Raw genomic sequence first — 72,089 nt, 5'->3', positions numbered from 1 at the left:
GCTAATTTAACAGGCTATATACATGTACATGCAGCGTTGTCTAGGTACATACATAATAAAGGTTCTTAGCTATTGTATATAATATGCAGTGTTCAATGTTGAGTGCAATTTTGCAGCCGGCAGTAAAGTGCGCCATAGTGTGCTTGCATTAATTAAAATTTCATTTACCACTCCAATGATTTATAACTCTGCGAATAAGTAAATTTAATTATCTTCACATTTCTTGAAACGTAAATTTGCACCGACACGCTTAGCTCATGCAGTAAATTTAATTTTACTACAGTTTTCGGAGAAACTAGCAAATGTTGGAACATGATTAGTAAGTAACTACTTAAATACCTAGACGAGTAAAATAAAATCCCATCAAAAACAATACTTGTCAAAAAAACCAAGTCTCGTAACTCAGTTGTTCTACGGTAAAAAGTTGTGAGATCCATGTAATTCCAAGTCTTATCCAAGCACGCATCTCAATCTTAGAAATATTTAATGTTTTATATAAATATATTGACTCGGCCATCGCATGGAAACACGTGTTTATTAAATTATTTAGTGCGATGAATCAAGAATCTTTATTTTTGGCTACGTAATGTACGTAATGAATAAACGTAACTTTGATACTTCGTACTGCATCAAATTTCCCTAATTAAATTTCAACCTTAGTTTCCAATACACAAAGTTCATTGATTTGATTGATTTTCAAAGTTCTTTATTGACATATAGGTAGTACAACTTAAAACTTAAAAAAATTAGTTATTCCTTGGTTCATACACCAAACACTACTTATATTCCAAATTTGAAGCTTCTAGGTCTGCTAGAAGTGCCTTAGAATTTTTATGATCGGTGAGTGAGTGAGTGAGTGAGTGAGTCAGTGACAAAATTAAGAAACTTTGACCCATTATAATTCTTAAACTACTGGTTCAAATTGAATTAAATTTTAAATATACCGTGTCTTTACAATGCCTGAATGGTTATTGAAAATTCAGTCTTCTAGTTTTATCCACAACGAGGTTACAGGGGGGTCGAAAATGGCCTGAATTGCTTCGAGAAAAGGATGGTACGGCCGTGCCGCTTTTTTGCTCGACTTGGTGGGGGCACTGCCGTGCCCCCAGATTAAAAAGTTACAGGTACTTACCTATCACATGAAAATTACGTTCTTTATACTTTCAGAAGGGCTAGCACGGGCGCAAGACAAGACTAGACAAATATTTAGCATCGCGCTTAAGAAAAATCTACCTCTCGGTCTCGCTTCATACATTTTATGCGTCGCGGTCTCCTGTCTCGGTCTCGGGCCTGAACCGCCGCCTTTACTCACATCGCGCGGCTAAGAGAGCGAGCGCGACGGATAACTTTTGTCACGTCTTGACGTGCGCGTCTGGCTAGCAGAATAATGATTATGAATTAGTTTAACCAAAAATAAATCGCTCTTAAAGGCTGGCGAAATATGTAATTTTATACAGATACACCTTACAAACGATTTGATACAGCAAGAAACATACAGGTTAAGAGAGATCAATTAAAATTCATGTATCACGTTTACGCTTTGCAAGCCTCGTGTAAACCGACTGTTTCTATGACTACAGGGGTAAATTTATAAGCGACGTTATAAATTTAATGCTCCATTATCCACGTTAATCTGGCATGAGTATGAACGCACGATACTTGCAAACAAAATTAATTATGTACTTACAACGTATGCAGAAGCCTATAAGAGCTTTCCGTTCTGGAATCTTGTCGAAGCGAAGTTACTTCTTATGATATAGTGGAACTGTAGAGTTGGGGTACTGAAACTCAGCTAGGGAGTTACACTTTAGCACTCAATATTTGGAATTCATGCGACTGCCTAAACCGTGCGGTGTATATTTTGTATCTGATTGTTTCAGTGTTTAGTCCTTTTATCCAAAAATCCTAACAAATATCCATCCATACTTACAAAATAATGACATGTCATAATTAGCTCTAATGCTTAGGTTTTTTTTTGCCGTACTTAATCCACTTTGTTGCACTTGCCCTAGACGTTCCTTATAATTATCACTGGAACAGTTTGATTGCTCGTGAGTGTTTTTTTTACGATTTTATCGTTACCAGCAATGTTTTCGTGTTTTTCAACTCCGTATGTCCCATCTCTACTCGAAGTAATCCGAGACTCGCTCGCAGTCTTTGTTCCGTGTTGCGAAGAGGCTTTCATTATCAACTTCCACTAAACTGCGGGGCAACTTCGCACAAAGGTGCTTAAGGGGATAGTTTGAAAAAACTTGTTTGGCATAAAACGGGAGAAAAGTTGAAAATTTGCGCGACGTTTGCAACTTGACTCGGCGGCCCAAGAAGTTTATGATTTAAAGTCCGCTAGAAAGTTTATTTTGTCGGTGTCCTTTTCACACGTTTAGCCTCGACCGAATTGAGTAGTGTAAACACGGAAGACTGTAACACCGGGTTAAAAGAGAACTCAAATAATAAAGTGAGATAAAAGTTCAAAGATTTTTCTATCAAAATAATATGCTCGGATAGGTAGTTAATTTCTCCTTCCCTGGCCCATTTCCTACACTTCATCATCTCATGTGCTAAATCGAAATGTTCAAGTTTCCTCGCGATATTTTACCTTACCGTAAAAGTTACTTACATTACTGTACAAATAACTCTATACCTACTTTGAACTTTTTTACTTTTTCTATGAAATGATTGCGTCTCATCTCTGTCGAATGAGGCGTATAAAGCTGCGTACAGACCAGTGCAACGAACGCCCATCGATCAATATTTATCATACATAATACAGGGCAGATTGCAGCAGCGAAGGTCAACGAAACCCGTTCGTTGGCGTTCGTTTGGCCGGTTTCTACGCAGCTTTACCCAAATCGAATACAATTTTTTTTACAGAAAATTTAGTTTTAAACCAGTTAAACATTATCGGCAGTCACATTCGATGCAGCCCGTTAGATATCAAAGGGCTAACAATCAAAGGAAAAGTTGTACCCACCGCTGAAAACATTTAGCCTTCAGGCGTTCCAATACGAAATTTGTTTTCTTTCATTAAAGTTAAACAGAACTGGTGATTTTTGCATTACTGCTTCCATACTGGGTTTAAACCTATTGTACTGTATTATTGGCATGATTTTTATTAATTAAAAGAGAAAGCAAATAAGTATATGAAAATAAAAATTCTTTTTTTATCACTCATATTCGATTTATGAGATAATTTGTATGTATCAGACAGGATGTTTGACAGATAAGCGATTCTGCTTATGGATTGTTGATTGCTAATAAACAAATTGGATTGGTGGTGATAAGGCACTAATATTCATAAGACTATTTTAAATATTAGATTCAACGCTTACTGTCATAAGATTAAAATACTAAGGTTCAACCAGGAAATATAAAAGGACAAACTAAAATTTCAATGGGAGGTAGAAATTTGCGAACGCTAAAGTTTAGCCAAAGTTTTTCTCAATGCAGGAAGTCGAACATCTTCGCACACTCCGCGCGATGATTAATTAATTATCTGGCACGATTTCTTTTCATCTCCCAATCTCACTCTCTTTGGCACTGAAATATATTCTCATTAGGTAGGTAGGTACTTAATGATAATTAATAGATTTTTTACAATGTTTTATGGACGTGGTCTGAAATAAAATTTTATTCTATTCTATTCTGTTACTGTCATCAAGTTCGTTGACCTTCTTATAAAAATGATTCTATTCTATTCTATTCTAAAACGAGCAACTTGTATTTCCAAACACATAAAACACAAACATGTCAAGCCATGGCGGTCATAGTCCGGTTCCTGTTTCGGCAGCAGTCGTAAAGCCTAGTCAGAAGCCTTCGGGCAGCTAGAAAACATCTGACAGTCGCGTTGCACACTTACCCGACAACTCTCTCAGTACAAGCTTGCTTGTGTTGGGTCCACCAACCCGCACTGGGACGGCGTGGCGGACTAGGCCTAAAACCCTTCCTTCCCCTTCCTTCTTGAAAGGAGATCCGTGCCCAGCAGTAGGGACGTGATGGGTTGTGTTGATACTGACCTTGATCACGTGACTTGTTAGTATATAGGTACATATTATGTACCTAACACCCGCCCGGGGTATATAAAATATACATAACGTTACAGTAGTAAAATTACATATAAGCTGTCATGCCTCCACATTCTGGGCACACCGCGGCCGCTGCAGCGAGCAAAGTATTCCGTAATTTCATACACGCTTATTTCATTCGTAACTTGTATATGAAAGTTGTAAACTTGTTTCAGGGGATGGCTTTTTTGAAGATACGTTTCTGTTACAAAATTATGCAACAATAGGTACTCACGAAAAATGAAGAAGTTTCACTTACTTACAAAATTCCGACACCATTTGGTGACGCCAATTTTTTCAAACATTTAATTTAAAATTTGTATACAATATTGTTATTTTTAGTTGGTAATATTTTGATGCACTCTTAGATGTACTGAAATATTGCAGACGGCGTTATTAAGCTAGCCGTTTTCGTTAAGGAGTAATTATTTAATACCTACAGTACTATTGTCTGTCTGTCTTTTTATTACTGTCGAGCTTGCAATTGTATAAAGGCAGGTCTTTGGCAGGCATATAAAATATACTTATTCATAATTGAAAATTGCAGTAACGCTATAGATACATTTTTACTATATCTATACAACACAAAGCTACCTACGTCTACCTTACACCGGGGCACAAGGATGTAATCTCCCTACATTGCATGTTCACGCTTGGCTTCCCCCTTAAAGTTGCTCATTAGTTTGCCGAAACAGAAAATTGTATAGAAACTGGTGGAAAATGTAAGGAGTTTTACCACTTTCTGGGCTCCTTGCTACATCTTGTTAATAATTTATTTAATATGAGTATCCGTTGCGTTACCGCGGCATGATTAGATCTTAAAGATTGATGTTTATGCTGTTAAGAAGTATTTTACAGTCTGATTGATTTTATAATTGAAATCTATCTGTAATTTAGTAAAAAAATATCTCCATATAATTTTATGAGCCTTCAATTATTATGCAGTTTTTCCAGCGAGCTTCGCTTCATCTGCAAAGATTTTTCCGCTCACTGTTCATTGTCTATACTTGCATGGTGTGTAAATTTTGATTTGGAATCCAGAACTTGCTACTGAGAAATTTACTATAAAATCAGGAGTAATATACTTATGCAGGTATATGTGATGGTATGTTATCTTATCGCAGCTGTCTGATGATAAATCTTGTACAACTCTAGTACCTACCTATATAATTATGAAGTATCAAAGAATTTTACTTACACTTTACTTACGTTTGTTCTGCGATCCTTTGAGAAACATGAAATTGAAGACATGTTAAAAGAGTTTAAACTGCAAGATGCGAATCTAACCCCGCAGCCGCCGCCGCCGCCGCCGCCGCCGCCGCCGCCGTGTAGAATGCCAGTTTTGGTGACATCTCATTTGTGGTCGCTCACTTTACATCCAACCGTTATTTTTGGCAACCACCACCCTTACTACCTGCGTTACAACGTCTTATTTCGCTTGCTAACTGCGAATGTGTAATGTTGCTGAGTAATACAAATACCAATATTTTCATGCAGTTCAGAACAGGGAGTTTGAGTTCTATGTTCTGGGTTTTAAGGTTGAAATGTCGGCATAGTTATTGTTGTACGTACGAGTTTGTAGCAAAGTGCATTCACGGCGTAAATCTTCGTTAGTGTCTGTCTGTCTGTCACCTATGAGGTCTTGCTTCGTTGAGAATTCGTGTGCCATACACAGTTGCAATTACACATGGGAGTGTTTTAATAAATTCCATTGTACTAGATATTGTTTTATTATATACTTATAGGTGCATATACATAATAACACTCTACGTACCTTGCATTAGAATACTTCTTTAAAATAGAGATCGGTTAATTTTTGCTCCTAACTTACCTACAATGTCAGTTTTCAGGGAATGGGAAAGTTTATATGAAAAACAGCACAGCACGCAAGACGTGACAAAAAAGAAACTGTCGCACTCAATCTCGAAGCCGCACCATGTGTGTGCGCGCGATATTATCTTCGCGTGCAAGTCTTGCGCCCCGTGCTAGGCCCGCTGGGTATAACAAATACGACAGAAAAAAATGGTAAATCACTTGCCCGTATTTTGTAATACATTACGTTGTTATGGAAAGGCTAATGCAATCAATTTGTATTCAGAAACGCTGCGGGTAGCCATTTTATGCTCAAATGTTTTGTATTTTTATTAAATGGGTATTCTTAGGTTTTAGGTTACATTTAAATAATGATGCTTTATTATTAGGCACACAGTACATAATTATGTATAGTCAAACTACGACGATCTTTGAGCACCTAAAAACAAAAAATAAAATAAAAACGAAGAAGAACTACTATTGAATGGTAGTTTGTCTTTTTGGTTACGGCGTCACCAAATTAAAACTTACTAAAGTGAAATTAATTGATATTACAATAATTATTTGTACCTTATATTCCTTTTAGCTTGTTTTGTTTGCCACAGATGATAATTACTGACACAATTTTAAACGGACAGCGAACTAAATGTATAATTACGTAATAATTCATTACATACAAATTACACTAATATATCTATCACCCATAATTCAGTGCCGAACAATGGGTACGCAGAACACACGACATTAGCATACATATTGCCTGAGCTCTGGCCGTTTGCTGAAAGATTCTGCGTGCATTTTAAAACCTTGATTTCAGCCTTATTTGTTTTCGGCAAGTAAAGTATAAATTTGCCTGAAGAATCTGGTGTTTTTTGGCATGAAATGATCGCTGGCAATTTCGATTCGGCAATAAGAATGTAAATAGTTATGTAGGTATTTATATAATGATCTGATCCTGAATCGTAGTAATAGTGATAAGACCGCCTTTTGTACCCTAATTAAGTTATTCATATGATTCTTTTTTGGTGTACAAATAAAGCGTATTTTATCTATCTATCTATCTAATAGTATATGTAGTTATGTGCAAATGAACAAACTTTCGTGTATTCGATGACATCTGACCAATCACAGTCATCGTTGTGCTATCGAAAATTGCGATATAAACATTTATAGTGCCGTGCTGCTGTGACAGGTTCACATGCATCCTTTTTCTTACTCATAGATAAATTCCGTGAAATACTACCGTTTCAGTATAATCTTTTAACTTTTTATTCAGCATTGTTTGCACCAATCGCCGAGTTTTTTTTTATTGCAACTATTTACCCTCTCTAATTCACTTCCAGTGCATAAAGCAAACTAGCTCCAACATTAACTTGCGAACCCGACACTATTTTGGCAAATTATACGAATCGTTACCTCGGCCCTACCCTGATTCTACACTACACATCGATAAACATGTACCTCTGACTCTCTCACGCTACTAATGAAGGAACGAGAAAGAATGTGAATTTAAATTTACATAGAACTGAATCGAGCTGGATTTAAGATTTAAATAGCATGCGAATGTTAAATGACTTGCGGTTTTTGTGATTCCTACTCGTAAACGAAAAATTATGTTCTTATTCGCAGCTAAGTTTATTTAAAAAGTTAACTCCTGAGTATCTTTTACAGATAGTTTTTTTTATTTTATTTACTACTCTTTTGCCATGATGAATTGATGAAGATTCGTCTATCTCTTCAAAAAGCTTTGATTTAAAGGAAACACGATAATAACGATCAGAAAAGTGACTACTCGCCCGTGATATGTCAATAATTGACTGTCAATGGCCAGTCTATGTGAAAGATCATTGGAGAGCGGCCCATAGTTCGTGACTGGAGGGCCGACCGCTTTGACCACACACTCAAATCGATTATTACTTGTGTCTATGAGGTCCTAGTACCACTAGTGCCTGGGGGTCACTCTACAGGGTGTTGCAAAATTGGTATACTAAGCCGAAACCTACATGTGCAGCATGTTATATCTAAGCCCGAAACTAAAATCAGAATTTGGAAATTCGCGAAAAAAAAAAAATTTTTTCCATAGTAAAAGTCAAGTGACCAACAAAGTTTATATGGAAAATGAAATATTTTTTTCGCGAATTTTCAAATTTTGATTTCAGTTTCAGGCTTAGATATACCATGCTGCACAGTAGGTTTCGGCTAAGTATACCCTTTTTGCAACACCCTGTATATGACGAAAAACTAAGTTTCAGATCGCTGTTGAAGAGAAAGCCACGACTCTGCCGATTGCACGACAGCTCTCGTTTGTTAGATTTTTGTAAGTATATAGTAACTCTCCTGGTGCCTACTCTGCGTTATCTATCTACGGTTGAGTTAAGAGTTGCGATGCCTTTTATAATACTTAAATATTTCCTATAAAACTGGGTTTATTAATTTACAGGGTGTTGCAAAAATTTTAAGAATAAGTAATTGTAATATTTTTATACGTATCCCATTTCCATCTTGTATTTTCTATTGGAACTAAAAAGTGTTTATTTTTTTGCACAATTGGTTACCTAACTGTTGGTTTCGTTAACAAAAGATTTTTTAAGAAAATGTGATTCAGGAAAACGATTCTCACCATCAACAATGGTTCCTGTTTATTTTTGTAACGAAATCCGCTTTTAGCACTTTTTTCGGCCATTTATTGTAAAGGCCTGTTTAGGATAAAAAATACAACTATATTTTGTATTTTACTGGACTGCTGACAGATATACGAGTACCTGTGAGTATTAACATATATTTTGCTTAATGTTGAATATAATTTAAGCTTTAGTCATTTTCAAATTACAGAACAGATACTGGGTTATAATAAAATTGGGATATAAGGTAATAGTCCTAAAGTAAGTAAAGTACCTACTTCAACATCAGCAAACTATAGTTCGCTGTTCAACACCCTAAACTAATAGTGACAGTGCAAACAAACTAAACATATTAATAGGTTTTTCAGTAATTTTGTTAAAATACAGTAAAGAATTAACCAATACTTATAAAAATGCATGAATTTAAAGCAATACCTACATCCTACTGAAAAATTTATTCTTCTCAAGTTATGTGGCACATCTGCACCTGCCCTTAGAAGGAATCTTTCTTCGCAACGATTTCATATTTACGACTCGAAGTTTACGAGTAGCCTTATTCTTTTTTCGTCCATTCTTTTTCTGAGGGTCTAAGCTATAAGAAATTGCAATTTTCCACCCTTACTTGGTTATGCTATGCACTCTTATTACATGCATATTTATTAATTTATCGGTAAATGGATACAAACAGTGCACAATGCGAATCATTATTTAACTATAGTTACATTGGTCTTATTCTAGTACTTGTACCAGTTATATGTAACCACAACATTTGTCAAAACTTTTCTTTAAGTTTAAATTCTTTACACAATGTTTTATTTCATATTTTATGCAAACACAGCGAGTGTGATCGTCGAGTTCATCTAATGAAGATCATTCTACAAGGAAATTAATGAAAATACCTACCGTACACGACGTACTTTAATAAATACAAAATGAAAAAGCAGTAGGTACATTGCTTTTAGGTTATCAATGCACAACGGACACTGAGCAGTGCGACTAGATAATCAAAGCGTGAGTTTGACTGGAGTGCATATTTGTCTCATGGCTTGGCGTACGTTTAGTATACTACGTTGCCATGGCTAGAACTAGAACTCAGCGTACTCTATATGCTCTTGAAAATATTACAAAAGAAAATAATTTAGAAAAGAAAAATAATCTAATATTAATAATGCGAAAGTAACTGTGTCTTTCTGTCTGTCTGTCGGTCTGTCTGTATGTTACTCTTTCACGCCAAAACTACTGAACGGATTTGAATGAAATTTGGTATACATATGGTCTAGACCCTGAAAAAGAACAAAGGCTACTTTTTATCCCGGAATTCCCACGGGAAAACTTTTTAAGGCGAAGCGAAGCTCGCGGGAATAGCTAGTATTTACATAAATGCACCTAGGATCTCTGAAGAGTAAGTATTTTAAATTCAGTTTTTTTTGCCAAAGAAAATCTTTCAAGGCGGTGCGACTGCTTTTGCTTGACATCCAGCGAGCAGCTCATAACTTGATCCAGCAAGTTACATCACGTAAGTCACCAGGATCGTCCCGCATAAAATGTGCATTAGTGTTGAACAAATAAACGCTTTCATCCCGCTCCTATTCTATCCTGAGACGATGTCGACATTTGTACCGAGAATAGGGCCGCAGGTCTTTGTCAGAGAGGCTATTGTCAATACAGACTTGTTTTCTGTTTTTGCTTTGTCCCGTTATGTAGATTTCTGTGTAAATGTTTGGGGCCAACGTGACGATAGGTATTTTTCTGTTTTGAAGCGAGTATGCTCGAAGGACTTGTGCAAGTAACCGTAGCGGCAGCAATTACTTTGTTGGGTTTACATAGATAAAATAAAATAATAGTAGTAAAAAAATGTAGAAAAAAGTTATGAGCCAATGTATTTTCTTGGAAACTTAACTAGGAGTATCTATTTTCCGTACGGGGCGACTACTTTTATCATAAATTTTGCCTGAAAGGAACTTTTAGCAACCATCTGAAGTTTATATGAAAACATAGTATAACAACCAGTTTTACCATCTAAATGGGCAGCTCTTTTCATCTTGCATCAACATTACCTTCACTAACTTTGCTATTTACTTTGAAACAATCAGAGCAATAACGAAACGCAAAGTTGCTTCGGACCCGTCATAGTGCGTTCAGTTAATCCTTGTCCTCCAATCCACAGTGTAACCAGTACCTGCCATTTTAAAATAATCTCTAAGAACGAGTCATAAAGGTTACACAATCATACAGTAATACAAACCGCAGGACATGCAAAGGTTAATGCAGCGTGTTTTCGGATGCCCAAAAGTTGGCCGGCCTAAAGTCAACAGGGCGAAATAAAGTGGAAAATAACGGTTTAGGGAACGATTTGTTAGCGGTTTCTGTTGGTTTTTGTCTAATAAATATTAGAAGAATGAGGTTTGGTGTTTGCGCGTAAATTGTTACGGTGCTTTTGGGAGTTTAAGCCATTGGAACGGACATTGCTTTGTGTCGCCCGAACCAGGCTATCACCGCTTAGTAACTCCTGTTATTACTTTCGATAAAATCTGTGTGAATCAGATTGTTTATTTGTCTCTACCTCGTAGCTCATAGTAGGTAATTAAGGAGAAATCCTGAAGCATTTTTTATGTACTTTACAGACAAAAATACTAAAAAAATATACTTATTTTTACGATATTTTGTAAAATTTATTACTTAAATAATTAGTTACATACCGGTAACCTTCATATAAAATAAATACGAATAGGTAGAATATAATTATATATATAGTTATCGAGATAATAAATAAATAAATAATACAGGTAGGTACTATATTACACGGTGAAGGAAAATAAATGTTCCTTTACTGCTCATTTGGCTATCGGCTAAAGAAGCACAAAATAACCGACTTCCAAAGCCGGCTTCTATATACACAAGTAAGTTTATTCTCATTAAAGTAAACTCCAAACTTAAATTCAGTTGGCTCAAGACTAGAGATGCACTCAGTGTTGTACTTATGGCCGTAATTAGGATACAAAGGATACATGTGGTACCGCAACTACGGTACTGTAGTGAAGCGCAGTTTTTTAAAGAGGTATTCTATTCTATTCTCTGTGGGGGTGTAAGTACCTGCACCTGGCTCTCTCGAGTGGAACCTTTGTGCATATCCCCAAGGTCTAAACTGCCTTCCTAAGCTTGGAACATTTGCCACCACGCTGGTCCACTGCGGGTAGATGTGCTAAATCTAGATATGCAGGTTTCCTCACGATGTTTTCCTTCACCGTAAGAGCGATGATATACATTGTACTTAAGTTAAAAAAAACTCATTGGTACATGTCGGCGCCGGGATTCGAACCCTCATCTCTTGCGTGAGAAGCGGGTGCTTATCCGACTGAGCTACCACCGCTCTTTAAAGAGGTATCTTCCAAAAAAGTTTTAAATTAAATAAAGCTAACGGGCCTCTGTATGTTGGATTCTCCGATGGTACGGCCCCTACCCGTTCCGGTCTGGGAGTTTACTGGCCAAACATGATAATAATACTACAAAATATTTTTATTAAGAATAAATTAACAAATATAAACTAGGTATGTAAGAGAGTTACAATAATTTATAACATCAGAAAACCGCAGAGAAGCTAATTCGCGACTCACGACCGACCACAAACACAACATTAAAAGCCGCGAAGAATTAAATTAAAATATATTCCATGCGCCAGCTACACTTTGGCATGTAACTGTGGTTCAACTACAGTAATTGCGACCACGCGGTGGACGAAATTTGTGCAAAGTTTGTTTAAATGGAAACACTTTTGGAGTTAGTGATACATTCGGTTGAACAAAACGGCAAGTCGGTTAGTTGCTTACTTTGAGCTCCAGAGCTAAGAGTTGCAACTTGAAATGCTGTAAGAGAGTTGAAAACAAATATTTTCAGAATTTAAATTAATAACAGGTTGTGGATTTAAACCATAGAACAACGCAAACTCGACACATTTATTTTTGTCTGTCATTCAAATTGTAATGAAGTTGGATTGATATTTATTGCAGTGTCTTTACTACGTAGCTGTCTGATGATGATATCACACATGTCATTCCTGTGTAAGTTTATGTCCGCGTGCTTGTGTTTAATTTTATTGAATTATTATTATTAATCTTTAGTGTGTGAATTATTTGTGCTGATGTGCATATTTTGTTGGACCTATGGTCTGGAAATATAGATAATTTATTATTTATTTAACAGATTTAAATAAAAAAAAACCTAAACTAACCTCACAATAAAATAAATAAGACACCTAAATTCTATTAAACAAATAAACATAAGTTTTCCAATCCTTTTAACATTTCAAATGCAATACATGGCTACATTTTTCATATTGCCCGTATCAGAATTAGGTACAGCGATCACGAAAGAGTTATTTTCCCGCCGAGCAATATCGTGTACGCAGAGGCACTGCCAGTAGTTTATTGGATCAATTTGTTAGCCGACACAATGGAGATAGGAGCTATCGATACAGAGATACATACACGGCAACTTCTGAACAAAAGAGAAATTATATGACTTTTTCCAGTTGGCAGTTTAATCTAGAAGGTCTTCAAAGAATTTCTGAGTGGGATAGTTGGAGCTTGTGACGTTTGAAGGGTTAAGTTGAGGCTATTCATTTTACGGTGTACGTAAAAAGATTAAACCTAAAATTAATAATACCTACTGCATCTATTATACTTATGACGCACCCTGGGACCTATAATAAAATTAATCTGACTGTCGAATCTTTACACCACGGTGAAAATCGCAAGCTCATCTTTACATAATTATTATCTATTAAATTAGATTTACTACATACACCTAGTAGTTATATAACGAGTAAAATAGATTACAGAAAAAAAATACCCACCGAACTCGCAGCCGAAACTCGCCAAATAGCAGCCTACAATTCGTAAAAAGTAATTGTTTCACTTAAAACTGTTACTGCTATAGTGAATCTCAAATCCTAATAGGCCAAAATAGAGAAAACCGAAACTTTTTTGCGAGTCCTCGCGGGAGGTACGAGTACGAGGGGTCCTAACTGATCATTGGCATATTTCATTGAAAATAATACAATCACGAGTAATGAAAAAGTACCACCTGCCATTGACCATATGCCAATGGAACTTTTCATTGCTCGTGAGTGTAATATGGGTATCGGGCAGCTGATATATCTACAAAGATCATTATAATATTATATAATCACTACACAAACATGGAGATGGATCGGTCACACTATAAGAAGGGGAGCCGATAACATGGCAAGCATCGCTTTCGAGTGGAAACCGCTAGGAGGCCATCGGAGACGCGGTCGCCCCGTGCACACATGGCGGCGCACAGTGGACGGCGAGCTGCGAGCGCAAGGCCTGAGCTGGACGGAGGCCAGAGCGGTTGCTGAGGACAGGACGGCGTGGCGCACTCTCGTGAAGGCCCTCTGTACCACTGGGGTACCTTAGGACGACAACAACAACAACAACACAAACATTAAATTTTACAACCAAGACCTTAGTACTAACATTTGTCTTTAAGCAAATATTGGTCATGGCCGGCGTGGATCGAACCGGAGACCTTCGGCATAGCAGTCAGAGTGACTAATTTACTAACCACTGAACCAGAATCAGACAGGATTTAAAATTTAAATAGCTACTATACCGATAATAATTACTATGAAACGTGATAATTATGATGAATTAAACAAATTCTGATAAAAATCTAGCTGAATAGGCTATGATCAGCTTGGAATAATCCACTCTGGGGCTTTGAAAGGCAAAATAACGACAATGGGCCAATTAAACTTTGCACGGCTGCGAACGCGTCCCCGACCAAACGGGAATTTTACCCAACTATTTATTTGCTGCCTTTTTTTTACTTTACAGTTACAATGTCTACTGTAACCCAGTTTTACCTTAGCTGTAACTAAAATATATATAAAATTTGGTTTTGACTAAAGCTTAATAGAGTACCTATGTGTCGTAGAAAATCGCAAAAAATTGTTGAGGTAATAAAAAATACGCTGATGAATAAATTTTAGCATTAAAATATAAATATTTGCAGTGAATAATAACAAAACATTGATAAACAACAGCCAAAACGAATTAAATGATTAATGCCGAAACACAACTTGCGACAGACCGATAAACAAGTTAATATTTGATAGATGCTTTTGAGAAGTTTTCCGTTTTCCCAATTGAGTCGTTCGCAGAAGCAGAAGCAGAAATTTGAACTTTTCGATTAGAGTGGAAAGTTTTACGTTTCATAGTAATTCCTGTATTGCCTTTGTGAACTGATGTTTACACAAGTAAGTGAAATGGTGAAGTAGACGAATGGTATTGTCCAAAATATCTCCTAAAATAATAGGTATGTATTTATGGTAAAATTTATTTCCACACAACTGGAAAAATCATGATAGATGAATAACGGAAAGCTTTTTAACAATTAATTGTTAAACTTATAGAATTTGAAACAACACAAAGGAAATTATGTAATACATTTTCTGGGTAACCGTAATAACTCCACCTTAATTTCAATTAACATTTTAAACCCATACCCATACACAATAACTTTGTTATTGTTTCATTATATCCTGCTAAATGATAAGCAAACATTTGGATAAAATAATTATTGGATTTTATCATTTGGTTAACAATAAGCAATGTATTGTTTGTTTTGTTACTGTGATCCCAGAACATAGCCAAAAGTATCTCGCTCACGAACTATTAGCTTTTACTAGGTACTTAAACTACGAAATAATTAAGATAGTCCCAATATTTTTACGATAAATAATGGACACGATTCCGAAGACACCAATTTTAAATTAAGAAATATCAAAATCTTTGTTTGAACTTCGACTTAACTTATAATTACATAACAGGGTAAATGTCATTTTCATATCACGTAAGTACAAATGTACAGCGAATAGCGGGTGGCTCACTTGCGAGTTACCTCTCTGACCATCCCTTTGGGGGTTACAGTTGTGAGCTTACGTACATAGCCTAATATAATATGTACCCTATGTACCTACCTATCTCATTTTCCTAATTCAGAATCCAAGTTTTATCTAAACCCATCCTAACTAATATTATAAATGCGAAAGTAACTGTGTCTGTCTGTTACTCTTTCACGCCAAAACTACTGAACAGATTTGAATTAAATTTGATTTACATAAAGTCTAGACCCTGAGAAAGAACATAGGCTACTTTTTATCCCGGAATTCCCACGGGAAAACTATTTAAGGCGAAGCGAAGCTCGCAGGAATAGCTAGTCAACAATAAAAATGTGCATTCAGAATCGCTATCATCTAACCGAATTGGTTTACATATGAAATACCTCTGCATAGATAGGTATACGGCCCACAAACCACAGATCACATTAATTGGCGACATGTCCACTTGTAATGTCATGTCTAACATGGACATTACGTCGTGTCCAGAATCTGCTACCTACTGGAAGGAGCTTCTATAAATTATTCCTGTGCAGCTGTTAACAACGCAGAAAGTGATATAGGTACGTGGAAATGTTTAAGCATAGAATTTGCACAAAAGGAATAAGGTGTATCTAATCACCTAAATACAGGATGTTGTAAAAAAGACACACTAAGCCGAAATATACGTGTGCACCATGTTATATCTAAGCCCAAAAATGAAAACGGAATGTTAAATTCTGCGAAAAATATGTACCTATCCTTCTCCATAGTAAAAAAGTCACGTGACCAGCTAAGTTTCTATGGAAAATGAAATGTTTGTCATACGGAATACTTGATACTTTACTCAAGGAGGCCCCTTTCATGCATCCTCCTAATCGGCTCCCACAGTATCAATGATAAGTTCTTCCTTATTCCATGTATTAAATTATACTATATCTAAGAGTCACAGACCCACAATAAGTTCCATCACTCTCGGTGACTGAACGGCCCATACTACCAGTTTACGATTTGGATAAATATGGCCAATACATTATGTTCCATATACAGGCAACGAACCGATCAAGGTACAGGTGTTGAATAAGCGTAATACTAAGTGCCAATTTCGCCATTTTGAGACATTTATCAAGAATTTAGTATGGAGATGACGTATAATTGACCAACCTTTCCCTGGTTACGATCTAACCGACTATGGAGAAATTAGAGCTAAGCTAAAAAAGAGTACCTAACTGGTAGAAATTTGCAAATCAAGATTTTTTTCAGTATAGTAAAAGTCACGTGACCGTTAAAGTTTCTATGGAGCAGCAAAATGTGTTTCTGATTGTGGAAAAAGTGGTGGTTGGGTAAACCTAAATTTTCAAGTCAAACCAAAAGATTTTTTTTACCCGACTACGGTGAAGCGAAAAGTAGGGTTATGATTTTTAAATAGTTAACATAACGTAAGGTTATCCGTCAGAGGACTAAAGTTACCAACATAGCTGTCAAAATATGCAAGCTGTACCCGTATCATGAAAATTCGAGCTAACGAATAGAATCGAATGCGAGTGCGACTATTGTCAACTTGACAGCACTTTCGAACACTTTTTACCTTTCGAATGAGTTTCGAAACGAATGACCACAGAGTACATAATATTATTCTGACAATGACCTATGGAATGATAGCTGTCAAACTTTCGCAAATCTATACACCGCCATTTTGTTGTTGACAGGTTGACAGCACTTTCGAATAGACTATCGAATAGAATATGCTGCGGTTTTTCGTAATACGGGTACTGAAGTGGCAGTGGGCTGGTCATATCTGCCGAAGAACCGATAACCGTTGGGGTAGACGAGTTCTCGAGTGGAGACCACGAACAGGCAAACGCAGCGTGGGACGCCCTCCTGCCCGCTGGACTGACGACCTTAGGCGGGTGGCGGGTAGTGGTGGGATGAGGAAGGCCGAGGACCGAGTGTTGTGGTGCTCCTTGGGAGAGGCCTATGTCCAGCAGTGGATGATTATTGGCTAATGATGAAGATAACATTATATGTACAGTTACTCACTGTATCGTCATAATCATTAGGTGACTTGTTTTATGAATATTCCTTCTCTTTCGTTCAGCTAATCTTTAAAGGTCCATTCACCTATCGGTACCTATGTACCTATCAGATCAAACGGATTTTCATAAATGTATGGAGAAACGGCGTCGGCAATGCTGATGAAGTAAATAATACTGAATGCGATGCGTCCGCTGTGTACAATGCTGAAAGGTGGAAGCTTACATTAATACAGTATATAGAATTGGTGGTAGCCCCACCGCTGGCGCCACGCCAGTTGTTCCGTGATACGTGGCCGAGGAGATTAGCTGCACACACAGCCGCGGAAGTAAATGATTTAGGGGCTTAAGCAGAGTTTCAACTAAATATTGTGAGTTTGGATATATATTGAAAATAATTACTGAAATATATTAAATATGTGGAAGGTGGGTGTTTATTGCAAGATGATGAGAATAGATCAATAGGCAGCAGGATAGAAATAGGGATTTTAAAAATTGATACGAATGTACCTATGTATAAAAATAAATGTATTCTTTTCTAATACTCGTAATGAAAGAGACACTTTCATTTGTTATATTGTAAATTAAAAAAGAAAGAAACTCATTTTCGCAGTTGTGTTAAAATTTTATGTTGTATAGATTCATCAATAAATGTTTTCAGTGTCTAAATTCGAAATAAATGTGTTTAATTTAAAACTAATTTGTCTCAATGTTTGTTTTCGTCAAATAATTGGAATTTAATTTCGATGGTTAGTCCCTTGGCACAAGAATTTTAGTTCGTATTTGATTGTTTAATTAAATCATTTTCAAAGAAGTCTGTAGTTTATCTTTAACATTTCAATTTCTAAAAGAATTTTATTAAAATACCAAACCACTGAAAATTTGGTGCAGAAATTACATGTTTATTCACTGACCACTTTATGCATTTGTGTTCTAGTGGTAATGGTCCCAAATTTAATTCCCAGCTGAGACATTCAATTGGTGTTCTAAAATTGTGGATTTAAGTTACAAATCTATAATTATTTGCAGTCTGGCGTTTGGTCACACATCCCGTTGCCCTACGATAGTAATGGAAATAATAAAAAGTGCTCTTGTATACTGTGCTAGTACTTAGGCACAGATATGACTGTGTGTACGCCGTAGACAAAATTGGGTCTATAACATAATTCCTAGGTGCCGGGTGGCCCTAATGAGCTGTGACCTAAAGTGTTAGGAGCTTCGAGCAAAATCTACCTATTTATAAATTGTCGGCCTGTCGTCGGGTCTAGTCGCTGTAGTGTGCCTATACCTGATGTAAACTATGTTTATATAATGTTTATGAAATGTGTGCAACATTTATTTATTATTTATTTATTTATTTACAAAAAACTAACACTATTATTACAGTTACAACCACAGGGGTATAATCGTGACAGTTCTGACATTGCGAAAAAGAGACACTTAGCTACATTAAGCGTAAGAAAGAAACGTTAAGCTGTAAATGTTTTTTGTCCTTTTTGCTGTGGCGCCTGTTTACGTCAGTTCTCTTTGCCAAACAATGAAACAAATGAAAAATCTTTGCCAAACAAAGGCTGACAGTTACAACAAAATTTTCTAAATGCTATTTATTTTTGATTTGCTAGTGATTTGTGGGTGTTTATTAAGTTTATTAGACTATTATCATCACTTAACGAGTGTGTGACATGGGTGGGTGGATTTTGTTCGATTGTATAGAGCATATTGAACGAAAACACGATGGAATGATGGATGAGATATATTTTCACATGTAAGTAGATACTATCAAGTTTAACAAGCTTACATTCATCATAGTACTATCTATTGGCTCGATTTTAATATAAAACGATACTAATTTTAATACTGTAAGGTCTTTTAGTATCAGTTTTAAGTAAAAATTACGAGGTACCATATCACAACAAATCACATGGTGTTGCAAGTTATTGAAAATTTATTTTACCCACAAATATTATAGTATGCAAAGAAAATACTAGAAATTGTTACGGACTCGGGTTGGGTTTACAAATGGGGCGCACGAATTCGGTTTTTGTGAAGATTGTATTTTGTAGAAGTCATTCTCCTCTTTCAAATGAGGTGCCTCTCATTGTGAGGAAACGTTCGTTTCGTTTTTTTCTTCTATGTGTGGTTTCTTCTGTATAATATAAAGTTTATTGTATTGATACGAAATGCGTGTTTCCTTAAAAAAAAACCCCATCACATATTTGGCCCACGATTATAATGCTCATGCTTATCCATTTATCTCTGCTTCATAGGTTTCCGACAGAAAAAAAAATATCAAGAAAATGAATAGACATTACCGGTCGCACAAATTGGGAACCAAAGAAACATACAAAAATTGTGTTCGGCACATTTTGAAGAGGATTGTTTCGATTGGACGAAGACAATGAATCATACAATCCACTCAGTTTGTGTATATTAAATAATTATATTGAAATCAAATAAGTATGAGTAAAGTTTTTTTTCTTATATCATCGGTTGACAGGAAAAACTCACTAAGGCTGATTTTTCAATATTCAGATAAATGTTATCTGGGTAATACAAACATTGAGAAACATTGAGACGCAACAGCATCAAAATTATTTCCCAGCAAAAAAAATTAGCCTTTAGTGTCTTTTTCCTATCAACCGACGATATACTCAAGTTTTGTTTTTGTTATTATGATAAGTTAAATTTCCCCATATTTAGGTTTAATTTTTTTGTCGGCAACATCTATGGTTTGAGTGAGAAAGAGAATAGTGCACACGGCGATTGCCAGTCTAGAGGTAGTAGGTCTATGGTTACAACCAATTCAATAGTGTAGTTACTTAACATAATTTTATATACTTAATAATAATTAAGGGTCTAGAGCTAGACCCACAAACAATAACATTTAAAAACAAACAATTAAAATACAGGAGCCTCCCTATCCATTTGACATCATTTGACTTTGATGATACTGAGCGCCCTAGTGTATCAGACGCAGTGCTCGCCGGTGAATCACACGAGCGGCCGCATATCAGCCGCATCACACTGACGCTCAGCTGGAAGTGGGCCAGCTGTGGTACTCGTGAGTTTACAGTCGATTTTATGTGGTTACCTTATTTGGATCGGAATATTATGCCACGGATCAATCGGATAATATTTACCTATATGGAAAAATTAAAGGAATCATATTAATGCGACAAGATTTGGAAAACCTTATACAGTGTATTGTTTTTCGGACCCGACAAGGGGTGGATTCTGCGAGTAATTTCATCGAGAAAAAACCCCAATATGTGGGGGTCTAAGTAACTTTAATTAGATTTTCTTCTTCTTTACAGAAAATCATATCTCGAGATATAACGCCTTTTGGACTGACGACCTAAGGCGGGTAACCTATATCTATAAAACAGAAAATCTCCCTTAAGGTGGGCGACGAAAGACAAACGCTAAATAACACTAATAAGCGGTTTTTTGAATCAGTATTTTTATTCATTCCCACAAACAGTACTCAAAACATGAAACGTTACAAAAATACAGCTCATGAATCAAAATAAATCACAGTTTACCTTGATTTCTGAATTCCAACTTCAACGTTTAAAAGCGAAGCAAAGATTACTGTAAAAACCTTATGTAAAAAATAAAACATTTACCTCCCTCAAATATCGAGCGTAACTTTATAGTAGAAATTTTAACATCTTTCAGAAATAACTCATGTGCTAAATCTGGTGGTATCTATGGTTTCACTGTACAGATTTCCGCAACGACAAATTTGGTAGATTTTGCCGAGTGCGGAGGAGCCGAGATGTGCATCCGCAAATATACGAACTTGCCATCGCGTGTATGGAAATATTTCGTACTAAATTCGGAAAAACCTTTTTTGAGAAGCCTTTTCACGATTTTAGAGCGGATCTGAGCTGAAAAGAAGTTATTTAAAACAATGTGAATAACTTTTGTTCTACGACTTTGAGAAATTCAAAAATTGTTCAGATTGACCCCCTGAGTCACCCCCTTTTGACTTAGTATACCACTTTTGCAACACCCTGTAAGACAATATACATTTATATATTTAAATAAATATACCAGTTAAGATAAGCCATAGCTCAGAAGCGGCCTCACTCAAAAATAAAGATAAACCGCGAAGCAGAAGGCGATAAACTGAAATGCGGAAACGAAACGCAATCCCGCGTTGAAAGGACTTAAACTTTGCTTAGCCGACTTTTTATTACAAAACGCGGCTACTTAAATACTTTTGAATCGTAAATCTAATATTGTTGACGGGGATTTTGTCGAGAAATTGGTTGGGCGTTTGTTCTCAGAAATCTTATGCAAGAGTAAGGGTTTTGTGCCGGCTATTTAGTAGATATTAGTCACATTAATTAGTGCCAATTTATCAATTTCAATTTCAATCTTTTATTGATAAATTTTACAATTTACACGTCATATTAAAGTAATAAAAATAGTGTACAGTATAAAAGTACATAGTCGGTTATATTTAACGTCATCTCCATATAAAATTCATGACAGATGTGTCAAAAGTCAACCACTACTCCCTGGTTATACTCTAAGCGACTATGGAGAAATTGGCACTTAACCATACAAATAAAATACTTAAATAAGATAGCTCTAAAATAATCTCTACCTGTTGTGACTCTCTTAACTCACTCACCAAGATAAATAGCTTAACAAATCTTAACTTAAAATGCATTCACGAAGCATTAAGATAAACTAGGCAAGAAGTTTAAGATTACCTTCTTATTGCAACTTCTATAGAGCAACAACTAAAGTTGGCTGGAGCTACAAAGTTGGGATGTAAATTAGGATTTAAAAGATTAAAAGTTTCCTGCATGTGAAACTATGTACATAGAACAGTGGTTATATAGTCCACGCTACTGTTGGCCAGCTGCTGCTACACGAGTTCGTTATCGACGTAGAAACGCCACTATAAATAAATGAATATGTGGGGACATCTCACACACGGTCATCCGACCCCAAGCTAGACAGAACCTGTGTTATGGGTGTCGGACAGCTGATATATCTACACAGATACATAAATAAATGACAACCAGACACAAGGCAAACACAAGTGCTCATCACACGAATGTTTGCCCTGGGCGGGATTCGAACCCGCGGCCCCAAACTTCGGAAGCAGCTTCCCTACCGCCAAAGCTACGGTGCCTTCGATCTACTCGTATATCGCGATACACCATCAATGCGGAGCTGTGATTGGTGGAACACGCATTAAATGAGTTTATCAAAGCCGATAAGGAATCTATGTAGCAACCCCTAATATAATTTAAAGCCCGAATAAGTAAAAAATTTACCCCGGCCGGCCGGGGTCCAGAGTTCACGCGGCGACTTTGTAGATGTATGCCGCAGTGTGATGACTTCGTAGGTGACCTAGGCTGCCTAGATGGATGGAGATGACCTTGGAGATGTCCTCTGGGTTGTTTCGCCACGAGGTTGATCTTGCAGCCCAAAGTTCTCGGCCGAAATTCGTCGAAATATCACGTAGAATGCTGCACGCGAAGTCTTCGCAGGTATCCTGGAGGTGTCCTCGGCAAGATGGTACTTGCAGGTGTCCTGGAGGTGTCCTTGACGAAGTCTCTCACGTGGCACGTGGAAGTTGATGACACGGCGGTTACTGGTTGTGAAGAAGGACCATGTTCGGGACCCAGTGCCCTGCTGATGTGGTATCCTAGTATTCCTAGTGTCCTATCGAGGGAGTCCTGGGGTTCCAGTAATGAGAGAGTGGACTGTATTTTTATGATGGTATATTCTGGTTCACAGTAAGAGCCGCGTTACAATATTTCGGATAAGTAGATGTGTTCTGTATGAGATCCAAAAGGTAAGAGAGCGAATTTTGAATGGTTTTGAGTGAAGTTATACAAAATGAATGAATGTTACAATGCGATACAAATTGAATGAAGTAAATAGTTGAATGAATGATTATTATGAATGATTATGATGACGCGGTGCTCGAACACCAGTACCCGTTTCACTTGTCTGAGAGGCAGCTTACCTGGTAGGTATTTATTCAGACTGTCGCATTTTTTATTAATTAGGAACATCCTACAGAAAAAATATACTTTAGAATAATGATACTTTGTCCTGTTTTATCAATCGCTGTATACACAAAAAGTTTTGGGTCTTCGGACAGTTTTATCTCATGGGTATGAATGAACATGTTTACATGGGCAAACGCAACACACCGATAAAAGTTTACAAAAAAAAACTTTATTTTCGTTTGTAGAAACTAAAATCTCTTATTCTTTTTTTATATAATATGTAAGTATAATTATTTTTGGACCTCGGTTAACGATTCACAATACAGACTGAAATTATAGATAAGTAAGATAAAACCAAATATGTGAGCTAGGAAATTAAATTCCTTTTTAACGCCTGCTAAAAATGACTTAAAAGTTGCTGTACAATGAACATGTACCTACACACGAGAATGAATAGACGACGTCGACGCATCAGACAAGGGTCGACAACCTCATGACAACGGGTATGTAATACGAGGTATAAAAACGATTAATCGAATATGGACAAGGTATACGCCCCTTTTATTATTATTGGAGCTATGTGGGGAGACGCTCCGCTCCGCTCAAAATCCTTTAGGTCAACACATTTGCCGTATTCCTAAACACAGGGCACTATTCGTGGAAATTACCTCCGTTTCCGTTTGCAAACAGAAATCCTGAAACTATAGGTCAGTAAAGCTGCCTGCTACACGCGCACCACAACAATTACCGTGCGGTAAAATACAAGGTGCAAAGCCTTACATTCCGTCCTGCTACGCTTCGTAGCAATGTTCTGTAGCGCCGTAGCGGCCTCGTAGCATTGTGCTACGACATAGCGTAGCATCGTAGCAGTTTCGTAGCCTTTTGCTACGGCACGTCGAAGCAGTTTGTGCTAAGCTTTAGTGCAAAGTTTTAGAATATTAATTATGATTTTAAATGATTATAAAGCAACCTGCTATGATAAAATATAGGTGATTTCACTTCAACCAAGAAGGAATAGATCCTGATACCTTCGCCAGTTACAGTAAATGTTGCACAATAAATTTTAATATTATACTTAATAAAAGTTTATTTTGGATAGGTATCCAACGTATAAGTTTAGAACTAATCATTAGCCAGCATTTTTTGCCTTATGCAATATTTTTCTGTACGACAAAAGTAGTACAAGGTACAACTTAACCAAAAGCCAAACATTGACCAACCAAAGTTTTTACGACACTATTCCTTGCCCAAATAAAATCGTAACAGTACCGATCGTAAACAGAAATGAGACTGTGAAAAAGTTTTTATTCAAATGCTTCTTTTGTACGACTATTTACAGGAATTGTTTAGCTTTGTTACAATGTGGGCGAGCTAGTGTATTTTTAGGCACCCCGTAAAAGAGAAAAAGCAGTGATTGTGAAAATGAAACGAAAAGAGAAAATATATAATTATATTTCTATATAAGTCGGGGCACAATCTTTGAGAAGGTAGTTTAAATGATGTTAAAATTATGTTTTTTTAATATTAAACGACTTTTATAAATTGTATTTTGATGATGACACATCAAGAAAATAAATATTATGTATAATTTAACAAAATCTTCTATACATAAAAAAATTTGATCTTCGAATGTAGTTAATTGCTTGAAAAATTGACTCTACGAAGCCTTTGAGACTGGTAGTTTTTCATAACAATGTACCTGTGTCTGGGCTCAACTAGGTACTGTTATTATAACGAGCTCTTACCTCCAAGATCTGACGGTCATGCCTTGTTATCTTGTTTACGTAATATTGTTCTAGTTTGGACTAAAGTCAAGCGAGATTGTTAGTTTTTAGGGTTCAGTATCTAGTATACGACCTTTTTTAATCATTTGTGTGAGTAGGTAGGTACATAGTGGAAATCTAAAGGTGAGTTTGTAATGTGGTTTGACATAAGTCACACAGGCCAAACTGTGCAAACCGCGCTACGAAAAAAAGCTCTAACTATCTCTACGCAATCATAAAATGGCAAAAATGAATGCTATGTACCTGGTTCATTGAATAGGGGTTCATGGGAGTAGCCTCCTCGAGTGAAGGATGAACTGCTCCTACGTTCAGTGCATCCTGGCCAATCAGCGACTATCGCCAATCCTTGCACCGTGGTGATAAACCAAATTCTAATACTTGTGTTTGTCACAAATTCTATACGAAGAAGTGGTTGACCTTTGCACAAGGTTCAAGGTGGGTAAACATAAATAGTAATAAGGAAGTAAACACAAGTCAGGATCGCCGCGCGTCACGTCAACACCGTCGCCGGTCGTTAGTGCGTCACTAACGACGTCCACACTTCACCCGTTGAGTGTACGGTGAATATGAATTATGGCTTTTTAAGGATACTTTAAAATATGTGTGTAATTCAGGGGAGTTGTATGTTTCATGTGTTATTTTTATTTATTTAACTCTTTATTGTACAAATATTACAAATAATAATACACATATTTTTTGATAAATCATTTTATGAAAGTTCATAGTTTAAAGCTATCTTTTTTTTAATAGAACGTTACATAGTACTAATTGCGTTTTTTACTGTAAAGTAGATCAAACATAATTATGTAAACTCTCCCCAAATAGTGAGGTTTAAATTCTGATGTTAAGCTCTCTGTTACAACGGCTCTATCTAACGTCATAAAGTGGCTGCACTAATGTTCTTCTTCTTGTCCATCTTACCACTCTTACAGTGGCGTATTGTGTTATAAATTTCTCATTTAATATAATAATTAAAAACTATAATCCCAAAAGCAGTAAACATCATGGTCCCCCTACTCGGCGCTGCCGGGGCGGGCTCTCACTGCGCACTTTTTGCTCGGCTAATGATTGCTTCTCGTGGAATGTTATCTTTTGCCTGTACAGTCGAGGATTCAATGTACCCGTTGGACTATGCACTGTATGCGTACGAGATAAAGATTACATTTGAACAACAATGGTTGGATTGAAGATGGCTTCTACTGTACGTAGCGAGTGCCTTGCGAAGAAACCTTTTTTTCTTAGCAACGTAGTTTTTACTTGTAAGTATACTAATGTGGTATAATAATATGGTTTAGCCTGTGATTTGTTTAAATATTATGTTAAAGAGTGGGTGAGTCTTTTTAATACCTAACGTGGTGGATGGAATGACGGATACGAGTAGATCGTGAATAGATCATACATGATTTTTTATAACATAAGCGTACGTACCAAGGAATTATTTACTATTACGGACTTTAATTTCAATAACGAAACCTGATAATGATGCTAATAAATGATCTTTTGATGAAGGAAAACATCGTAAGAAAACCTGTAAACTACACACCTACCTCGCGACCTATCATGGGGAATGGAAAGTCCGGCCTACGGTGATTGCAGTCGTAGGCATGAAATAGGTATGAATGTATGCTAAAAATACCAAGCCATACGCCATAAGAAGATCACAAAAAATTTCTTAGTGTAAGATTATCACTATGCGTCGTAGCTTTAACACAATCTTAATATGTTCATTCTAAAACGTACTCAAACGAAAACGTTTCAACACCAGATGTTGTTGCTGGCATGTTTGAAAGAGGAAAACAATAGCCCACGTTATATCTCCCATTTCCGTACATTTCTGCTAAGAGTTTCAGACATCCGCGGCTCATGAAAGAACCTTTTAAACTTTTAAAATGCTACCGATGTTCCTTTCATACAGTGCGGAATGAAATCTTAAAATTGTGGGACTGCATCCGCCGCTGCAGGTCGCTCTCAAATCAACATTTAAAACTATTCGATTTATTATTATAGTTAAGAACAGAGTCACACACTAACATCAGGCAAAACGTGACCTATAACGACTGAGCGGCCGAGCCATTGACAGGTGTCTACTAAGTTCTAACTATTCGATAAAATCTAATAGTAATTCGTTGCATTCATAACTAGTTTGTCTGGTGTTCAAAATATGTAATGATAATGGCACAGCAAAGTTGTAGGAGGTGCAAGTAGAGGAGTAGGCCAGGGTGCTTTAGCTCATTATTGCCATGAGCAGTGGGGCAATAATATGGCTACTTAAAAAAATATATACCTGTCTTAAAAGTAGAAAATAAACGATTTGAGTAAGACCCTCTTAAAACCGATAGAGTAAAGGCAGTATTGCTTTATTTTTATTTTATAAATGTGTTTAGTTTTTTTTTTGTTATTGCAGTGTTTGTTTGCTTTTAAAGTTGAAGGGATATTGATATCATAAGTGTCTGCTGAAAATATTATCACCTAGCAGACGTATCAACGTACCCGTCATAATATTCAGCATCATTTATTGACTTTAGCAACAACTTGGATTTCGAGAAAAAACTACATGTTATGTTGCTGTGTGTGTTTAAATTAGTGGGTTAGAAAGCATAACCAGGGATTATTTCTTGACTTTTGACACATCTGTCAAGAATTTTATATGGAGATGACGTATAATTGATCAACCTTTCCCTGGTTACGATCTAACCGACTATGGAGAAATAGGAGCTAAGGTGTTTATGGATTTGTAATTTTTTTGTTTATATTTGTATCAAGGACTTTGTATTATTAGTCCTTGATTTGTATGCAATAATATATCATTTTATTTGATGAAAAAGCCAGTTGGTTTCATACAGAAAAACAAAATAGATGTAACACAAAATTAATAAAAATAACATTACATTTACCCTCGCCTCCAGAGATACATTTTGTATAATCAACCTTATCCCCTACTCTAATAGCCGCACCGCCATCTAACTTTTCAGTTTCTTAGAAAAGTGAGCAGATTTATTGAAATAAATTTATCCAACTGCAACTGGCTGTGGACGCAATTTCCTAACTTTTAACCTTTTGCACTCCCTCGGGATAAATTCAGTCTGGTCGCCTGTCGGTCGCTTGTGGGGGCGGTGTTGCACTGCGTCCGATACGACGACAACCAGAAAAAAACTGTTGCTTCTAAATAAAACAAAGGGTTACAGTTTTAAAGCATTTTCAAAGATCTTATCTGGTATTGATATGTTCAACCACTTTTTGGAAAATACTTACATCAGCATGATTTTTTCCCACGATTTTCAATTCAAAAGGCTTTTAGGTTAAAATACTCACACTCATATTATTTATATTTTACATGGGTGCCAGTTAACTTACTAATTTGTACATAATAGGTACCACACAGTAATTTCCAAACTTACAATTAAATCAATCATGTTCAAGAAAAGTATGCAAAAAAATACGAATTTAGCCCCTTATGTATTACTAAACGTTTATTATCTCAGGTATTTTTTTTATTTTCCTCGTGATTTGTATCGGGATCTCATTGGCCGTACTGGGTGGTAGTGTGAAACCGCTCTAAGATGTGTAGGTCCCCCCTGATTATCCGAAAGGCAAACAGAGCGGTGTCACTTTGTCAAGAGAAAGATGCAGAAAAAATAAATAGGAGGAATATAATACATATATATCAAAATTATTTTCAATAATCTTTACATGATGAAGGGCAAAGACTCACAAATTCACGACTTTTGCAACTCGTTATATAGCGAAATTTGACCAAGAAGTACATAATTGGTTAAATTTCTTTGAAACACACTCGTCAAGCAATGGAATTTGATATTCTTTTTGAAAATTTAATCACACACATGTATGTATATTGTATAAATATCACACATTCCAGTATTTTTTTAATTTCCCCATACCTACACATGGTTTTTTAACTAAACAGGGATGGGAGTGCGAAGGGACAGCTAGTTGTTAATTATTATAGAAAGAAATAAATTTAATTGATATGCATTTATTTTCAATTTGATAAGACGTTTAATTAATAACCACGGTATAATACGTGTAAAACTACCGACCATGAAATACAGGGTACAGATATCTGATACGGGGAAATGATACAATGGCATATCATGATACAAAACGATATATCGGGCATGACTACAGAGCATTGCGAATACCTTAAACCTGTTAATGATCCTGCGTAATGAACTAATGAGTGATGAACCGAGTTTCATACATTATTGTGGAAGTTTCACTGTCTGTGGTCGTTTTGATTGATGCGATGTACGAATGTGGGTTTCAACATTTCAACTCATTACCCCGCTGGGGTTGACGTCGTCATAGTCATTTGTTTCTGTACAGTCTGGAATACAGTGACCGGGTGTTAATTATCATTCGTGAATCTGTTGGTTGTACAGTCAGCAAAAGAGATAAATGTCGACGCCAAAATGAACTTCAATACCTTACAAACAATTCTCCATTCAAATAAAAGCCACATTAAATATCATTTAAGGATTTATTTCGTAGCTTAAAACCTAATTTACTACATCCAAATTAAACAACATAAAGTAAATCAAAACGCCAGATTATAAATAGAAATAAAACAATACATTAATCAAACGAAATCTCAACTCGAGTACGGTTGCATTCCATTTCCCCGTCTATCATCCTTTAAAACCTCTCACTTCAGAGATTAAAAACATTTCTCACGACGAACACAAAAGACTTTGAAACCCATGGCTCAAGAGAATTCTCCCACTTGGAACAGACGGCCCAGTGATCCTCAACGCGTGCTATTTTATTTAGATCTGTCGTTTTTTGAGTCAAAAACAATAGACTTTGAGATTTATAATAGCGGTAAGTATGTATAATTTATATGTGTATTAAATATTTATTGTACACAGTTCGTTAGAGTTTCTTTGAACAACATTGGAGATGATTCGTTCTGATATCTGACCACATATGTGCAACTGCATAATAATTTTACTGAAATACTGAGATTGCAAAATCGAGAAGCGGAAACAAATATATTCATAGGTATAAATGTAAACAAAAATATTTCATGTAATGTATAGTTTTTATCGCATCGTAACAGGCAGCGGACAATACACGTCTTGTACACATCAAAGCAGCTAAACTTTAAAATCATTTACAGCATCGCTTCCAAAAACTCCACTTACAAATCTCCAAAACACAATTCAGCAAAAGATTAAAACAATGTTCTCCAAACACAAGTCTCTGGGACAGCTAACAAATCTTCAGAGTGCGATAATAAATGTTCAGACTTGGGACTTCTCAGTTTATCTAGACGTCTATCAGGCTGTTTGGCGACCGGCCATGGCTCTATCGCCTAGATCCGTGATAGCGGGGACACGCGCTGGCTTGCTGATGCATCGTGACGGGTGCTGCCGTAGTTGACTGCCTCTGGAATAGAACGGGATACAGTTTAAGTGATTTAAAGTAAGCTTGTTGCTTATGTTATGTACTTTACATTTTAGCCCCCCTTAATAAGACATTGTGAAGGGAATAAATTTATTTATGTTTCGTAATAAGTTTGCTCTACATATTTTAGAACTAAATTAAAAACACATACAGTGTTTTTTCAGAAAGGTTTATTCATTCATTACACGAACGATATCATACGAGAATACATGCAGAGTTTTGTAGTGTTTTAGGTCCTGTGAATACGGGAGTTAATTTTTATGATCATACTATAGGCCTCTATAGGCTCTTGCATACTGTGCTAATGTGTAGTTCAGACTGACTCCACTCCACAGACAAATCTCGGGCTCTTTGCACATGACAGCACTATCATTGTTGCTGTGCAACCAAAATAACTGCCAATACCTACAAATTGAAATCCGACTATCAAAGGAATATCTGATTTAACCAATCGAGCTACGTTGTTATCGCTTAACATCGTTCCTTGAATTAAGCGCTTTAAAACCACCCTACTAGAATCTAGATTCGCTATTCCAATCAAAATCTGTAGAATATGTAAATATTTAAATTGCGAGACATCTTTTAGATTAGATCCATCTGCGCGCAAATACATTTTGAAAAAGAATTTCAGAATAATTTCGCGTTTTTATGGTTCTAATTTCCCCATACCTACACATGGTTTTTTAACTAAACAGGGATGGGAGTGCGAAGGGACAGCTAGTTGTTAATTATTATAGAAAGATATAAATTTAATTGATATGCATTTATTTTTAGTTTGATGAGACGTTTAATTAATAACCACGGTATAATACGTGTAAAACTACCGACCATGAAATACAGTGTACAGATATCTGATACGGGGAAATGATACAATGGCATATCATGATACAAAACGATATATCGGGCATGACTACAGAGCATTGCGAATACCTTAAACCTGTTAATGATCCTGCGTAATGAACTAATGAGTGATGAACCGAGTTTCATACATTATTGTGGAAGTTTCACTGTCTGTGGTCGTTTTGATTGATGCGATGTACGAATGTGGGTTTCAACATTTCAACTCATTACCCCGCTGGGGTTGACGTCGTCATAGTCATTTGTTTCTGTACAGTCTGGAATACAGTGACCGGATGTTAATTATCATTCGTGAAACTGTTGGTTGTACAGTCAGCAAAAGAGATAAATGTCGACGCCAAAATGAACTTCAATGCCTTACAATCATTTTTCCATTCAAATAAAAGCCACATTAAATATCATTTAAGGATTTATTTCGTAGCTTAAAACCTAATTTACTACATCCAAATTAAACAACATAAAGTAAATCAAAACGCCAGATTATAAATAGAAATAAAACAATACATTAATCAAACGAAATCTCAACTCGAGTACGGTTGCATTCCATTTCCCCGTCTATCATCCTTTAAAACCTCTCACTTCAGAGATTAAAAACATTTCTCACGACGAACACAAAAGACTTTGAAACCCATGGCTCAAGAGAATTCTCCCACTTGGAACAGACGGCCCAGTGATCCTCAACGCGTGCTATTTTATTTAGATCTGTCGTTTTTTGAGTCAAAAACAATAGACTTTGAGATTTATAATAGCGGTAAGTATGTATAATTTATATGTGTATTAAATATTTATTGTACACAGTTCGTTAGAGTTTCTTTGAACAATATTGGAGATGATTCGTTCTTATCACATATAAGCAACTGCATAATAATTTTACTGAAAATTTATGATTTGTGATGAATACTGAGATTGCAAAATTGAGAAGCGGATACAAATATATTCATAGGTATACATGTAAACAAAAATATTTCATGTAATGTATAGTTTTTTATCGCATCGTAACAGGCAGCGGACAATACACGTCTAGTACACATCAAAGCAGCTAAACTTTAAATCATTTACAGCATCGCTTCCAAAAACTCCACTTACAAATCTCCAAAACACAATTCAGCAAAAGATTAAAACAATGTTCTCCAAACACAAGTCTCTGGGACAGCTAACAAATCTTCAGAGTGCGATAATAAATGTTCAGACTTGCGACTTCTCAGTTTATCCAGACGTCTATCAGCTGTTTGGCGACCGGCCATGGCTCTATCGCCTAGATCCGTGATAGTGGGGACACGCGCTGGCTTGCTGATGCATCGTGACGGGTGCTGCCGTAGTTGACTGCCTCTGGAATAGAACGGGATACAGTTTAAGTGATTTAAAGTAAGCTTGTTGCTTATGTTATGTACTTTACATTTTAGCCCCCCTTAATAAGTTAAGTTTATGTTTCGTAATAAGTTTGCTCTACATATTTTAGAACTAAATTAAAATCACATACAGTGTTTTTTCAGAAAGGTTTATTCATTCATTACACGAACCATATCATACGAGAATACATGCAAAGTTTTGTAGTGTTTTAGGTCCTGTGAATACGGGAGTTAATTTTTATGATCATACTATAGGCCTCTATAGGCTCTTGCATACTGTGCTAATGTGTAGTTCAGACTGCCTCCACTCCACAGACAAATCTCGGGCTCTTTGCACATGACAGCACTATCATTGTTGCTGTGCAACCAAAATAACTGCCAATACCTACAAATTGAAATCCGACTATCAAAGGAATATCTGATTTAACCAATCGAGCTACGTTGTTATCGCTTAACATCGTTCCTTGAATTAAGCGCTTTAAAACCACCCTACTAGAATCTAGATTCGCTATTCCAATCAAAATCTGTAGAATATGTAAATATTTAAATTGCGAGACATCTTTTAGATTAGATCCATCTGCGCGCAAATACATTTTGAAAAAGAATTTCAGAATAATTTCGCGTTTTTATGGTTCTGTCTGCAAAAATATAATTTAACAAAGAGATCGCAATTGAAGAAAGATTTATATTAAGCTGTGTTGAATATTTAAAGTATTAACTAAATTTTACAATTTGAGTTGAAAAAATTACGCTAAAATTTGTAGTAGGTACACAGTAGTTAGTCTTAATATCAATCGTTAAGTAATTTAATACCAGGGTAAATCATTCACGGCTTCAAGAAAAAATAATATCCAGGTCATATTTTGAAATAATTGTATAATTATTACCTAAGTATTCCCAGCTTGCCAGGTATGGAGATTGTGGCAATAACAGTCCTCAACGGGGCCCATATGAGTGGACAATGTACGTGTTTGTACATGGTTGTAAATACCTTCGACTTACACATCATAACATTGGGTCTTCAAGTTGCGTCACGCGTGCGCCTGACGAAGGCTTTAGATCTTTCCGAAGCTCCATTTGTGAGCGGATCGCTTGTATCGACATGTATATTTTAGTTAAACACCTGCACACGAGATTCAGAACAAACAAACCGCTGCACATCAACACAACTATGACAACAAAGGACAAAGCATACTTTTCTAATTGCTTCATGCCGTGATATATTGAATTAATTTAGAAATTTCATATTATCAAACAGATTTTGTGAAAATTGTCACAATGACAGCCACTGATCCATAGTTTTTAATGTTTTTTTCTTTTGTCAATCAAGGCTAAGACTTAATGATGAAAATGCCAGCGGCCGCTACACGGGTTCGTTATCGACGTCGATAAACGCATTTATAATGCGAGTTCCACCAACCATCACGCCGTACTTATGGCAAATCACGATAAAGTGACGTTTATTTTCGTCGATATCGAACGCGTGTAGCGACCGCAGGTGTTGTAAGAAGAGACCATACAGTGAAGTCACTATGCCAATGATTGACTAAGGCTACATCCGCGCAGGCAAGAGGTTTGGGAAACGAACGCACAGTAAAACGAACGTTTCACAATCTTCTTGAGCGGCCACATTGCGCGCTGTATCAAAGCTTAGCGTGTATCAAAGTGAACAAACGTATTGGTTTTTTGTCGTGAGGCTCAAAGGTGACTGGCTAGGCTCTAAGAAAAACTGTGTGGTCGTAGCTTATACCTATGTTTGGGACATTAGACTACATCGTGCTGGGCCGCAGCGCAAAAGTCACCGGCATGTATTTTATACATGAAAATCACATGTATTTATATAAATCGCGGCGTATTTCCTGAGTCAACTGAACAAGAACAATAATTGTACACTCCCACAAGACATAATATTAATCAATCATAATGTACACCTTAATTAATCTAGCGAGTAGACAGTGATGCAGTGGTTCCTTGTTTAGTTTTGCAGATATTATAGTGGGTACATCCGTACATCCTATGTTACTAAGGTTTTCTGGGAGCTTCGCTTTATTTGAAAAGGTTAATCCATGCGAAAATACTATTAGTTAATCCAGTATAAATAGGTGCACACTCATGGGGCCCAATTCTGGTGACTAGAAACATGAGGTCCGCAATGATCCAGGTCAGCGAGGCAGTAAGATAATAAATAAGTAATAAATATGTGAGGACATCTCACACACGGCCATTCGACCCCAAGCTAGGCAGAACCTGTGTAATGGGTATCGGACAGCTTATATAAATCACAGATACATAGATAGATACATATTAAATAGATAAACGACAACCAGACACAAGGAAAACACAAGTGCTCATCACACGAAGGTTTGCCCTGGGCGGGATTCGAACCCGCGGCCCCAAGCTTCAGAAGCAGCCTAAGCTACGGTGCCGACAAAAAAGAAATTACATTATTATTTAAAAAACCTGGTAATTTACCGAGATATCTCTACTGGTCGAAAATAATCTCTATAGTTGACATTATCTCCGTAGTCACCAGAATTAGTCCATGCTTCTATCGCAGCTTTAATTTGAGGTTATATTCTAATTTACAAGCGGCTGGTACTAAATAAATTACCGAGCTATAATTTATTTGTACTGCAAATGACCGCTATAAAGTTATAATGGCGCCTATACCGGGAAATAATTATTAGAATAGAATAGAATAGAATAGAATACTCTTTATTTTGCACCATTAAAGATAATATTACAATTCACAACTTATATATAAAATAGCACAAAAAAGGCGGCCTTATTGCTTAAAGCAATCTCTACCAGACAACCTTTGGATGGAAGAGACAATTTTAACATAATTAATGGGAGTAGAGGTGCAAGGTATACTAATTAAACAGTACATACTATAGACTATATAAATAAATAAAACAACACAATATATAATATATATATATATATATATATTAACCGTATAACCAAAATAACCGTGCCTTCGTACTTTGTAATTTACCTACTTATGTAGATAGATATGATTATGTTGTTGATGTTTCGCACATCTAGATTACGTGAACCCACCATCCCGCAGTGGACCAGCGTAGTGGGAAATGGTCCAAGCTTAAGAAGGCAGTTTAGACCTTGGGGATATGCAAAAAGGTTCCATTCGAGAGAGCCAGGCGCAGGTGCGCAGTGATGACTTACGGAGCCGAGACGTGGTGCTTCACCAAAGGGCTTATCCACAAGCTCAGAGTTGCTCAGCGTGCTATGGAAAGGGCTATGTTAGGCGTGTCCCTGCGAGATAGGATTCGCAATGAAGAAATCCGCAGGAGAACTAAAGTTACCGACATAGCCAAAAGGATTAGCACGCTGAAGTGGCAATGGGCTGGCCACGTAGCCCGCAGAGCCGACGACCGCTGGAGTAGAAAGGTTCTGGGGGCCTACTCGGTAACGCGAAAATCGAAATAACGTTCATCGTTCGGGCCATTTTCGCACTCTGTAGGGAGAGTTTTACGCACGAACGAACGAAACAACGAAGTTTCGATTTTCTATACAAAATGGTACTCTGAACTGCAATGTCAAACACGTAATATTGAGTTTGACAGCTCATTTACTGTCAGTTTTACTTCAAATTTCACGTCTACACAAGAGGTAACGTTGAGATATTCGTTTTGCTGTAATTGCTGAAAATAACATAAAGAATGGCTAGGTATTCGCTGATGCAAGAAATTCTTCGGGACGAGAGAAGGAAAAGGCGAGAGGCCCTAAGAAGAAACTTCCGCTTGCACACAATTCCCGACTCTGAATTCGTAAATAACTACCGTCTGAGTTCCAAACGCTGTGTGAAGAGATTGTCCCGTTTCTTCCTCCAAGGATACGACACCGGGGTATTGATCCCATGAACAAGTATCTTATTTTCATATTACCTTTAACCATAAAAATCAGACGATAAATAACGTAAATATCAGACAATGATAAAACATAACTGACTAACATAATTTCCGGATTTATTTCAGATTTTGGTAGTATTAAACTTCTATGCAAGGGGTAGTTATCAAGGTGCCGTAGGCCTCAACAGCGATGTGACTCTGATTGCCTTATATTGAGTATTGATGCATCATACACATCATCATACATTGGGCATATGGGCCCAACATGAGATAAAAGCTCACATGGAAGAACTCTCAATACAGGGATAGACTACATACCTACTGGGTAAATGTTCCAAATATAAATTCAAAGAGGTAACGCTGCAAGCATTATGGGTACTTTTGGGCCAGGTATGACTCGTGGCGGATTATTAGATTAATTTAATTTTACTTTTTACTTTGACGAAGCATGTTACGCTGACGATGACGATGTTCTTCACAGAATGACGAAGATTGATTTGTTTGATGGTATAAAGTTGTGTAGATAAAGTATTTATCCATTCTCAACCTAAACTATCTCAAAGCCCAAAGCGAGGTGATGGATGTATTATGTATGTTGGTAACCCAAAATAATAATGTATTAATCATTTCATAACATGTTCTACAGGTGACTCAGGGTATCCTCTCCGGTCATTCATGATGACTCCAGTGGACCATGCAGTAGACGACTCACCTGAAGGCCGCTACAATATAATTCAGAAACGTGCCCGTTCCACTGTAGAGCGCACATTTGGAATACTAAAAGGGAGATGGAGGTAGTACCTATTAAGCATACTTAATCCAATTGCATTTATTCATAAATCAATTGAAACATTAAACTTACCTACACAACATGTCTCATTATTATAATACTTACCAATTAAAAGAGTTTAAATAAAGTTTTTTTTCAGATGCTTATTAGCCGCCAGAGAATTAAATTACACTCCTGAGACCGCTGGCAAAATTGCAATTGCATGCAGTGTATTGCACAACATTTGCATACATGCTCGGCTCGACCATTCAGAATTAACAGAGGAGGACCTCGCAGCTGAGAACGCCCTGCCCATTCCCCAGCAAGCTGCAATTCCACAAGGACGGGCATTGGAGGAAGGAAGTAGAGTACGCAGAGTACTAATACATTTATTAGAGGCGTAATATGCCCCCGGCTTTGTATGGATATACTTATATAAGACAAAACAATCCTTATTGTGAGGTTGTAGAAGAGATTACTTTTAGTAATACGGCCACTGATTGTACTATTTTCTTTTCTATGTTTGTGGAACTGTTTCTGTTTGTGTGCAATAAAGAGTATTTTATCTTTACCTACCTATATTTTTTTAATTTTCATTGTTTCTGGTATGAATGTGTTTCTATTATATCCATAAAAATATGGTTTTACCGATCCTAAGATACTTACTTTGTGTGGATACATCTATTCATGCTAACACACTTATTTATAAAGAATAAAAAAAATTTTCTAAATGAGAGATTTTTATTTTTTGGTTTCAGTCAAATATTGCTACTTATTGCTTAAACACTGATAAAATGCACTGTTTTCGCGCAGCCCCCCAAAGCATTCAGCTTTTGGGCGATTTCCTGCCACAGGCGATTGCTTCGCACTCTCCCATCTACGCTCCTCATACGACCGCGCGCGAGGTCTTGGTGCTCAAATAAGAACTCCAAGAGCTCTTGAGTCGTTGGATCTCTTCTGCGCCCGTCAGGGCGCAGGCTTCGGGTCTTGAGGAGTCCCTCTTTACCCGGGCTTCTGCTCCAGGGCCTACTAGCTCCTGGGTCCGTGGGGCCGCCTGTTCAGTCAGGCGGCGTCTGGTTGGTGTTCAACGTCTCAGTGAGCCGCCGCATCGACTGGTTGCCGACGACAGCAGCTCACGAGGGAAAAGAGCTCTTGAATCTGCTCCGTGCTGCAGTTCCCAGACCCAGACATGGTAGAAAGAAATTAACTTTGGCGCGTTCAACTTCAACTTAACTTTATTTTGTGTTTGATTTTTTTATGAGCCTCTTTGACAGAAAATCACAGACTACCATAGTGAAAAAAGTAGAGTAAAAATATTTTAATTTTATCAAAAATTTGTAATTTAAACGTCTCTGCGTGAAAAATCATTTAAATAAATCAGTTTAATGTACATAAAAACAAACAGTGCATTTTAATTTTACGTAAAAATGATAATATGCAATGTTTTAATAAAACCGGTAATTTACCGATAAGCCACTTGAAAGCCCAACCAATACATTCATTCATTACACTATTTCGTTCATTCACGTAGTACCTCTATGATTTGTCTATGATTTTCGAAGAACGTAGCGCGGCCGAAGTTGGTACAGAGTACCGATATGCCGTCATTAACGTACGGTTTTCGATTTTCGTATTTAACGACGGAACGTGTTAGAGAGTAGCCCTCCTGGAGTGGAGACCCCGTGTCGGCAAACGGCGTGTCGGTCGCCCCCCAACCCGTTGGTCTGATGATCTGCGGAAGGTAGCGGGAAGCCGCTGGATGCAGATGGCGGGTGACCGTTTGGGGTGGCGATCGTTAGGAGAGGCCTATGTCCAACAGTGGACTACAGAAGGCTGAGAGAGAGAGAGAGAGGCGCAAGTACTTACTCACCCACAAAGAATAGTATCTAGGTATATAAAAACCTCAACCTTACTTTTACATACAGAAGCCACACAACACATTTTAAAAACACTTCGTTATTAAATCTCAATACTTTTGCATACACAACACACTTTTAATCTAAGACACAATGGCGGGTACTTACACTCGACAGTAATGGAGTCTTTGATAAAATGAAATCTCTGCATCGGTCCCTTTGAAGGGATCTTTCATATATAAATTGACTCGTTTAGAAATAGGTTCACACTCAAGTGGTAAACGGAAGGGCTTTGGTTGAAAATTGAAATGATATTTGATTTACACTTTAGAGGAGTTAAATTTGCGAATGAGTGAAATTTTGAAATGTCTGTAGATAGAATGTATTGTAAATTATCTAATTTGATATAAGTTCGATATATATTATATATGATAAAATGTATTAAGTACTACCTAATTGCTTTTTCTTTGTAACAACGAAAGTACCAAATTTTTGTTTGTAAAAACTTTACTGGCTATTCATTATGCTGTTTGTTTTCCAAGAAATAAATCAATAAACCAAAAAACATTAATAAATAGTTTAAATAATCTTATAAAAAACTACACTCAAGCACCACTTCAATAATAAATTCAATATCGGGCCGGTCGCCCCAAGGAAAATTATAAGCAAATTCTCGCAACTTAATTAAAAAGGTAATTTATTGCGAAATTCAGTGAAGTCAATTTCGGTGGCAAAAAATATTTACTTGCAACATTTCCGAGCAATTTGCTTGTTAAAGAATTTCCGGCCATTCTTCAGTTTTAATTATCAGCGTTGCACGTAATAGTAATTAATTAATGAGTGAAGCGGGCCGCAGCCCCCGACAATCGAGCTTCAACAACGCTTGAAAAAAAAAGCGGTGGGCGAACCAACTTTTATTCTACTTATACATTTACTATCACAGTCATTAAATAACCTCTATCTATGTTAATGACCTACTGTTTATCAATGGTAGTTTTTTATTTCCATACACTTATAACAGATTGTACCTTTACATATCATACTTTGCCTATTTCTGTGAAGAAATCGCTTCTTTTATCTTCGTTTTTATATATATATATATATATTTACTAATCTACAGGTATTTTAAAACTTTTTATTTTTGTATTTTCCATGGATTTCTACTGAAAGTCTCCACCGTTCACTCTTTTTTATTCTATTCCCTATTATCCCCTCTCCAACTGTTAACTAATTGTAATTACTTTTTACAGATATGAAGGACAACTGTTTTTTAAATTACTAAATACAGAACAAAAATAGCGGTGACTGTTAAGGAAAAGCCAAGGCATTAACTATTCAGGGAGCTGTTTAAATCTGTGAATGTTTTACGAAATTTCCCTGGAGGCCAGCGGACCGACCATTGAGATCTAGCGACGGTTGTTAAAATTTGTGATCCCTGTTAACCGACTTTTTATGGGATTGAGATAATTAATGTTTGGCCGTTTTTGTGGTTGGTCATAAGTAGGTAGCAATGTTCATATTATTTTTTTCTGAGTTGAATTTCATCAGAGACGTTTAAGAAATTACCCCTTGTTTCTATTTACCATACACTTAGTTTTTCAATTCTACATGGATGCGTACTAAAAATAAGACCTTAAATGCTTTGGTTCAGCATTATGTTCGGCCCATTTTAAAGGTAACGTACCCCAGTACCCCAAGGTATGATATCTATTCAAATGTGATTATATATTCGTTAATGATAATGATAACTTATTTACGCAGTTTGACAAAAGGTGTACTAGGAATGAAATTCATGTTTTTAGGTTTATGAATAAATTAATACTCTAGAAGATTTATAACTTTGACAAGATCTGAATATTCAGCCAGGCCAATTAATTCCCACGCGATGAATAGGTTTATATAATAAATCCTTACTAATATTATAAATGCGAAAGTAACTGTGTCTGTCTGTCTGTCTGTTACTCTTTCACGCCAAAACTACTGAACGGATTTTAATGAAATTTGGTATACATATGGTATAGACCCTGGGAAAGAACATAGGCTACTCTTTATCCCCGAATTCCCACGGGAAAACTTTTTAAGGCGGAGCGAAGCTCGCGGGAACAGCTAGTATAATATAATTTACTTAGAAACACGACGAGGCTTTCGGTTAAGGTCTTAATTATATTAGAATGGTTCGAACAGGTTTTTTTTGCGTTTCATGTAGGTAGGTGTAAAATTATTCTTTGTACACTCGTAGGTAAATCAAACTACTCAGATTTGAAAAATACAGATCGTAGAGTCTTGGTAAGCGGAGTGACTCTAAGTTTTTCTTAAGTTAGAGTGACTCAGTTATCAGTTAAAGTGTTGGATTCAGATAATTATTCCTATATATATATATATATATATATATATATTTATCCTTATATATATATATTTGTCCTATAGGAATACTAAAAAAGATTCAGCGTACTGTACATTCCAAAAAATATGAGATGTGTATTAAAACCTAGAATTTCTCATTATATCACCCTGTATTTAATAATCTGTACATCATATTTTTTTCGGGTAGGTGTAAAAAGTAAACACACATCAAAATTTTAATTAATCTATAATAAAAATAATTACAAGTGTTAATAAAATAAAAAGGCACTATATTATGAAAGTATAAGATTAAATACCTGCCATACATTATTATCTCCTTCGAAGAAGCAATAATACCTGTACTGTTGCATAAACACTGAGATAACCTCAAAACACTAGCTATGGAGAGCATCAAGGAGTCGATTGCTGAGATGATGGGCCAGCTGAATGTGCGAATGGCAAGCTTTGAGGCACAAATAAATAAGTCTCCGGCATCTCCTTCAGCTGCAGGACTGGCAACTGAGTTCGCAGCTTTCAGGAGCTTCACAGTCACTGCATTCAACATGCTCCAGAAGCAGGTTGAAATGTTGGCAAGAGGCATGGATCACCTGGACATGCGCAGCCGCCGGAAGATCCTGCTTGTCCACGGGATACCGGAGGATAAGAAGGAAGACGCGGCCAACTCAGTTGTTAGGGTGATCACTAAGCACACTGAGGATGCTGACTTGTTCTGCAGAGAAGACATCGCTCGCAGTCACAGGATGGGGCGTGTAGGTGACAAGCCCAGGCCCATCCTTGTCAAGTTTAAGGACCTAGCTCTCCGGAACAAGGTGTGGTACTCCAAGGCAAAGATGAAGGGCAGCGGGTTCACACTCTCAGAATTCCTCACTAAGCCGCGACATGAAGCTTTCATGGCGGCCAGGCAGCGCGTTGGCGTGAAGCAGTGCTGGACACGGGACGGCTGCGTGGTGGTGCTGGGCGCTGACGGCAAGCAGCATCGCGTTGTGACGCTCGCTGAGCTCGACCAGGTTTGTCCGCCGACCAGTCAGAACGTCGGTCAGGCGGCACCAAAGGCCACCAGCAGTAAAGCCCCAGACGTTTCGTTGGCTTCCAGTAGAGCGAAGCGAGCTGCATCCAAGAAATAATCCGGTTCGGTAGGAGTGCACTAGACTTTGTTTTTCCCGGTCGCTTTTCGAGGCAAACAACATAGTCATACCCTCTGTTTTTAACTTTTTTTTCTTTTATTTTTCTGTTGTTGTCTTGTGATTTTGTGTTGAATTTCATTTTTTCGGTGGCAACTATCTTTATTTATGTTGTCAATGTCAAGTTGTGAAGCTATCGTAAATGTCAATGTCAATTTTTATTTTTAATAACCCAGTGACAGCTATACTGACATATTATAGTCTGTGTATGTGAAACTTCTTATTATTCTGAGAACTACAGTAATAGATTATAGTTTTGTTTTTCCTCATTTTAAATTTGTTTTGTTGCGTTTAGAAATTGCTCATTGCTCAAACTCTTTCTTTTCAACTGGCAGATGGATGGGTATTTAAAGTACCTAAGTACCAAAACACTTAAATTAAGTATTTAATTATTTTGTTATATTATTAACCCGCGGATAGTCGCGCGTGGGTCGAAAAGACCCAGCACTCTATTTACACCTCGATAACTTCTAAAATAATCGATATAACTAACTGGCGTGCTTAGTACCTTTAAGTTACCATATAGGCTAGCCGCACTCCCCGCCCCGGCCAGATTGCCCGCGGCACTTGGACAGGACGGACATTCAAAGTGAGTATGGGTCTTTTCGACCCAAGAGCGACGGTTTGTGTCAGTATTATTTTTTTGATATTTTTTTTAATTTATTATTTTTTCTTTTCGGAAATGTCACGTAACCGTTTAGACGATCGTTGTAGAGATCACACTGCATTTTTATGCATTAATTGTAATCCGAATATGTGAAAATACCGAAGAAAATACCTAATTATATACTTAATCAATACAACGAAGAAGTAATTTTATATGTAAATTTATGTTAACTTTGAAGGCTGATTGTTGAATATTTTTTTATATAAAAAGTTAATTTATTTTTTGTTAATTAGAAGAATGGTTATTCGTTTATATAAAAATAAGGTTTTTTTATTGATAAATATATAATTAATAAAAATAAGCTGTAATTTATGTTCTTATGTAGATAAATAAGAACATGAAGCATACTACTTTTGAGACTGTCAAAACATATTTTTTTATGCATAAATTCATAAATAATGTTTAAATTATTATAGTTTTATTACTAACCTTACGTTTAATGTACAATAATATCTAAATTTTCTTTTGTTTCGAGAAAATAGAGCAATTTACTTTCGGGTCTAAAAGACCCACATGCGACTGTTTGTGTTACAAAATTTGACGCGAGCACTGGCGGGTTAACTAGGTATAAGTAATATTTATATATTATTATTATTATATATATATAGAATTAACTAATGGATTCTGATCATGACAGTAGTGAATTCCAATTTGATTCGTGTTCCTCTTCTGATGAATTACACAGTAGTGATAGTTATCAAAGTATTCCCACATTAACAGACTCCTTAAAATCAACATTTACTGATGTAAAGAAGAACTTTAACGTAGTGCACATTAATGCCCAAAGCATTCCATCTCAGTATCCTGAAATGTTGGCTACTTTTAACGACAGAAATATCCATGCGATACTTGGTCTCTGAGTCTTGGCTCAAACCATGTCTTCCATCTACTTCTTACGCATTGCCTGGCTTTATTCTTGTTAGAAACGACCGCATTGGTACTCGTGGTGGGGGAGTTGCTATTTATTTGCGTCCCCATATTCCCTACTCAATAGTCAGCATGTCAGCTCAGCCTCCTCCCGACAATGCAGGTGAGCACCTCCTCATAGAAGTGACCTTATCGCACAGTAAAGTCTTACTCGGCGTATATTACAATCCGTCAATGTATAATCATTTCCATCATTCCTTTGAAAAGCTCCTTGAAGACTTTACTCCTAACTACCGGCACATTATAGTCATGGGAGATTTCAATACCTGCCTACTGAGAAATGACATGCGGTCTTCTTCTCTCATTTCAGTTGCAAAATCCAGCAACTTGTCTGTACTTCCTCTCGGTGCCACCCATCATTTTCCCAATTGTGCCCCCACCCTTTTAGACCTAATATTAGTGTCATCTCCTCAACACGTAGCAAAGCACGGTCAATATGGGGCGGATCAATTTTCTTATCACGATCTGATTTACTTATCTTATAAAATACGCCCTCCCAAAGCCAAACCTAAAACTCTACTTCAGCGCAATTTTGGTGGCATGGTGCTGGAAAATCTTCGCAGTGATGCAATAAACACTTCTTGGGACACAGTTTACAGTGCTGAAACAATGGATGACAAGGTGGATATCTTCAACTCTTTAATCATCCAGTTGTACGATGTCCATGCACCTGTCAGAATTGTTAAAATTAAACACTTGCCTGCTCCTTGGCTCACAGACGAAATCAAAGAACTGATAAGTCGGAAAGCTGCAGCAAAATCTAGGTTCAAATGTCGCCCTTCTGATCTAAATAGACAGAAATATATCGCTCTACGTAATCACTGCAATAAGGTGTGTAGGGATGCACAACGACGCCATATTCACGAATCTGTTCAAAATGGTGACCCAGCCAAAGTCTGGAATTTCCTCAGGTCGCTAGGAGTTGGTAGATCTCGTTCTGATTCTATTCCTAAGGACATAGACATTAACTGTCTTAACCAACATTTTACATCTTCAGTAGCCATGGATAGTGCTACTAAGCTACACACACTAAATTTTCTTTCCTCTATACCAACTCCTGACATTTCCACATTTGACTTCAGTCATTTTACTGATTGTGACGTTAAGAGGAGTATCCTTCACATCACATCGAACGCGATCGGTACTGACAGTATCAGTCGGAACATGATTCTTCCTATTCTCGACATTATACTCCCAGTTATCACACATATCCTTAACTACTCCATTTCCACTAAAACGTTCCCATCCTCCTGGAAAGATGCCCAAGTAACCCCTTTACCTAAAAAATCCAATCCATCCTTGGCTGACTTCCGTCCTATTTCCATCCTTCCTTTCCTTTCTAAAGTTCTTGAGCGTCTGATCCATCACCAGCTTAACAGTTTCCTAGTGCGAAACAATTTAATGAATCCGTACCAGTCTGGGTTCCGCCCAGGACATAGCACAGTAACGGCTTTGGTGAAGATCACGGATGACGTTCGTCAGGGTATGGAGAATGGTGAGCTGACGGTGCTGTCACTACTCGATTTCAGCAATGCCTTTAATACGGTCGATTACGACATACTATTGGGGGTATTGCGCTCTCTTAACGTATCTCCAACGGTAACTGACTGGTTTCATAGTTACTTGCATGGGCGCCGGCAGCGGATACGCATTGAAGAGTCATTTTCTTCATGGTGCAGCACCTCGGCCGGAGTCCCGCAAGGTGGCGTGTTGTCCCCTCTTCTTTTTGCCATATTCATAAATAGTATTTCTAATAATTTGTCTTCTTCCTACCACCTTTATGCAGATGATCTACAAATATATAGCCAGGCTCCACTATCCGACCTCTCTGTTGTAATAAACAGGACAAATATTGACCTGGAACGTATACTTACGTGGAGCAACGACTTTGGTCTAAGGGTCAATCCAAAGAAAACCCAGGTGATTATACTAGGTAGCCCCAGATTTATATCCATGATCGACTTTGATTCCCTTCCTTCAATAATTTTCGATGGTGTACGTATAGACTGGAGCAAAGAGGTCAAAAACCTGGGGGTGTATTTGGACAGATGCATGACATGGAAGAAGCAGCTGGAAGAAGTTAGTAGGAAGATGTTTGCATCAGCAGGATCACTCCGTAGATTGCGTAACTTCCTGCCCACGGCCACCAAAATTGAGCTTTCTCAATCTTTACTTCTACCTATATTAGATTATGCTGACTCCTGCTATCTAGATCTAACCGAAGAGCAATTAAATAAGCTTGAGCGTCTCCAAAACTTTTCCATAAGGTTCATATTTGGCTTACGCAAATATGACCATGTTTCCGAATTTCGTGCTAAGCTCAAGTGGCTCCCTATTCGTCTTCGCCGTAATACCCACATTCTTTCTCTTCTATATACTCTATTCTCTTTAATCCAACCTACCCCCCATACTTAAAAGAGCGTTTTCAGTTTCGTTGTGAATCTCACAATCTGAAACTACGCTCTTCCCATAACCTCCGCCTCAATATCCCGCCTAATACCTCAAAATTCTACAGTTCTTCTTTCACAGTACGGTCAGTCACTTTGTGGAATGATCTTCCGGAAACTATCCGGCAAGCACCTACGCTAGCCTCGTTTAAAAGAATGGTAAAGGAACACTACATTAAATCCATAGTCTAAAACTGTAATTGAATCCAATTTAACACTGTGTATGTATTTTTATTATATTTATATATTGTATGTATGTTATATAATATATATGTATTATTATATATGTATTATTATGTAATATAGTATGTACCTACCTCTGTTTAAGTATATTTGTAATATTTTAGTTAGTGTGTAGTATATTAAATAATCTACATTCCTTTTTAACACGTACACTGCACCCAATCTTAATCTCTGTTTCCCTCCATCCAAAGGTTGTCTGGCAGAGATCGCTTTTAGTGATAAGACCGCCTTTTGTACCCTAATTAAGTTACATTTTGTTAATTTTATTATTCTGTTTTGGTGTACAAATAAAGTGTATTCTATCTATCTATCTATCTATCATATACCTGCAGTGCTCCCACATGTGTGTGTGTGTGTGTGTGTGTGTGTGTGTGTATGTGACGTATGTATAGGTATTATTTAGCCTCTAAATGAGAGTGACTTTCCGTTTCGAGCTTTCGAGTGAGTGGCGACGTTTCACGTCTTAAAGCAATTTATTTTGCTAAATAAACTCTCGTTTTATTGTTATGTTTATTCTGTTTAATTTACTTCCGTGAACTTCGAAAAGAAAACGAAGCTATGTCAAGGAAAACCCATATTAATGTTATTTATATTTCTTTGAAGTCATTATTTTTTCCTGTCATCTTCTTTGATAGAGGTATATTTTGTGATGAAATCCGGAATTCGGTTTATTTTAAGCTTAAGTTGCTTATTTTTTGGTGTCAATAGAAATTAATTTCATATTTTTTCAAGTAGAGATGCCTATGGGTAAATTAAAATAACATGAAGAGTAAAAAGTTGTCTTTTTCAACAGATTCTTCTTAGCCGTGATTCGTAGTGATGGTTAATGAATTTGTGAGCCAAGAGCGTAGCAGTGAAGATTGAGTCGTATACATTTGCGAGCAATGAAAAAGTTCCAGTGTAATAGCAAATATGTTTTGTGTTTATGTAATGTTTGCAAAAAGGGTATACACCGAAAATGATATCAGAATTACAAATTTTCTATGGAAAATTATATATTTTTTTCGCGAATTTTGAAATTCTGATTTCATTTTCGGGCTTAGATAAACCATGCTGCACATGTAGGTTTCGGCTTAGTATACCTTTTTCGCAACACCCTGTATATCTAGAGTGCTGTTAAAGTCACTGTAACTACTTTACTTAGATTGAATAATGTCACTGTAACAGTACATGTTAAAGTCACTGTAACTACTTTACTTAGATTGAATAATAGATTTAAACTTGGTTTATGAATTTATTTACAAAGCACACACGTTAGCGTTACAAGATATTGGAGGGAAGAGGAAGTTGAGTGTTGCCACATTAATTATGTTTTATACATATCTGCGGGGGGCAACGTTAACAACTACATATTAAATTATTATAATTTTTGGAAGTACATACATTTTATAACTACACCTTTAACTGAAAACACTACTATGATAACATAGCACTATTGAAAGCTAATCTTACATTGAAATTTACTAGATAACTCTAGGTACGTACTTAATGAAATAAAATCAGAATAACATTCTTTGTAAGTTAGACATTGACATTAGAAAATTACAACAACATATTTTGAACTTAAAGTTAAGTGTGAATGTAGGTATGTTTAACACATAAGTAAGCAAGTTAAGTAAGATAACTGGTATTTTTAATAGGTACACAAGTTAATTAACTTATACTAAGTATTAAAATAGGTATTTTTAATACAAATATAAAATTATTATTCTACAGGCAAAACTACTGTTTTAGATACAGCACGAGTGTGAAGTTTGCCGTTTGATGTTTGAACTTCTACCACCCTAACTTTATTGTCATCACCATGGAAAACCTTTGTGATCCTGCCCATGGGCCAATGAAGGGGTGGTGTATTAGCATCTATTAATAGAACTATATTACCTTCAATGAGATTAGGTAATTCCTTTTTCCATTTTGTCCTTTCATTAAGTGATGATAAATAGTCTCTAGACCATACCTTCCAAAAGTTTTGTCTTACTTGTTCACAACATCTCCAGAATCTAAGCCTGTTTGTTGGTATATCGGTTAGATCAGGTTGAGGTATAGCTGTTAAAGGGCAACCTATAATGAAATGGCCAGGAGTTAAATAAGAGAAATCTGAACAATCCTGTGAAGTTATAGAAAGCAGAGGGCGAGAATTTAATATCCCTTCTATTTCAATCATAATTGTATTAAATTGTTCATAGGTGAATATCTTAAAAGTGGAAATTCTTTTGAGATGATATTTAAGCGACTTTACAGAGGCCTCCCACAAGCCACCATGGTTCGGGCTATAAGCAGGAATAAAATGAAATTTAATTTCTTTTTGTAGTGAATAGTTATGAATAGATTCCTGAAAATCCTTACTACTATGCAACTTGTATAACTCTTTTAGTTGATTGTTACTACCTTTGTAGGTGGTAGAATTGTCACAGAAGACATCAGTTGGAATGCCTCTACGATTCACAAAACGCTTGAATGCTGCCAGGAATGTCTCGCTTGACATATCAGATACAACTTCTATATGCACAGCTTTGGAGGCAAAGCAAACAAATAAGGCTACATAACCTTTGCTTACAGTGCTGCTACGCTTTGATGATTGTTTTATGTCAAATGGACCACAATAGTCCATGCCAACCCGTTCAAAGACCCGGGCAGGATTCACACGGTCCTTAGGCAAGCTGCCCATCAATTGTTTTGAAGCTTCAGCTTTGTGTCTACAACAAACTACACACTTGTGTATTACACTTTTACATTCTCTTACAGAATTAATAATATAATATCTCTGCTGAAGGCTACTTAAGGTAAGTTTTAAACCACCATGCATGAGAGCCAAGTGCTCTTGTCTTATGATAAGTTTTGTTATATGACAATATTTTGGCAATATTATAGGAAATTTCTTTGAATAATTTATATTGGCATGATGTAATCTTCCACCAACACGGAGAACACCGTTCTCATCAACAAATGGATGTAATGACTTGAGAGAGCCCTTGATTTCCTTTTTTTCTGTAATACATTTTAACTCTTCACCAAAATAGTGAAGCTGAATTCCTTTAATGATAGAATTTAACGCCTCTCTGAAATCACCAACTGATATTTGACCTAGGTTAACAGTCTTTTTCTTACATATCTTAATAAATTTTAAGACATAAACCATAATACGAATGGTTTTGTACAAAGTTGAATATTTTTCAAACAATGGATGTATAACTTTATCCTCGACATTGGTAACACATACAGTGTCAATACTTTCTGTACATTGAATTGGCTCTTCAATGTGAGCTAAATGAAAGTTATAATTATTACCTTCTAAATAGTCAGGTCCTTGCTTCCACAGTGTATTATTTACGAGGTCCAGTGGGTCTGCACCTCTGGATAGAATGTCTGCCGGATTGAGCAAGCCAGGTGTAAAGTGCCAGGACATGCCCACAGTATGCCTTTTAATTTCTTGGACACGGTTGCCTATGTAAGCAGGAACCTTGACAGGTGATGTATCTAACCAGCCGAGTACAATCTTTGAATCACAAAAGAGGTGTACATTTTTTATGTTTAAAAGCGATGACACATGAAATGCAAGCTTGGATAGCAATAAAGAACCATTAAGTTCTAACTTAGGTATAGTCAGTTTTGAATTAGCACTATTCAATCTGGACCGAGAGGAAAGGAGATGAACAGAGTACTGGCTGCCATGTTTCACCTTAATGTATAAGCAACACCCATATCCTTGTGCTGAAGCATCACAGTAGCCAATCAGCTCAACTTCATCAGCACCAGCAGTTTGTACATAGCGTGGAATTGTTAGTTCTGGCATACCTACTAGATTAGTATAAAGCTTATCCCAAATAATATGCAACTCAGCTGGGAGGGGGGTGTCCCAGTCTAGTGTGTTTTTGTGCTGCCAAAGCTCTTGTACAAATAACTTTGCCTTCATTGTAACTGGACCAACTAATCCCATGGGATCAAACAATCTACTAACTGAACTTAGCACACTTCTTTTTGTAACAGTTTTGGGGGGGGTTAATACTCGACCACTAAGCTTGAATGCATCATCTTGCGCATCGTATAAAATGCCTAGAATTTTTGCTACAGATGTGTCCCTATCTAAATCCCTGCATGATGAACCAATTTGAGTTTGAGGAATATCGTTAAGCAACTCGGGGGTGTTAGAGACCCATTTATGGAGGTTGAAATTTGCATGTTTCATTATAGAGATAAGCTCCTTCTTGAGTTGTGAAGCTTGATCAATTGTGTCACAGCCTGTTTGTATGTCATCGACATATGAATTATTTATAATTGCAGCACTCGCTAACGGGTAATCATTTTTATATAGTCTCGCTAATTCTATGAGACATCTAGTGGCTAGAAAGGCAGAACTAGTTAAACCGTAGGTCACAGTCTGCAATTGCAGGACGTTCATTATGCCTCCCTCTCTCCATAGTATATTTTGTAAACACCTTAGATCCGGGTGAATTTGTATTTGTCTGTACATATGACGAATGTCACATTGGATTGTATATTTATATGTTCGAAATAATAGGATTATATCGAATAAGGAACGCTGTACAACAGGTCCATTGCATAATAAATCATTTAGACTTATGCCACTTTTAGGTTTACAAGAACCATCGAAGACTGCACGGACCTTATTTGACTGTTTGTCAGGCCGTAGAACACCGTGGTGTGGTAAGAAAAATCGTGGCTCATCTTTGGGATCACAGTTTGAAATATCAAGTATCTTGGCATGACCCAGCTCAAGATACTCATGTATAAAGTTTTTGTATAAATTGTAATATTCTGGATCCTTTTGAAATCTTTTTTCCAAATTGTATAATCTTTGCAAAGCGATTGCATATGAATTAGAGGGGTCAACGTCCTGCAATTCAAGCTTGAGCGGATATTTGACCTCAAATGTATTATCTTGTAAAGTAACTGAATCTTGAAATACCTTTTCGCTGTATTCATGTTCAGGCAGAGACTCGTGATAGATATCCGGTACCTTTTCTGCCTCCCAAAATTTACTGACACAATGATCAAGATCAGGACTCTGGAATGTATGCATAGTGATGGAGCTGGCATTTGAACACCCTGTGGATGAGACAATGTAACCAAGCTTAGTGTTCAACAGTATTGGGTCTGCTGGCCCTCCTTCAATCTTTCCATCCAACATAATTTTGAAGAAAACATCGCTAGAGAGGAGCATTGATATTTCACCTGGAATGTGAAATTCTGTATCTGCCAATTGAACATGTTTTGGAATTATGAAACTACTCAAGTCAATTTGCCTTTGTGGAAGCTTCGATGTAATTTTATTTATTACTGAGCAAGTAATATCTAATTTGTAATCATTTGCTAATGACTCAATGGATAAATGTATTACCTTGTTGGTTGTATTATTGTAATTGTCTCCTAATGTACAAATGTTTTTAGCTGAATCTGTCATAGGCAACCCTAGCTGCTTTGCCAAAGCTGTGGTGCAGAATGAAGTTGTGCTTCCGCAGTCTAAAAGTGCTCTCACAACATACTTTTTATTATCGCTCCCAGTAACTAAAACCTTTGCAGTAGGTAACAGGACACTGTCAGCAATGGGTTGTGAAACATGCAGGCTCACCTGTTGTGGTTGCTCACCATCATTTCCTCTTGGTGCAGACGTGGGCATCTCTTCAACAAAGTGTATTAGACTGTTATGTGAACTGGAATGGCAAACAGAACATTTAAATTTGTATCGACATTTTTGTGAATGGAATCTAAGGCATATTTTACACAGCTTGTTTTTAATTACAAATTCATGCCTTTTTTGAAGTGACAGTCCCTTGAATGTTGGGCATTCAAATAATTTATGATTTTTACAACATATAATGCACTGATGGGATGCTTTCTCTGTTGTGGAAGTAGCGAAGTTGACAGAAGACTTATGAGACTTCTCACTCACAGACGGACTTGCTTCCAAGGAGGCTGCACGTTTATCTAAGTAATTTAACAACTCCTCAACCTCTATAACCTTGGTTGTGTCCCTCTCTGAGTGAAACAGCCTCACGGTCAATGTATCTATTTTCCGTAACAAAATGCATGAAAGTATGGCATTCCACTTATCCACTGGTTCACCAAGGTTTTGTAATGCTGTCACATGCTGTCTGATTTGTGCTGCCAAGTCCCTCAGTTGTGTTGCAGTGCCTCGCTGTATGCTGGGCAAGTCAAGCAAGCATCCAACATGGTTGTTAATTAGTAAAGCTGGATTGTCATACCTCTTTTTCAGTAATTCCAATGCAGATTCATAAGACTTACCGACAATAGGCAAACTGTCAATTAATTGTAATGGCTCTCCCCTCAAGTACTTCTTCAGGAAACATAACCTCTCAATGTTAGAGATTCTATGATCATTATGGACAACTGCTGTAAACATTTCAATGAATGGCTTGTAACCGGATATGTTTTTTCCATCGAATATTGGTATGTCCAATGAAGGCATCCTCGCACTGTATGACTGTGTTGGGTGATCTCCGGAAGCAGAAGGGTGCTGACTCTTTATATAGCGATCCAGTGACGCGGAAATCGCTAGGAATCTATCCTCAATCTCTTCTTCTTCAGTGGCTGTTTCGCCCAACAGGATGAGGTTTAATGCTGTATCCTTGAAAGTATTGTAGTTCTCCACCAATATCCGTTTACGAACCTCCAGGTCCTCAATCGTAAATGTTGGCGGGTCCTTAGAAATATAGGTTTCAATACGTGTAAATGAAGCCTTGCACTGTCCTCTGATGGCTATTAGGCGTTTTCGCTCCATCTCAGACATTATTTTGCTTTGTATAACTTGTAAATCTTGTAATATTTGTTATTTTATTTGTAATTGTAATCCGTAATCTTGGAAAAAAGTGACACGGAACACGCGGGAAGTTTTTTCAGATTCACAGATTAGTTTGTTTTCTGCAAACTGTCAGAATTCACTTTTTTAAGTCTGTTTTCGCTGCGACGAGAGTGTAAAGTTGCGTTATCGCAAGGTCGGCGCGCAAAGAAAACGCACTCATTTATTAGCACGGCAACACTGAGTCTGTGATCGTGTTTTGTCTCCACGCAAACAAAATGTCTTCCAAATGAAATGAAATCTGAAAATTTTCTCAACACTTTTTTCACTTGAAGTAGCATGAACTGGAAAGAACTAATAGACTGAAAGTTTCGGCACCATGTTAAAGTCACTGTAACTACTTTACTTAGATTGAATAATAGATTTAAACTTGGTTTATGAATTTATTTACAAAGCACACACGTTAGCGTTACAAGATATTGGAGGGAAGAGGAAGTTGAGTGTTGCCACATTAATTATGTTTTATACAGTGCATTAAATAAGTAAATAATAAATTCTTCCATTTCCCAAAGTTGATGATTTTTATGATGAATATGAATGCTTTGTGACACAACGTTACACAAACACACAACAAGGTTTACTCGTAATGGCAACTTTTTATCACAAACATTAATTTACTCTCCCTTTAACCTCGAATTTATCAGATCAACAAAAGTCACATAAAACGCGACAAGATTACGCACTCAGTTTTATCACTTGAAATGACGTGTGATTTTTAACTGGCATTTTTTATTCAACACAAGAACTTATTTTGCCTGAATGCGTGAAAGGCTGACGAGAAAATATGAGCTACATAACCACGAAGATGAACGAGGGGACATAAAAACGTGTCACAGAAAGAAGCCCGGAGCTGCGTCAATCCTTTTTTGACAAGAAAATTGCAAAAAAAAGTAAAATTCGTACACCCGGCATTCTCTGTATCACTCGATGCCATTACTCACCCCTCACCCCGCGCCCTGCCCTCTAACCCGTCATATACATAAGCGTCAATTCCATTTATCATAAGTGTAAACGTTTCGAACAAGAACCACTTGATTTAATGAAAAATTGCGGCACTCATTTGTTGGTGGCCGCGTGACGTCATGATGGTGTGATAGGGATGTGCCTTGTGGTCTCTGTCAGTGACTAAATGGTTTTGGAAACGCCCTCCATCGACGATCGGTGACCGACTTTTTGTAGGAACGAAATAGAACGTACTGATCGCACTAGTGCAACGCGCCGCTCGCGTGCTAGAAAAAGTCGGTAAGAAATAGTTAGTAAAACATAATAATGAAAAATCGGACGGATTTACCTATAGGTACTGCAAAAGTTCAGTCGTGGGTGGACAGGTGGACACTGGATACCAAAGTTTTTTTTTCTTTGTAGTCGCCTATAGGAAGACTGGGTATGGACGGACGCTAGTTACTGGGTAAATGTTCAACCATGCTTAGGTACTTTACAGGGTCTTTGTCTAGGACTTCCTGACGTCAACCCGTCACCTGTCAAGGTCATCGCACCAAATCCACACCGTCACGTTTACATGTTTCTTTTGTTATCCCTAAATTACCTTCCTCATATTTTAGTCACGCAACATTCAACGTTAAGTCAAGTACCTCCCCTTGATAAAATTTGGTGAGTAGAGTCCTGAAGTTGTATGAATTAGGTGGTTCTCACACTGCATTTGGACGCCATCTGTGGTTGACATGTTTTAGTGGCAACCCTAATATTTCCTTATATTTTATGAAGTTACTAAAATATTTATCGATAGCCGAATAAGAGGACAATGTAGTTAACCTTTACTGGAAATACATTCATGCCCTTCTAGAAACACAGAAACCTCTGAATCCCGTTCCTTTATTGTATGTAAATTATGTAAACAAACCTTCCGTAATTGTTACTAGTTTGTAGACCCGAAACTTGGTGGATCTAGTTACATACTTGGCATTAATATCGGCTTTTGTCTTAAGACTGACGAGGTACCTACAGTTAGAGAAGATTCGGTTTCGGATTTGGCTAAATCTAGTGCGCTTCTGACGTAAGCAACATGCAAAGTTTTTTAGTGCGCGTTTTTAAGGCGTCCGTCACAGTACATGGGTTTATGAGGGATTTAGGTATGTGTTATTTTAAGTGGCTGAAAATATTATTAAAATTACACATCTATCGTCGCCCTAAAGTTCCGAAAAAACGTTCGCTTTGGATTTCGTCTCGGTATTTACACAGAATCATCCTACAGGTCTGAATACTGAGGCCTTTATTCTGTGCCACACATACTTCATGGTTGTTGGGCGACGTCGCATATCATTACAATTAACATATCTCAAACTCGGCCGGCCGACGTCCGTCCCTCTCATTTACATGAGGAATTCACATTTGGACGCGTTTCAAGTGAATGAGAAATGGCGGATACAGTGGATATTACAATAATGAGAGTAAGCTGAACTATGCGACTGTGTGGAAATATTTCAACATCATAATTATTTATGTATATTCCGACATAATTAATTACTCTTTTCTTCTTATAGTATCGGTGACAAAAAGTAGAGCTAAAATATGAATTGCCTTAGCGGTGAAAGGATTGGCCAGTTAGATTGGCGTCATTAGCTGGTTAACCAGGGTGCATTGGACATATCAATATCTACAGAAAAGAGATATTGGCAATGTATAAGGATCAGGGCCTCGAGTGCGAGTTTTTTCACCTATCGAGAAGTGAAATCGAAACGCAAATTTGTATGGCGCGGGAGACACGCCACCTAGCGGTAAGTAGCCGTGCTAGCTCCGCGCCATACAAATCTGCGTTTTCGATTTCACTTCTCGATAGATGAAACATCGCTGAGGCCCAGAAATCACTTCGTACCGGTATAAGTGTTACTCAATTTATGGTGTATGTTCTTAAGACTCGTCACGACATCATCATGGTCAAATTATAGGAATTAAACTAGGTATTACTTAACTGTGCGTTTATATATTTTTTTGCATTCGTAATGTAGGTAGAGCAAGGCAAGGTACATACCTTGTTGATGTTATAGGTAATTAGAAGTGTAATGTTTGAGTAATGGCTAACAGAGTTACAATGATGATGATATGACTGAAAAGAAACAAATCAAATAATCACACATAGCGAAACATTTAATATTTTTGTGCAATGTTCACATTGTTCACCCCATATTTTTGATCAAATAGAACACTCTTTAAACAAAAAAAGATAAACAAATACGAACTGGCAATAAATCAGTCACGGGCCACCAGGCCAACAAGTCAAACCGTTTAACAAAAAAGGTTCTACGTTTACCCAAAACCGCTTATTGGTTACCCTAGAGGCATATTGAAAAAAAAACCGTTTAAATAAAATTTCCACCACACAAAAAGGCGGGAAATCCTATAGCTTGGGTGAAAAGGCCGGACTTGAATCAAAATTATTTACAAAATTTCAAATAAAGTTTTCTTTCGTCAATCTCATTCCACTGTAAACACAAAGTGAAGTATGAGTGAACTCATAAGGGTTAGGATTACCCGACATGACAATCATAAAGTCAACGTTAATATTTTTTGCTTAAGGGTCGGCAATAGGGAATCGAGGGTTGGCATTGTCATAGAATTATGTAGTAAATGATGCTCTACAGTCTTGAAAAAAATCACACAGGTAGCCGAAGAGTTTAGCTAGGTGCTGAATCATTCGAATTTAAGTAAATGCTTATGGATAACTGTAAATTAAATCTGAAAAACCAGTAAATCACACTCCCGTTTTGTAACAACTGTGTCGTAATTATCAAGAATTTTCATATAATTCTTATCAAATTATAAAGATAAATGCTTGGACTAGGCGCTAAATACCTTGTTTTTTAATGAACACACACCTATTTTGTGTAAATTAATCCCAAACTTGAGCAATTTTTTTCCCTCAAATCTTCATACAAATATCTATGGCGGCTTTCTGTGTTATAAAATCATAAACACAAGCGACGTTTGACTCAGTCGGCCGGTGGCCTCCAAAGAAGGGTCACGTCGGTTTAGGCAGCACTGACAGCTCGCGATCTAATTGTGTACAGACACAAAATCACTGCACATTGGTTGTTATTGCACTTTTTCAACTTTTATGACACCAACATAATTTGATTTGAAATTGAGGAAGTATAATTCTTATAATATACTCAATACATTAAATGATAATGTTTTTTATTAGTTACATGGTACTTCTTGATTAAATTATAATTATTAATGCCTAACTAAAAATAACTAATATAAAATTAAAATTAAACTAAAAAGAAGATGCTGGCCAGATCGCTGCCACTGTCGGGTAGGGTACCCAAGACGCCGGCCGCGATACCCCGCTGTATAGCGATGCTTAGCCTTTGTGATAGGTAAGTGCCAGCCCTAGGGTCCCTTGAGACTTCTATTAGTCTGCTGCTGATGTCTTTAAAAACCTGACGTGCCTCCGGTCCCCACGGCCCTGGGATGAGGAGCAGGAATATAGCGAATGGATCTAAGTGATGACAATACGTAGGAACATTAGGTAAGGATTCAAAAACACAGTTTCATGGTGCTGGTTGAGGTATGGTCTCGTGAGGATCTGATGAGGGCAGTAACACGGTGGTGAATGAATTTTATTTCAAAGATGTTAATAGCTAAAAGCATCAAGTTTGGGCTATTAAGTATGTTCTTCAGAGAGAGAGAAAGATATTTTAGGTTTTCTCTGGATTAGTTAGGTTTACTGGGTTTACTAAATTCAATGTTATTGCATCAATAATAAAAAAAACAAGAAAATATTCAAAGTTTCCATCCTCGCTTTTCACGCACGTACACAAATCACAAACTCATGGATTGTTCTAGGAGCAGGGTCTACCCTGGTGCATTTCCATGACCACTTTTCACTAGCGTCCCACTGGTTTCGGTGCTCAGTGGAATAGCACCATTAACCATTATTATTCTGAGATATCATCACTTCTTATTCTGAGTTATCCAACATAAAATCACGCCATCTATTGAAATCATTTTTTTTATTAGGATTTGTGTATGGTGTGGTCCCCAAATTTAAGGGTAAAAGCAAAATAATTATATTTTAACCTTTTTTATACCTATTATATTAAAAAACCTATTCAACGATACCCTACCTACACCATTAAAATAACCGGAAAAAATATCAGCGCCAATTTACTTGTATGGGAGAGGGAGTACCCCATTTTTTTTTTGGGTACTCCCCATATCTATGCGAAATATCAGCTTGATATCTTTACCCGTTTCTGAGAAAAAGGGCGGTGACAGACAGTCAGTCAGACAGACGGACAACAAAGAGATCTTATAACTGTTCCTTTTTTCATTTTGAGGTACGAAAACCTAAAAATAATAAAATATATTTTTCTGCTACCAAAAATATACTTACAAACATACATACATACATACAATCGAAAAACATTACTCTCCTCCTTCGGCAGTCGGGTAAAAACAAGTGAGACAGGGTTTCATTCTGAACTTTTGTTCTACGAGTTTTAAAAATTAACCTAAAAAAAAACCTTTTTCATAGAAACTTTGTGGACACGTGACATTTTACCATGGAAAACGATTATTTTTTTCTCGAATTTGCAAAACTCGTAGAACCAAAGTTGTTCAGAATGACCCCTTGAGTCATCCCCTTTCGGTTTAGTATAACTTATTATCTATACTTTAATACCTTTAGTTACCTTTCTACAAGTAAATACCACATTTGTTTAGAAATCTAATCGGGTTCCGAGTATAGAGAAAAGTGACACCCCTATTAATTTCTACTCTTTCCTGGTGCTTACCAGTGTAATTAAAAATTATACTTACCCTAAAATCACCCAAAATATACTTGAACATAATTGTCAATAAAGTTGGCGAGTAAAAGTTTATCGACCCACTGTGCAAACTTACATGTGTGCGTGTCACTGCGTGTGCTGTGTGAAGAGCATTGAAAACCCAAATTTGGCGGTGCACGTCACCCTGTGCAGGCCCTTAACTAGAGCAGCGAGTCGTAACATTAAAAAAACAAGGTGAATTTGAAAGCAGTTTGGAGCAAAAATATTCTGTTCCGTTCTCAGAGTTTCACTGTAGGAACTGATTTGAAATTGTAAAATTTTGAATTTGAGAGTTTTTAATTCCACTTTGTAACGATAATATGGAGTCGGTTTAAGTTTGAAGAGGTTTGTTACATTCAATGTACAAATCGCGAACTTGTTTTGACAACGATTTTCAGATTCGTTTTGACTTTGCGATAGAGTGTTTGGTAAATTATTTTGTGAAGAGCCACTCAGATGAATTGTCAGTCACTGACTGCCCCTGGGTCCGCACTAATCGTCTAGCTGTCTATCCACTGGGGTCATGAAAGAATGGAGCCAATAATCGAAGTCGCATTATTATTTCCTCGCCATCCATCATGCGTAATTGGAACTGTCACTGACAATTATTTCTAAGAGCTTTCCATAATCATCAATTAGATTTTTTATTGGTATCTAAATTTCTTTATCATTTTCATCTAGAACGTTTTTTTATGATGTTTTCGACATTTTATTAAAGGTAATGGTTTTGTGGGAGATTGCCATTTTTTCTGTTTCACTGTGGACATGCAGTCTTGTATTTTTGTAACTACCTACTATTTTGTCTGCACATGACGCCTCCTCCTCTTAAGCTGGGCCAAAACTAGTGACCTATTTTTGAAATGATGCAAAGTGGCCTCAGTTTCACATGTATCTTGTCAATGCCGTTCAACTTACAAGTAACCGTCCACCTAAGGTTATTGTATGTATTGCACCAAACGGATTGCCATAAATGTATGGACAAACGGCGTTGGCAATGCCGATGAAGTAAATACTGAATGCGATACGTCCGTTGCGTACGATACTGATAGGTGGACGCTTACCTTAACTGTGCCCACCAAATATCAAACCAACAACTTTTTTAATAACCGGAAGCCCGTCCCCAAACAGACAGGTATAAAAAACTGGAAATAAACAGAGGAAAATTGCAACTCTTTCGCAAGACTGAATCTATTTGCATTCTGTATGTACCTCGTACTTACCCAGTTACATAGAAGTCGTTTTCCACTTGAGTTAAGGCTGTAAGCAAGTGCCCAAGCCGTAGAGCAAACAATGGACGGCGTGGAAGCTCAAAACAGATCTCTGAGTGGGCGAGTCGCCTTAAGTGTGTCATGGCGCAAGGCATGAGCTGTTTGAGTAAGGCCAAAAACTGCGACCGAGTGGTGTAGTGGATAGTGACCCTGACTCCTGTGCCGAAGGTCACGGGTTCTGTCCCCGGATATTGCATCAGGCCTTGAAATATTGTTAGTGATGTGCAAAATTATGTTTTTACAAATTTTAAATTTTTTGCCCTCTCGCAGACCAGTCATTATTCGGAAATGCGTTCTACTTTAATCGCATCATTTAATACTATTGAAATACATACCTTTTCCAGAAATTTTACCGAGTTTCTTATAACTTGAGATCATTATTTGCAAGTCGAAGTTCCAGAAGCAAGCCCTCACACAGACTTGTTTTATCTACGTAGGTCCTCCGACTTTTAAGCAGTTATTCACGAAATGCAGATTTGGAATTGCATGTTCCGTGGCATAAAAGAAAAACATCCAATCAGACTAATATTATAATCGCAAATGTTTAAATAGATGTTTGTTACTATTTTACTAGAAGATGTCTGCATCCTTTTTGATGAAATTTATATTATATAGGGAGCTGACAACCTGGATTAAAAAAATAGGTTACTTTTTATCGCAGAATTCCAACTGGAAAACTTTTAATGCAATAAGTTGAGCTAGTAGGCAACTACTAGTACATTTTATATTCATTCCGGCTAATCGCATAACCTTGCGTTTTGCTTCGCCGTTTTCGGTAAAAAAGAAATACTATCAACATATTAGAGAATCAACTGGGAAACCCCGGTCATAGCAACAAATCATTGTAACCTCTTATTTTGGCAATTAGTGCGTAATGGCAGCCACAATTACTACCAAAGTGGGAAATAAAACTAGGGTAAAGCCCCAAAGAAGGGAAAAGTATCTTTTGGTCCCTCTGGAGAATGTTACAAATGATTTAGCGTATGACTGAATTCTTGGCCAAATATTGTGATCATTTTCTATTCGAAATAAAGCGCCAAGTCTAGTAAATTTTATTGATAATACCTAGATAAGATACTTAACTACTTACAATAAATATACTTAACAGCTAAAAGTTTTCTGTTTTCTAGTTTTGTTTTGTAGATTCCAATTAGCTACTTGTAGCATTATGCGTATACCTACTTACTTCCAAGCTTAAAAAGGTTACATTATTAGCAGAAAGGTTTTTTGCAGAATTACAGAAGCTATAATTTAGCTCCAAAGTAATATACCTAGTACAGTTTGATCCAACAACTTAAGTTCACAACAGTTCCCTCCCTCTTTACTGTTACTATGGAGACAACTGAGAAGGCACTGTGTGAACACATAGAGTAATTACACATGAACAGTGGCAAAAACGGAAATGCGTCTAGTCATTACGGTGACGGAAAACATCGTGAGGAACCTGCACATCTAGATCTAGCACATATTATGTGTGAATGTGAACCCACGAACCCCCTGCAGTGGACCCGCGTAGTGGGAAATACTCCAAGGCAGATTGGACCTTGAGAGGATATGCAGAATATGCACAAAGGTTCTATTTAAGTGAACCGTGTGCAGGGAGCTCACTCTATATAACGAAAAACTAAGTTCGAAAGCGTTGCTTCCCGAGCCCCGACTTTATCTCGTTGTATAAAACGTGCTGATTGCACGGAAGTTCTCTTTCGTCTGTATAGAGCAACCCACCAGGCACTAACAACTCCTCGGCGAATATAATAGAATAGATGCCACTACATTTAAGATACCCTGTCCAATGGCCTGACAAGAACAAGTTACATCGACGACGCTCAGTTGAATACTCGACTTGATTGATGCAGATTGGAGGCGAGATCTGTTTACTATGGGACGATAGAGGACGGGGCTGTGTCATCAGGGCGTCACTTGAAGACTTCATGTGGAAGTCATCTGGAGTAATTGGTTTCGGTGATGATGAAATTTAGTTAATAGCTTAGGCTGAGGAAGGCAAAGAGAATATTTATCCACGCCACTTCACGAAAATGTTGTAGACTATGAGTACTTGCGTAGTTCAATAGCAAGGGAACACCCAAAAATACACAACAACTAACATTAGCCGTTAAACAAACATCTTTTCTGAATGCAGTAATTTTAAAACTATGGCGTTTCAGCATAGAACAACGCGGACTCGATGCGTTTCAGTTATATTTAATGCGCCCAGGTTATGGGGTAAGCCTGCACAGGAACCACTAGCACTGCGTCCCACAGAAACCACAATAAAAACTGTATTATTATTGTTATTAACATAAAAACCAAACCAATTTTTGTTCGTTATGAAACAAAAAGACAACGATCATGAACGTTCTGGACGTACGCCAAGGAAATGATAACAATAATGTCTACACAACATTACAGCTAATTCCAGACCAAACCAGAAAGCCAGACGGAACGGTCGTAAACTTGAAACCTTACGTCCCTGCGGTTTGAACTCGTGACCTTTCTTCAAAGAAATTTGAGAATCACAAAATATTGTATATCAATTAAAATACTACAGTTAAACTATACTTAATATTAATTGTAGGAAAGCCTTCAGTGGAGTGTTGTAACGATCCTTGAATAAACCACCTCAGCTACGGCTGTTGGGAAAATTAAATAGATAAATAAGTGAAATTGTACCTACTCAATATAAGCTTAGGAATAATATGCGGTCACAATCGTGAAAATCAACAAATAATTGTGAACTTATACTTTAAACATGATATTCTCACATTTATGACGTTTTCATACTGTCTATTTCCTATCTATGTGGCTGTCTGGAAGAGATTACTTTTAGTAATAAGGCCGCCGATTGTACTATTTCTTTTCTATGTTTGTGAAACTGTTTCTGTTGTTTATTCTATTCTATTCTAACAGGGGACAGTTACAGGCCGTGTGCTGATTTGGGTTAGAAATGATAGAGCAGACTGAAAGAAAACTTCAGAAACAAGCTTGTATTTAAAATGTCCTAAATAAATCACAAAAAAACTTGTCCTTTTACCAAGTCCGTGTGTCGGTACAGTGTACACAGTTAATTGTTTTGCTTAACAGCAAATTGAATACAAACGGTTAAATAAAAAACTGCTTGGATAGCGAAACCGACAGAATACCTCTGGGAACGCCGCATACATTTTTAATTGGAACAAAACAAAGAGTACATAATAGTATCGTATAAATAAAAACGGATTTTCAATGAAAACTTCGGCTTTATAGAATGTGTTATTTCATCTTGTATTTAAACCTGAAAACAATAGTTTAGATATTTATTTTCTTTACTAGCGTTATGTTACTTTTGAAGAAGTTGCAGTAAACGAAACAGTCTGAAACCTGGATTTATTCCTACCAATCATAAGTATCCATATTTGCCGTGAATATTTTTGTCATATTATATTCATAATCAAATATCAATATTTAGTTAATGAACCTCTCTGTGGTACGTAGTTTCAATTATAAAGATTGGCCGTCAGCCAGGGCCGCAATTCCGTTAAGTGTTAAGGCATCATTGGCCACAGCATCTATATAGATGATTGTTGCAGCGCTCGTGGGTTATGGGTTACGACGGCCGCACAGTGTGAGAGTATAATAATCTTGAAGTCATAGGTATACCAACAGTGTTTTAAAATAAAAAAAACAGTCTTAACCGATAATTAACAAATTAGCTATAGGGCCGTCACTAAGCCCCAGTTTGAACATACTTGGTTAGATCAAAACCAGGTATTAAATTCTTGACAGATATCTGTCAAGAATTAGTAATACGAAGATGACGTATAATTGATAAACTAATCCCTTGTAATGATCTAACCGAGTATGATGAAACTGGGGCTAAGCCTTCCATTTGTACACTTATATTTATATTTGTGCAATATTTATTTGTTTATTTATTTATTTATTTAAAGGAAAACTTACAGCTAGAGATATCAGTAAAAATAGCAAAGTATGAGACAGACAGCCAATTACAAGTTTCCACATGTAAGAAACAAAATATTGCCATTATGCCTAATAAGTTCTACTTATTTCAGTGAATAGTAATAAATAAAAGTAAAAAACATTAAAATAGCCTTAAATAATAACTTTACGTAACTATAAGTGAGATTACAAATAAATGAAGTGAATGTGCCTATTACACAAAATATATATATAAATATCAACCTACTTAACAAATTTTGAGCTGAATTTGTCGGCCAGACAGACATTATATCGATATTATATTCTATTCTATTCTCTGTGGGGGTGTAAGTTCCTGCACATGGCTCTCCCGAGTGGAACCTTTGTGCATATCCCCAAGGTCTAAACTGCCTTCCTAAGCTTGGACCATTTCCCACCACACTGGTCCACTGCGGGTTGGTGGGTTCACATATCTAGATGTGCTAAATCTAGATATGCAGCTTTCCTCACGATGTTTTCCTTCAGCGTAACAGCGATGGTATACATTGTACTTAAGTTAAAAGAACTCATTGGTACATGTCAGCGCCGGGATTCGAACCCGCATCTCTTGCGTGAGAAGCGGGCGCTTACTGAACTTACTACAACCGCTCATTTGTGAAATTAATTCAATAAATGAAACAATTTAAAATAGGAGTTCCGCTTACACCGAAGCACATCAGTTTTAAATACGTAAACTAAACCAATTAACAAAGGAATTTTCCACCCGTAAAGTAAAGTATACGAAACAACTACTGCAATGGAATGTAAATCCGTGGGAACGGAGAAACTGTGAAAACAAACTAAATAGCAGAATAACTACGATCAAGGAAGCTTTCAGGATATGCCAATTATACAGAAATTTATGAATTTGGAGTAGGAACTTCAACTATTACAAGATTTAATATTTCAAAATTATTAATTAAGGCAGTAATTTTTATTTTAATCTTTAAACATATTTAGTTTTATATAGATAGATAATTTAGTTTTATATAGGTACATAAATAATATACAATTATGCATACAACAAGAAATTCTTAATGCGAAATTTTTATAACTATAACTACGAATAAACCACTCCAGTATTCTTTTTACGGTAGCAACACAAATAGTGTTTAACCAGCAACGTTATATCTTGTTACTGCAACGTGGACGGTTATTTTTATTCGTTGCTCCATAAACAGAGCGTTTGAACTGTTTGATCGGAATCAAATCGAGTTATCAAGATGTCTGCTTTATTTTGAAACTATATTTTATATTGCACAGCTTTTATACTCTACAAATGACACTGTATAATAAAAATGGGCGCGCTAAAAGTTTGAAACGTATATCTGCGGATCTGATAATCCTAACTAATATTATAAATGCGAAAGTAACTGTGTCTGTCTGTCTGTCTTCTCTTTCACGCCAAAACTACTAAACGTCTTTGAATGAAATTTGGTATACATATGGTTTAGACTCTGAGAAAGAACATAGGCTACTTTTATTCCGGAATTCCCACGGGAATTTTTTTAAAGGCGAAGCGAAGCTCGCGGAAACAGCTAGGTATAAATGATAATTTCGTGTATAAGAAGATCACGTGAGCAGAAATGCATGCATGAATCCATAATATGCTAATGATTGTAACCACCGAAGGGATAGTCAGGGGTGACTTGCAAACGAGCCACCCACTTTTCGCACTGAGTTTACATTTTACCTCTGCAGCGCCAATTATAATAAATACCTATATTATGATGATCTTTTTTACTATGGTAAAACAAGACAGATCATGTCCATGCTCTAAGATATCGGCACAAATGGTGTTGGAAGGGACGCTTTTTCTCGGGAAAGACTACTTCCCTTTTGCGCTCGGCCAGTGTTCGGTGGATCGACACATTTCATAAGGCTGCGTCGACTTGGCAGCTTTATCTGTGCCATGGGCGTACCCAGGTAGGGGCAGGGGGGGGCAGCTGCCCCCCCCTAGAAGATAAAATAAACTTAAATTTTCCGGCCAAGTGGGAATTAAAAACGTGTTACCTACTCTGCGCAAAATGAAGACAAGTGTTGGAAAAACATAAAATAATAATTTAAAAAATTAAAAAACCGACTTCAAAAAACCACTAAAATGTAAGAAATAATTTAAGGTTTACACAAGTTCTACTCGTATGTGAGAGTACGAGACGTTGTTGAGGAGTTCCCCTGACTGCCTTCCGTTTCCATCATCAGATCAGCTCAAGGTCACAATCATATTTTTTTGTTATAAGAACTATATTTACGTTCTTAATTTCATTAGAATCGGTTAATATGTGCCCAAAATGGAAATTCATACCCTGTTTTTACCCCTTTACCCAGCCTTGGGGGTGAGGTAAAATTCTGAAAAAAAATGGGACCACCAGGGAGCTCCACCCAATACAAAAAAAAAAGAATTTTCAAAATCGGTTCATAAACGGCGGGGTAATCGGTGAACATACATAAAAAATATATATATAAAAAAAAAGATCCCGACGAATTGAGAACCTCCTCCTTTTTTGAAGTCGGTTAAAAATATATTTAATTTTCAAAAAAAACGGGAAGATGTCACCGCCACCTTCAAGAAAGATCAATTTACTGAGCTAACCAGTCGGTTTTAGTCATAGAACGGATTTAAATTACCTGCGTTTGTGTGATATGCATCTAATAAGACAGTAATTTCTATGCGTAGCTTTTCTAGAAAAAGAAATATTTCAATAGTTTCCCGGGTTCACCAGGTTTTTAGACAGAGTTGCATGATCGGTCCCGTAAGAACATTGGTTTGTTACAAAAGAGTTTTTATATAAAATTATTGATAATTTTCTTGACTTTAATTCTAAAATAACTTATTCAACATGTTTACTTACTGCCAGTTTCTATAACTCTATCTATCCATAACTGGTAGTTACTTTCATACGATTTTGACATAATCAAAAGTAACAATCTGCCAAAATCGTATGAAAGTAACTACCAGTTAAGGATAGATAGAGTTATAGAAACTGGGAGTAAGTATTTTCGAAGGTTTTTGCAAGTATATAAATACGATAAAATTAACATTTAAAATAAACGGTAATAATACCCTCAATGATAGAAGCAGTTGATGGTATTACCGCCACCCCGTGACGATTGCTACCTGAGCTGCGGCGCTCCGTTAGGTGTGTTTTAAACTTTCGATAATTCTTGACTGCCTCGACGTACAGATACCTACGGTTTTGGTATCATTGTTTAGCTTATTTCAAATAGTTTTAAATTAATACATAAAAATATCATCGAAGGGGGCTATTTTCAAAGTAAATGTAAATTTTTAAATAATTTTTTTTTGCGCCAATAAATTAGATTAGGTGCTTTTAACTTATTTTATGTACCTTTTTAGCAGTTGTGGATATTTTTATTGGATACAAATGGCTATTTGCCGATGAAATCATTTTATTTCATGTCCGTAAGGCGTTTAATTAAATCTCGAGATATGATTTGTTATGAAAACTAAGTACCTATCTAAAACTTTAAAATGGCCGCCATTTCTAGAATATTTAGATTTGACCCCACACATGGGGGTTTTTTCATCGATGAAATTACTCGTAGAATCCACCCTTAAAGTTTGTTGGGTCCGAAAAACAACACACTGTATAATCGTATACAAAAATATTATATTTAATGATCAACCAAAACCCTTTCTTTTCGATCTTCAAAGTCAAAAATGGCTTAAAGATGGCGGTAATACCTGCATTTACGTTAAAATTAAATATTGTACAATATTCGTTATAGTAGGTATAGGTTAGCTACGCACTACAAGTAAATTTTCATGATTTTTGGTTACAATCGACCGACCATCATCTCGAAATAGGTATGAGCTGCCCCCCCCTAGCTGAAATCCTGGGTACGCCCTTGTGCAGTGGGGTCACTATAGAATTGTAATACATAATATCATGATAACGTTCCGAAGGTTAGGGAGAAATAAAAGAGGATCTTTAATATAGTACATGTACATGCACTCACGACTGTAATCCCCGAAGGGGTAGTCAAAGGTGGCTCACAAGCGAGCCACCCACTTTTCGCAGCACATTTGTACTCACGTGAAAGGTTGCTAACCATATCGTCGTTTTGGAATAAGTACAATGCACTTAAGATACACATCTAGAATCTAGATGTGCAGGTTTTCTCAAGATGTTTTCATCACCGTGGTATTATTGTACTTAAACTCCTTAATTGAAAACACAATTGAAAGAATTCATTGGTACAGGCCAGGATTTGAACCCACGGCCTCTCGATTGAAAGGACGAGGCCTTATCCATTAAGCCACCACCGCTACTAATATAATATAGTATAGGCAAAATAAATGATAGCAGTCAACTTTTGAATGCGTTAAATCATCAGCAATAAATCTATACGACACCATCATTACCCAGCGATGTTTTTAGACAAAACCCATCAGCAATTAATTTTAATAGTCCTCAAAGATTTCCCACCAATCAAAACGCTTCAACCAACAGTCCAACGCCTCATATAAAAAAGTAACACTTTCGTTGGACGTCTCGCCTCGCCACGAATAGACGGTCACCTTGTACGTGCTTCGGGAACAAATCGACTGAGTGGAATAATCTGGAACGTTCTAGAACCGGGGGATTTCGACTGTCACCCGGACAATGACATTGGGGGTAATGAAATAAAACTGTCTCGTTCCGCGGCTTCATTTTCCGCTTTTACCATTGCCTGAAGGGCTAGCACGGGGCGGAATTAAGACGTGACAAAAGTTCTTCGTCACGCTCACTCACGTCGCGCAACCACAAGAGCGAGCGCGATGGAGAATTTATGTCACGTCGTAAATGCGCCCCGTGCTAGCCCTTCAGATGGAGGGTATTGTACCTTATCATTGAGGGGGTTGTTCAATAGAATTTAATCTAATTTAGGCGATAGGAATAGGTGGTGGTCCAGCAGCACTTTTGAGAGAGGAAATAAGCCAAATGATACCCAACCGCCGAAAGAAAAGAAGAATAATAAGTGGTTGATTTTAAATATTTTTTTTTAATCAAAATTATCTATGTGATAACAAAAATATACTAGCTAAATAGCAATTTAAGACATAGTAATACACACAAAGCAAATACATTTTGTGGTAATAGGTACATCATTATGTTTTCTATCTTACATGGTATCTCTTCTTACTTTTATTTTAAACTTCTAATAGCAAGGGGATGATGGTGATATTTTAGAATTTGACAATAATACAATTAAATCAATAAGTATAGTAGACTCCCAAATCCGTAAACAACAACAAAACAATAAATTCTCCAAAAACATTCAGCACAAACTCACAAACATTCAAAAACGTTTGAGACCTTGGTGAGACCTAGGTCATCTGTGGCCAATGGGTTCAAATATTTCACCCAAACCAGTCGTATGTCCGTTAGATAAGTAGCCGTCACCACCAGAGTCATAAAACTCTCTTTCGCGTTATAAAACTAAAAGACCACTGTGGACTGTGGAGTTAAAATTCATAGGTCCATTCCCTGAAATTATTACGGCAATGATTCTTCATACTCTCTTTTAAGAGGTTGTTAATTATGATACATTAAATTTAATTTCTGAGTCTGAGCAGGCCTTTACGTGGTAATTTAACGGACGTGTAATTGTGCTAAGAGCTAAAATTACGTGTTTTTTATTGTTAAGTATTACAAAATAAAAGGTTTGCTTTATGAAGACGACTTAACAGCAAGATTAACTTTCTTCAAGGAGTAAAAAATATCATATACTTAGCGTTGAGGAATAATGTTACACCTTTGTAACACTATAGGTGGTGAAAGAAAATTTTAAATCGATCCTGCCAGCAGTATCGGTGCATAATGCTTATTCAATACAAATAAATCATTACTATTTATAAAATTACTAGTATATAAAGATTACATACAACTGTAGGTATATTTTAACTGTAGTATATTTAACTTTTTGTCAGAATTTTAAACTTGACATAATTTTATTACATTAGTGTTATTCATAATTATAAATTTTAATGTCAATAATTTCGAAAAATACAATTAAAATCGACGTAATTTTTTTACATTAAAATTCATTACAGCACATTCAAACAGCTCTGAGCTCTAACAGTATACACGGCTTCCATGTATGGCTATTCTAATCGCGATATTTATTGGAGCAATTTCGATACAGTTGGGTAATTCCGCTTTTCATGGGTCCGCGACGGAAGCGTGTATAGCGGGCGCCACTTTTGTATGCCAACTTTATTGCACCCAGTTGTTATGTAAAATAGGATCAGACCCATCTAGCGGCTATTTGTGGAACTATAACAAAGATTAATTCGATCGTTTCTTTTAGAGGAAGAGACTAATTTAAGTACTTATTTATACAAGTAGTATATTTATTCTCTTTCGGTGCCAGGGAACCATAGTGGCTGACTAATGCTGTCAGTACGATTCATGAACTACACTTGAGAATTTGTTTAATTTGGTCATCAGTTTGTCCGTTATAATTATGAGACAAGCTCACAGAAGAATAGCCGGCCCTCGTACACAATATAGTTACTATTACGAATAAACAAATGTTTTGATGCTATCTTTCAGATGAACATGATTATAGGTCCTGAATAAAACTAGCTGATTGGCTGTTCATTGATGCACCTCGCACCGGTCCAATCGTCTGTGTCCACGTTTTTAAACCATCATCACCGACAGATATCAGGCGCATTGGTTGAAGTGAAGATGTTTGTCGTTTTATTATTTATTTATTTATTTAACACTATTCTACAAGTTGACAGCAGATTTGTGCTAACGTGAGTTAGAGAAGTACTTATGTTCCTTAATCGTGGCTATAATAAAAGAAAATGTTTAGAACCAGCTACTCTCCCTCAAAATATTCACTTGACCAAGGTTTAATGGAAAAGTATGGATATAAAATTTATGGGGTCGTAAGTGCGGATACTTTTCGCTTTGGATAATATAATTTACGCGTTTGCTAACCGATTAATGTGTGGTGGAATGGCTTTTGGGGTAATGATTTATTTTAATAAAACCGCTATTTGGCCTTGAGTTTTATTGCACTCCGTATTGAAATGTTTATGTTACTCTTAGAAGAGTTTCGGAATAAAATGAAA

General features: G+C 36.8%; 1 protein-coding gene and 2 long non-coding RNA genes across 3 annotated transcripts; 2 read left to right on the top strand and 1 right to left on the bottom strand.

Moving 5' to 3' along the window:
• Positions 1–31,866: 31,866 nt before the first annotated feature.
• LOC105383407 lies at positions 31,867–34,280 on the bottom strand. Its single transcript, XR_960577.3, has 2 exons — positions 33,827–34,280; positions 31,867–32,804 (listed from the first exon to the last, which is right to left on the bottom strand). It is a non-coding gene; the product is annotated as an uncharacterized LOC105383407 (long non-coding RNA).
• Positions 34,281–36,719: 2,439 nt separating this feature from the next.
• Positions 36,720–37,722, top strand: LOC125489614. The gene is made up of 3 exons (XR_007267092.1): positions 36,720–37,021; positions 37,343–37,490; positions 37,626–37,722. It is a non-coding gene; the product is annotated as an uncharacterized LOC125489614 (long non-coding RNA).
• Positions 37,723–41,865: 4,143 nt separating this feature from the next.
• Positions 41,866–43,136, top strand: LOC125489622. Its single transcript, XM_048625977.1, has one exon. It carries the CDS (start codon positions 42,066–42,068, stop codon positions 42,807–42,809), a length of 744 nt encoding a protein of 247 aa, XP_048481934.1. The 5' UTR covers positions 41,866–42,065; the 3' UTR covers positions 42,810–43,136.
• Positions 43,137–72,089: the final 28,953 nt, after the last annotated feature.

Source organism: Plutella xylostella, chromosome 15 (assembly GCF_932276165.1).
Source record: "Plutella xylostella chromosome 15, ilPluXylo3.1, whole genome shotgun sequence".
Lineage (NCBI taxonomy): Eukaryota > Metazoa > Arthropoda > Insecta > Lepidoptera > Plutellidae > Plutella > Plutella xylostella.
Note: the sequence above shows the minus strand (reverse complement) of the source record. Positions and strands in the feature narration are given on the sequence as shown.

Coding starts and splice junctions, on each gene's coding strand:
- LOC125489622 (XM_048625977.1), top strand. CDS start 42,066: ATGGAGAGCATCAAGGAGTCGATTGCTGAGATGATGGGCCAGCTGAAT.